Genomic DNA, 72089 nt, shown 5'->3' on the forward strand with positions numbered 1-72089 from the left:
AGTGAAACGTTAATTAAAATAATTTATATAATTTATCATTTAAAAATCTGGACCATATTTGGGCATCAAACAAACCATATATTATTGATTTTCATGGTTTAGTATGATCGTCAATTAATACTTTGGTACAGTAGTGACAAAAGAATAACACATACTTAATGAAACCTTAATCAGCTAACAAATGGTTATGACATAAATCACCATTGTGGCATCAAAATATTATAAAAGATTTTCAATATTTAAACAAGAAATCTAAAAAGTTTTTTAGATTCTGCTCCATGCCATACAGAAATCAACGATCAAAAATCCTTACCGCTAATCCCGAAATTCTCTGTAATTTATAATGCCCTAATACTATGAATGTGAAATACGCATTAAAATACTTTGATATATTACGGTGAATACGGTCATTATTACTCTAATTGATGTCATGATTAGGATCCAATAATTTATCATTAGATCATTTTGTAAATATATAGAAAAAATACTGTTTTCTGAAAATTTATCTGTACTAAGGGTTTCTGGAATTCGGAATTAGAGAAGTTCATCTTCAAATTAATACTTAATATACACTGATTAATTTGCAATCTGTAATGATTCTACTGTTCAAATAAAACAATTTGAGATACATTTAAAATCCTCATTAGACTTGAATTCATTTTTTATTCATAAAATAGTTTTTGTCTACAAATAAATTAAATACGATTAAAAACAAATAGGTCCATTGTGTTGTGTTCATTTATTAGTGATAGAACTTAATAAATATTTTTATGGATAGTAAAATAAGAGCGATCTATAAAAATCGGTCAAAACTACAGCCGTTAATCTATACAATTTAAAAATCTATATAATTTATATGATTAAAAAAATTTGTAACATTTAGATTACCTGTATAAATAAATCCTAAATTGTGTCACCTTGCTTCCATTGACCAGTCTATTACGTTAAACAAAATTTCAAAAAAGCAAAATTTATATGCCAATCATATAATTCTGGCCAGGATTGCAGCCAATCCTGGTGCGAAGCAACAACTAGAATTTTAATAATAATTTGTATCGGATGTTATATATGAAATATTTATTGGCATTTATCCAAAGCGAATTTTTTTTTCATATTGAAATTATGTGAATGTTATTACCTTAATAAATATAAATTCTTAAATTCTTATGTTGGTGTAAAAAAAAACTAATATTGAAAATAATTATTACCATAATACTCTTGATTGTATCTATCATTTTGAGAATTAACTGTTGGTGTACTATTAGGGTTAATCATGCCTTCATATGCATAATAATCTTGAATAAAAATCTTAAATAAATCAAAGTTTTGTCCATAAGTCGGCGAGCTTGATGTCAAGTAATGAATTAAGTCTTTTTTCAAATGAAATTTAAGATTTTCTTGATGACTCTTAGAAAATTCTTGCTGCTGATATTCGCATTGAATGGAATGATTACCATAAATGATTTTATTCAAAAATTGAAATATAAGTGTATGTGAAATCATTTCGCAAGTTACTCGATAGATTTTCTTAACTTCAGGTTGTTGATGGTAAAATTCATAAATATTATTAAACTGAGAACAATTATGAATTGAGTTACTATCAGTATCGTCTATTAATTGCGATACAAGTTCAAAAGTCAACGGCATTTCCTCACAGAGGACGTGATACAATTGGAAATCGTTGCTTGGCGCATAAAAAAACGAGCATTTATTCGTGAAAATATTTTCTTGAGGACGAGCTGATAAAAATGAGTGTTCCTGATAATCTTGCATATATGGCGAAGAGTAATTAGGAATTGTCTGGTTGTTGGCATTCATATTATTGACGTGATCCAGGAGAGACCAGGATTGAGCACTTATACGAAATATTTATGAATGAATGAAAGCTGTTGGGTATATAGAATTTTAATCCTGTAAATTTTAATTTAATTCTATGAAAAAGAAAAAAAATTCTTTGCCATTATTTATAAACGCATTGATCCAATAAATTGTCTTATAAGGATAAAATTATTTGTTGCTTAAATTATAGCACAAACTTTAAATAATGTTATTTTTTTGGTTAATGAAATTAATTCTTTGCATGTATTGTTTTCGATCACAATTTTGTAACAAGTAAATTATCTTTGTACTAATCAAATAAAGCAATAATGTTTATAAAAAAATTATATAATCAATTATATTGATGCTTGGCAATATAATTATTAAAAATTACAACTTTGAGATTATCTATTATTATTGGCCTTTAAGATAATCTCTTTTTTTTTACACAGTTTGAGCTTATTTAAAATTAAAAATTTTTAAACAATCGAAAAATTATAACATCCATTGTGCTCTTGGGTGCTTCCTTTGTTTAATAAGCAAATATTTTGTGTTTATATGTGCCGTTACTTATCTCGTATGGTATTGTCCTAAATCAGTGTTTCAAATTGAAACACATTGTGCAAATTATTTGAGCGACACGATATATTATACATAATCGATATGCCATATTTAAATGAGACGAAATTTGGCAATATTTGGCCACATTGGTATGGATAGAGTATGTAATTTTATCATTCATGAATTCTAAAAATTTAAATAAATGATTCGCTGCATGCAATTAGAAGATTTCCAAATCATTTATATAATTTTGATAAAGGTCTTAAAAAAGAATGGGAAACATGTGCAGTATATCAGTTGGTTAAATTACGGATTATCCTGAAAATACTACTGTTTATTCAAAAACTCTGAATACAAACGCGCAACTAAATGTTACAACAATTCCTATACATTCCGAAAGTTTATGCAAGTTTACAAACAATCCTTACAAATAGTTATGACTCTATGTACCCAAATTTGTAATTATTACAATAAAATTTCTTTTTGATTGCGAAAACTCTGAAATTATGTATTATGTTAAATCTTGTTTCTTTATATAAATTATACGATAGTCACGCAGTTCTCCTTCAAATAATAATAATAATAATAATAAATTAAATTAAATTAAATTTAAATTAAAATTAAAAATAAATGAATAAATGAATAATGAACAATATTATCTTACGACGCATAATATTCATATAATCCGTAAATTCGTTTTTATTGTTATTGCGATTGAAACTCTGTATCAAACTTGTAACTGCCATTTTTAGTAGTGAATAGAATAAGCGTTTTGTTATTATGATTAATTTAGTACATAGAATATTTACAAGATTATTAATCAGAATAACTGAACTCACCAAAATATCTTGTTCATTACAAAAAAAAAATTTTTTTTATCGATTACCTGCTTAATTAGGTTAGAACTCTTTTATTTACTTATATGTATTCATTTTCTTAATTTTCTTATCTGTGACGATCGATAGGTATAGGGAAAACAATTTATCCATTTTAGATTAAAAATTATTTTGTGTTATTATTAAACATGTATTAATAATAGCTAATTTCCGGTAACTGAGGTTTTTGAGCGAAAATCATATTACTCGATTTGAGATAATAAAGAAGTCCATTGCTCCGATTCAAAATACACATATAAACAAAAAGATATTCGTTTTTAATCCAATAATCTAATTAATTGCGTGTATAATGCAAAGTCTGCTGTTGTCTGATGCCGATCTCGGATACCCATAAGTTGTTTAGCATATTAAGTTATATCCAATTCTTTATGGCATTAACGATTTCGGAAAATTTGAAAGTGATAAACCATGCTTTTTTTGGACTAGATGATTACATTAAAATTGAATTGATTTTTATAAAACTGTTGTGATTATTAATGAGCATAATGCATTCTGATTTCTCGTTATTATGATTACTTATCGATGCGCCTCTATTTTTAACTGGCACAACTGAATTGTTTGCAGTAGTAGACGTACTGTATAAATTACGGATAATTTATGATAGTAATGTTTACTCCTAACCGGTTGCAATTTGTAAAATAATAAAAGAAAAAATCCAAATCTTTAATGTAGAACCAGAATACTCAGAATACTCAAATACTCAGTTTTATCAGGTTATTTAACTAAACTTCATGATTCTCACATAATATTTATTAAAAATACTGACGTATAAATCACGCAATTTTGTAATTGAAGAGAATCATATAATTGCAAATGGGATACGGAGAGACACAAATTTCACGAGAACATATACTTGCCGTCGGAATATATTTGCCGTAATGCCGTAATTATTTAATGTCAAAAATACAAAAATTACACAAAGTAAGTAAATATTTTTTTTCCAGTTATGCCGTAGATAATTTGTAATCCGTAATCTATAATGCTGGTCTCGATGATTTGTTAAATATTTAAATAGTAAAGTCCATATTTTGTGATGCCATAATTTAAATTCGGCAATTCCGGCGGCACCTATACGAGAACAATAGAAGATAACACATCTAAGAATTAAATTTCCGGATTGTAATACGTAAATAGAAAAAAATTATGATAAATTATTGTTTATATCGATCAGTTGTACGAGCTACTTGTACGACAGTGTATGAATTGTTTAAATTCAGTTTTTTAAGGGATAAAATTTGTTGTAAATCAAAACATTGCAACAACAACAACAAATGATACGGTTGGATGAAGTAGGAATTTAGCAACAGTTAAAAATAGAAAAACTCCGATAAATGATCATTTTCCTACTAGTTATTATCTGAAAAAGACTCCAACATATGATCAATTTTCTAAAATAGTTTTTATAGAGAGGATATCCAAACATTACATTTTCGAATGGGTGATATATGGAAAATTCTTTTTTAAGGCTTTTTATTCGAATACATTAATTGGTATTATTATATAAACAATGGAGCAATTGAAAATAAATAATACAATCTCTGTTGTATATAGGTATGTATAATTAGTATAGTTCCTTATTTCTATATCAAAATTTATACCATATACAGTCAGCTCTTGATATAACAAACTCGCTATATAACGAATTTATCAACACGTGACATTTATAGCCAATCAAATACGTCAAACATCTCTCATTATAACGAATAGTGCTCCAAGACCGGTCTTCAAACCGGTTTCAAACCGGTTTGGCCTAAAGAAACCAAGACCGGTTTAACTAATTTTTCCTTTTTAGGTAGATTGAAACCGGTCTGAAACCGGAGACCGAAAACCAGTCTTGGAGCACTAATAACGAATCAGTCAGTTAAATTCCTTAAACTCTTCGAATTATCTACACTGTGGGTTATATTTAGGGTTGAATGTTGAAAATACCATGACTAACAATGAAGGTCACATCATAATGACATAATCATTATTGTCGCACCGGTATTAATTTTGCATATCACTTAACTAATGAAAATCATCGATTTAAATATCCGTGTAATCGATTTAAATTTTCTGCAGATCAGCTAAAATAAACAAATAAATATTGATGCCTGCTAACCCTGCCAAGCCTACTAACATTGCTAAGCCTACCAAGCCTACTAACCCTGCTAAGCCTGCCAGCCTGCAAAGCCTACTAATCAAGCTATTGATAAAAAGCTAAGCCTGCTAACCCTGCATGCTAATCCTACTAAGGATAAAGTCTATCCCGAAATTCCGATTCAACGGCTAAATCATTAAATTAAAGAAAAATACCGCTCATAAATTGTTATTTACATCATAATATAAATATTGTATAAATTTGCGTAATATTTATTTCGTGTTTAATTAATTCTCTTTACTACAATAAATGAAACTCATCTCAGTCGATAGTATTACTGCATACAGTAGTATATAATCTCTTTAGTGTTCTTCATTTGGATTACAAAGTCTTATTATGATCCTGGACCAATGGCATTCATAAATATTTTGAATAACTAATAACTATTGGTATAATACGTATCATACGGTAAATTTTTACGCATAATTAAAAAAAACAGTATATGGCTTAAAATATTTGCGTATTTTACGTGATTTGTTTGTCTCGAATCCCTATAAAAAATTTTCGGAAAATGATCACGTGTCTAAGTTTCTTCGGAATAAAAACTAGAAAAATGATCATTTATCGGATAATTTTTTGGACGGTAGCGCATGTCTCCCGCTCCGCAGAATGTTTTTCCTGAAGGGTGGGTCTGATTCGATGAGTTTTGGATAGGTATTATAGCTCAATTTTTAATAGTCAGTATGGTCGGACTTGTGCCGTTCCTGTGAAATAGATTGACTAGAATAACCGCCCTTTTTAAAGTAAAATAAAATTTATCAGAGATTTTTTTATAGGTAATATTAAGTATGGCAACAAACTTAGAAATTTAAAAATCTCCGATATTATTAATTATTACATACACTCATCATTACTATGAATTTTTCTGGGAGTATCCCTATAAAAAATTTTATCCGTTATTTCTTTAAAAACTCCGTAAAAATGAGCTTTCACGGATCCATTCACAGAAAATGTAAATAATTCGATAAATTCTGTGATATAAGGCTATAGACTCCGGAAATATTTGCCTTTTACGGGAATGTAAAAAACAGTTCAACTTTGTAATAATTTGTGTCAGCCGTCGGGAGAGAGAATTTAATATAAACATTGCAAAGATTAATTAATAAGTGCATTATACTAATTTAATTTATTTGCGAGCTTAAATAATCAGATATAATTTAATTAACTTAATCTCTGCAACTTTGATATTCTTTTCGTCTCACGCGTAATATTGTCGCGAGTTTTATCCGACAAATATCTAAAATAAGTTCGAGATAGATATCTTAAATAATATTCATGTTATCTAAATAAATATTTGTGTTTCAAATGAATAATAAGGATGATAAAAAATTTTATCCAATATTCCGTTATAGATATTTTCTGTTATAGGAAACCTAATTATAAATTCTGTGATTGTACTACATTTACGGAAAACTTGGTACGAATAAATAAGTTTGAAACAGTAAATTTTTTCATTATTAATTTTTTTACTTAAAGAATATAAAGTCTAATACAAACCGTTTATTTTTTATAGCAATTAATTAAATTAGTTGAAAAATTAATTTTGAAAAGAATTTCTGGAAAAAATTCCTTTTTATTCTGACGAGATAAAAATTTTTATAGATAGTAAATAATGAATATTCATTATCTTACGAAACAGCGAGGCTATTTAATTATATATAATTAATTCTTGATTAAGTATCAAACTCAATTCATTTTGACTCTTTATTCGCTAGAACCACGTGATCAGGAGGTCTAAATTGGGTTAATTAATTTTTTACGTTCACGGACGATTGATTATGTATAAGCTATAATTAAAAATGCACCATAATAATTTGGAACCAATCATGGCTAGGTCGTAGTAAAATTATACTAATTCTGGCCGAAATTATTATTATGATTATATGACTTATGACTGAGTTCTAAACTAGGGTCAGGGAGATTAGGTTCTACTGCTGGCCGACAACACTTGTGATAAAGGTTATACCACCTAAAAAGGCTGCTTCTGTACCACTGCTGTTCACTTCCTATCCTAATGGTCACTAGTTCTTGGACTTTTGTTTTTGGTAAATTCATATAATTATCTGAACATATAATTTCGAATTTATTAATTAATTGCCGTGAATTATTAATGGTTACGGTACATTTCACCGAAGGGATGTTTCGCCAAAGGAACGTTCGCCGAAGCCATTTCGCCGAAAATGATAGAAATGATAGCGATTATCACTTTATAAAAATATTAATCGCGTAATGAAAATAAAAAAATTTTATTTATTTATTTATTTATTAAATTACATCAGAAACCTTAATAGATATTCTGATTTACACTCCAATATACAAATGACAAATGTATAAATAAAACTTAGACGTTGAATAATATCTTCGATTCTTGATTGAGTACTTTAATATTTTCATTTTTTAGTTTTTATATTACATTCTTTTGCCACGTCACCTATTTTTGCAATAAAAATAAAAATTAAATAAACGTTTAAACAAAAAAATTCTTTTTATTTTTTAAGTGTCTTTTCTTCTATGATATTATCACTTTGACATTCAAGTAACTGATATTAATTGTTAAAGCAACGAATAAATAAATAACTTTATTTTCCTGAAAACATTTATTCAGTAAAAAATGATTAATATATTATAAACAACAAGACAAATTTAATAAAAATTAGCTAATTCAAAAATTTTTCTAGAAAAGATTTCTTCATGTATTTAGTATAAAACAATAAAGTAAACAAATGTAATAAATAATGTTTCGGCAAATGTCCATTCGGTGAAATGGATTAGGTGAAATGTCCATTCGGCGAAGCGTCCCTTCGGCGAAACGTCCCTTCGATAAAACATCCCTTCGGCGGCGAAATGGCTTGGGCGAAATGTCCTGATACCATTATTAATACTTATCGAGCATTGATACCTTTCATGTGTTCAATTCCTGGTACACGTTAGGTACTGCATATCAATATTGGCTTTAACAGTCAAATCACTACTTGTATTTACGATTGTAAGTTACCAGGGGCCTTATGGATTTGTCTCTTGACCTCTCAAAGGGGCATGTATTTAGGAGGCGATGACTAGAGAATTGTTTAGAGGTGTTAGATCTTATAACTCAGAGTAGTCTCGAGTTTTAATGCTGGCCGGAACTATCGTAATGTCGGCCTACACTACCGTTAGAGCGAAAAATCAAAAGATTTGGAGCAGCAAGAGCAGGAATCACAACAGCAAAATCGGAAAAGACAACTGCAGCAACCATATGAACCCTTAAGAATACAAAGTTTCTTAATTTTCTCAATTTTAACCATATTGGGGAGTCAAGCCCATCAATCAATAATTATTATTTTAAACTTTGGTATTAATGTTTCTAGCACCTCTAGTTAAACATTATCGACTACCCCAGCAACCTGAAATAAGTCACGAAATGACCGGCATTATGCAACTTGACTGAAATTAAGTGTGGTGTACATGTGACGGATAGTGCGTAACGAGTAGGATTTTGTTACTAAAAAAATTCAAAAGTCCCAGATACTGTGGTAGTGGTACCACTGGTAATTATGTGACGCCGGAAATGTCACGTGATTTTTCGTGACATTTCCAGAAAAATCAATATTATCTTACTGCACCTTCAATATAAAATTGTGTTCTGTATATTATAAGAGGATTATTTCGAAAGCAACAATAAATTTCAAAGCAAGCAAATACCTGAATTAAGCTTCTTATAGTCTTTTTTCTTACGTTCTTTGTGTCGAAGGTTAATTTTCTCTTTCATTTCTTTCATTTCCAGTATTATTGGCCATATTCTAATATATTTTTGGGACAACGAGTAAACTGACACAGATATAACGCTAGTATTAACCGACTTTTATGACACTTAAGTGGAGTCAGTTCTGATGCGCCGGTAACATACTCCTAGACACTTACTAGGCGTTTTAGTAATAGGACCTATATCCTTTGTAATAATTGAGTGTGTAGGGGAAGCAGCATGACCGTAAAAATAATAAAAATGAAAGAAGCCAACTTAGAAGTTTCGGACTACTACGTAACTAAAATATAGTTTGCACATGTCCTTATTGAAATATTAATTTAATTTTAAGACATTTTAAAACTAAACAATTTATAACAAATATATCATAATTAATGCATATTTAAAGAAATAACAATATAATAATAAGGCGATATAAAATTAAAAAATTAGTTCTCATATCAAAATTTGCTTTAAGTTGATGCGGGCACGCGGATTACAAAAAATTTTAAACCAATAAAAATTTGAGAATTGAGATAGCGTCAAATGACAGCCTTTATATAAATTTAAAAAAATGTATTGTATATTTATTCAATTTAATAAATATAATATGGCTTGACGTTGGAATCATTTTTTAAATATATGAACTATAGAGATTTTTGTCCAAAAAATACTCATTTTTTAAAAAACGAATTTATAAAGCAAACATGATTGCATACTATTATATTAGAAACTAAACGATCATTTGGGTTTCCTCTTTTGACTGCGCCCTAATATAATATCGTTAATATGAGAAATTTAAAAACGCGTCAAGATATACTTTATATGAATCTTTTTTTTGAACATGCTGTTTGCATATAAAGATTTAATTTAGTTTATTTCTTACTATGGTAGTTGAGCGTTAATGCTTGAAAGACATTTTTCTTTTAATTTCGTGTTTAGCAACGCCGCAGCATCAACGCAGTATGTATGTTAAACATTTTAATAAAGTTTAAGCATAAAAGTTTAAACAAAGTTTAAAGTTTACAATTGAGCACAACGAACATTGGTACATTCATGTGATTTAAAAGTGAAGCATTTTTATTGGTTATCATAAAAAAAAAAAAAATTTTGGAGACAAGAAAGCCAATTTTTGACTTCTTCTCTCTTAATCAAAAATGTAAAATTCTTAAGATTATTGGCTAAAATTCCCGTCATAATAACTTTGAATGTAATTATCACTTCCATTTTGAATAGTATAAAATTGACAACTGCTATCTTGATTAAAAGGAAGAATATTCGTATTGTAATTCTGATAATTATCATAATCTTGATAAAATAAATCACAATTTTGTTCATGAATCTGTTTTGGTGTTAAATAATATGTAAAGTCCCTTTTCAAATGAGATTTGAGATTTTCTTGATGCCTATTGGAAAATTCTTGTTGCTGATGCTCACATTGAGTGAATTGATTACCATAAATGATTTTATTTAAAAATTGAAATATGAATGTATGTGAAATCATTTTGCAAGTTACTTTATAGATTTTCTCAACTTCTGGTTGTTGATGGTAAAACACATAAATATTATTAATTGAGCTATTGTCAGTGTTGTTTATCAATTGTGATACATTTTCAAAAGTCAGTGATAATTCTGTACAAGTAATATGGTATATTTGAAAATCGCCGTATGGTACATAAAAGAACGAGTATTCATTCGTAACAGGTTCTTGAAGATATTCTAATGGAGATAAATCAGAAGGTATCTGCTGATAATCTTGAATGGGTTGCATTTCCTGGATGTTAACTTGTAACGGCTGATTTTCATCTGGTACAGTATATGACGTTATTGTAGGAGACATATTGTCAAGAGCTGCAGTAGCATTTCCACTTGACGACATGCTAATATTATTAGTATCAAATTGAGGACTAGATGAAGAAAAAATTGCTTGTTCATCGAGATTTTGCATTTTGATAATCAACGAAAATTTTATTTAGTCGAAGAAATAAATTTGGATTTAAATGCAAAAACAAATAAATATTCAATTTATAACAAGCCGAAAACAAATTTTAAAAAAAGCTTTATTTATATAGTACACGAGAAAGAAATCAATAGAGGAAGATAATAATATAATTGATAAAATTGATAATGATAGATAGTACTAGGTTACACCAATGATAGATAACAATTAAAATCCGAATTTTATTCTTTAGTTGTAAAAAACTTTTACGGTATTAAATAACTATTATACACTTTACATATTTATCGAGTTACTATTAACAGTTAAGTCTCGTTCGCTGTCGTCATCGATTTCATTCAAATTTCTAATCTTATCAATTCATTGGAAATAATGATGATTGCCAATTGATTTATTCCTAAATTAGGAAATCAAATTTAATATGACTTTTTTTAGTTTTCAATGAATTAAAACATTAATAATGAAATTAATTTATCCAAAGCAGCTTCTTATTATCAACGATGAAAGCGATAATCATACAAAAAAAGAATATAATAAAATTTCCATTCAAAAATAATTCAATTGGTTCGGTACATGATGTAATGAAAGTTAAATGAGTAGGAATGAACCTTAATAAGTAATTAATTCACTGTATTAAAAAAAAGATATAAAAACAACTACTCTAGTCGTTGAGTAATCTTTTACGACGATCTAAAGTATAATAATTTATCATAACTTGATAACGCTTGGGATTTTTAAATACATAGTAATATTATTAGCAATTTATATTCTTCCAACAACTGAATAAAATAAAGTATTAACGTGTATAATACTTATCATTGATGAAATTATGATACTCTTCCATCCAAGTTTTACAGTATTTTGATTTGGAGTTTTTTAGTAGATACATTATTGGTTGATGATTGGTTAGTAGTGTGATCGATTGATTAATTCGACTGAAGAATTCGGACATCGACTACTAATCAAATTGATCGACCAAAAATTCAGATTTTGATCGATTAAAAAAAAAAATCGTAGAATAATTGAAATCTGGAGGAACGAACCTGTATTTAGAGTCTAACAAGTTATATGTTTTGTATCCGAAAATTTTACCAACTCACTACAAACATGTAGTACGATAACGTAAAAATGCTGTACTTTACCATTACGCAACATTGGATATCCATTTTTTCTACAAAATAACACAAAAAATTAATTTACCTTATATAAATTATTTACCAGCATATAAATAATATTTTAATAAAAAATATTAATTTTGTGATCGGTATAATTCTTGTAATTATTGTATAATATACCCTATAAGAAAATTCTTCATTCCGAATAATCTCAAGCACGTGATCATTTTTCTGAAAAATTTTTTATAGGGATAACGTTTTTAAAGACTGGAATCCAGCGTCACTAAAGAAAATATTTATACAATATAGAAATTTTCGACGAACCTTTAATTCCCTCTTCATACTGGTTGTAATACAAATTTGGCTAGTTACTTTCCACTAATTTGTATAACATCGTAACCTTAAATGCTAAGTATATGTTGATCAAACTTGCGAAATTAATATATGATGATGCAAATTTATCATTCAATATACTTCAGAACATTATTCTATAACATTTTTAAAAGAAAATTCTGAACAAATTAGCTCAAAAACCCTGTAAAAAATCTGATCCGTGTTTTATCTTTCCATGTTTTTTCCGTGAATGTATCATTTTCATGGAATTTATAGCCTTAAATCATGGAAATTTTCATCTCGCTAACACGGATATCCGTGAATGTATCATTTTCACGGAATTTTTACGGAAGACACGGAGAAATAATGGAAATATTCGGATAAAAATTTTTTATAGGGAAACCATTCAAGGGATAATTATTTGCAAAATGATTCCCCGAAAGGTATTAGTAGTTTCACTGGTTCGGAGACGTTTGCTGCTTGTAACAATTTCGTTCTTAATTTCTGGAATTTGAATTAATCCAAAAAAAAAATAATCCTGTTTTAAGAAAATGACTCTTTATACTTTGTTATGCACCATACATCAAAAATTTATAATACCTCATTTGAAATGACAACACGTTTGTGAATCTTATGTCGAATATTATTCAACAATTAAAATGTACAGTATATACTGTATATATGTTGTAGGTGGAAACGGAATCTATGTGGAATCCACATATGTGGATACGGGATGTTGGCCAGAATTAAAGTATAGTGCTAGACTAGGATTTCGTAATGCTTGACAAGATCCGGTATTCAGAAACCACATACAACATATGTTTATATGAATATTCTATTAAATAATAACTTATTAGTAATGTAAATATTATAGTATTTTTTTGAATGAAATGATATTCTGAATCTTTGTTAAATTTTGTATTAATTCCTTAATGAGTATAAATAACGAAAACATAAATGCGCTTATTATGTAGTGAAAATGAACGACCAAAATCAACCAAGTTGCTAAGATATAGAATATATATAATTTTTTTGTTTAGTTTGTATCACCGCTGCTGTATTTTGAATCCTAATCAAAATCCTGAGAAATTCCATTGTTCCATTTGAGTAACAAGTAACAACAAAAATATTCTCTATTGATGTATCAAAATACTAACTTTGAAGGCATATAGTAGAGTCTTTGAATATATTTTATATTATCCTATATATCGTCGATCATGAACTTTCTTCTTTTAAAGTATAAGCACATAAACCAGTTTAATTAACAATTTATAAGATTAAGCTCAGATAAGAAATATGTATAGTAAAGAATAGAAAGAATAGAAAGAAAATATTTTAATAAAGTTTATTATTTTTTTTAAAAAAAAAGAAAAATACTCTCGTATATATTAGATAAGAATGATTAACTTTTTCCCGATGCATAGAAAATTCCATTTCACTAAGTTTGAGACCATCTTCTTTTTTGGAATTTGGATTACGTACTTATCTAATAATATACTGCACAATAAATACTTGATACGATATATTTTGCATATATTTATTAGTTAGAGCAATAAGAATTTATTACGTAATATTCAGGGGGTGAGGACGTGAGGTCTATATATGGTGTAACATGGGGTATTAACAGGATATTGCGTAATAAATGTATGCATCATCATAATATAATTGATCGTAACAAAAAAGATATCAGTTTAATAATGGTAAAAAAATAATAAAAAAAAAGTATTCGAAAAGAAATTTACATTTTCGTATGTTTATATTATTCAAACGCCCAATAACGTAAGTGATATAAAAATAGAAAGGACCATTTCGGTATTTACCGTAATCGGAATAAATTTTTCCATTATTCCGTTTTTCTCATTTATAATCGAATTTTACCCCATTTTTTTTTCAACTGTTTTTAACAACATTGAACTGCGCAGTTATAGAGTTTGAAAGATAGATTTACTAAAAAAGATTTTCACAGAAATTTCTTTGTGAGCCAAAAATAAAGTATCTTGTATGCACGTAATACACTAATACACCTTAGTAAGCTAGATTACTCAATCAAATGATGTACGATTAACCTACGTCAAATATTAAATGTCACTATTATTGTATAATCATAAATTTATTGTGTATAAACTTCCTTAAAGAGCGATAATGCAAAAAAGAAGAAAGAAAATCTGATTATTATTGTGTATCCCCCTTAAGGAGCGATAATGTAAAAAGAAGGAAGAAATCTGACATTTTATATGTGAAATAATAAAAAAAAAAGAAAAAAGTTCGCATTCTTATATTACTTTCATTTACTGCGCCTTAGCCAAATTTTATAATTAAATTTCACCCCACGTGACCGGTGACATTTAAAGGGATGTGAAAAAAAATAATTTTGGAGGCAAAAAAAAGTCCCTCAGATAAATATAAACATGCCGGTGATGAATATTATTGACATGTGATTTATAATGTTTATTTATAATTCTGGTCAGATTTTATAATTCTGGCCTAAATTATTATTTTCTCTGAAAACGGGGTTATGCCAAACTGCCAAACAAAGAATTGAGTTGGAGTGGCCTTTAATAATTCAATATTGAGTGATTCATACTTTGATGTGTTGATGAAATTAAAGGTTTTCTCTATGAATGGAAATTATTCTGCACGTGTTTCGTTGTTTTGCAAGTCGGCTTCTCGAGTGATCCAGCATTTTAACATTTGGATAAAATTCAAAACTATAAGCCATTATTAGGGGATAGTTTTTATGGTTTGGGAAATCGAGAACAACAAAAAATATGTAACTTGTATTACTTGTAAGGTTAAAATTATTTTACCAGCTAGTATATGAAACCAGTTCACCGAAACCAATTTCACTGAAGACATTTTTGTCGAAATGAGGTTCCGCTTCACTGAACATTTCACTGAACGAAAATTTTGCCGAACCCTTTCCTGAATGATCCATTTCGCCGAATCCCATTTTACTGAAAATGGTCATGATTGTGAATCTTAATTTTCTTTTTTATTTATAAGGTTTGTAATGAAGAGATTATCGCATTTTTCAGAATTCTGTGTACGTTGTGATTACTGAGTGATTATAATTACAGGACGATTACAGGACAACATTGTCCAATTTTTGTCCGGTAATCGTCCTGTAATCTAATAATTTTTTAGGGGGTAGCACAATTTTGAAAGCTCAATAATTAATTTATTCGATCATCAGTTTTTTAAAAAAAGAAAATAGGATAAAAATAAAGTTATTTGTTACTTGAATGTTAAAGTGATAATACTCCGAAAGAAAGATATTTTAAAATTTAAAAAAATATTTATTCCTTAAAAATTTTTATCGAGCGCATTTGAAAATTTTTTATAAAATGTTGATCGCTACCATTTCGGCAGTGAAACGTTCGATTTTTGACGTCACTTTAGTGAAATAACTTTGGCGAAATGAGTTTCAGTAAAATGACTTCAGCGATATCGAATTTTACATGATAGTAAATTTGAAATGAAATTATGTTTTGAAAAGTAAAGAACTTGCTTGATGTATTATTAATTTCTTTTAATATAGCAGTGTATGAAAAATAATCGGACTGATTTTTTGTTATTCATTTGTAGTCTCAGCTCGTATCCAAAACTCAAAACCTGATAAACTAGTTTTCAGCCATAGTTTCATCAGCAGCTATCAAAATTTCGATTTTTATAAATGTTCCGTCTGGCAAACTCTTAAACTAAAAAAAAACGTCAATATATAATAGTAATTAAGCATTTATTATGATATATGATAAATAAAACATTTACGAAAATCGTAAAAATACTAATAAACGAGCCACAATTTGAAATTTCAATTAATCAATAAAGAAAGTACATGTCTTACGCATTTTATAACATTTTATTTTAATTTTTGAGTGAATAAATTTGCGAATACTATGTACTAAATGATGTAACCGATGTAAAAAAATTTCTATTTACAAATGTTGGTAATTATGAGAATTTTATACAATTTAAAGTTATAATAAAAGAAATTTAATATTAAAAAGTTTTAATAAAAAGAAGCTCCATTGGAAAATTGATCTATCAATGAAGTATTTATTTGTTGAGGATGAAAAGAAGTTTCATTGAAAGAATGGTCTATTAATGAAGTATTTATTTGTTGAGAGTGAAAAGAAGTTCCATTGAAAAATCCATTAACCAACGGATTTTCTTTATTTTCTTGTCGAGGAAGGGTCGCGATACGATTTAGTGTATCTTCGTTATTATTATTATTGGATTTGTTTAGTTTGCGTCGAAGTCTACGTCTATCGATACTTCGTTGTCGATTTCTTTGTGAAATTTGCATTTTGATTACAAGTATTTAGTTTCTCAATTAATTGATTAAAAAAAAATATTAAACAATCTTATTTTGTTCTGTAAATACTAAATCTAATCGCGTATGTTTATATAATAGTGGAAACATAGTGGAAAGTACGACAGAATAATTAAATATTCTAGAATCTTGTAATTATTAGAATTCGAGCTTTCATTCAACGCTAAAAATAGTGATTTGATTTGCAAAGTGTAAAACAAACATTGATATTCTACTAATCGAAAACATTTCTAGAAAAATAACAAAAATAATTGATTTGAAACATCAAATATAAATAAATTTATAATATATAGTATGTTGATATTCAGTTTAATTGATTATAAAGTTTAATAATTTATGTTTTCGAATAAAGAATTCAGGGAAAATTTCTTTTTACACAAATAAACATAAACCTAATCAAATTTTAACAATAAGCCACGTGCAGTTTCAAAATTATAGATTTGTGGATTTGTTTGCTATTATGGTTCATTGTACTTTATTTTGATTATCTTACATTTTAAATGGATAAATAAATTTCATTCAATTCTCGGAGTTGTCAATCCGTTATAATGTGAATGATAATAAACAAGATAAACAAGGGGATACCAAAAATATACTCTTATGTAATATGTAATCAGTATCAACCTACGTTGCACAAAATTATTTTAGTGGAAATTCCTTTGTAACGGGACAAAAACTCCGACAGAATTAATAATCACATGATACGTGAAACGGTGAAGCAGTATTAACCTTAATAGTCAAACGTTAAAAAGTCGGGATATCACGTGAAATTTAGGTGATCATTTAAATAATTGTTCGATATGTGATATTAATTAAAATTTGAGAAGTCTTAAGTCTTTAACAAATATTGTTTCTCAGATGATACTGACAGCTTCAATTTGAAACAAGATATTTTACCTGCATAAGTGTTAAATGTTAAATAACAACCATCCAAAACGTGTCGATCTCGTGCGCCCACGTTTTCGCACGAGGCATTTGTCACATGCCACCAGCAAAAATTGGCGTTTGAATACGATCATCCAATGATCATATGAATTTTTGCTTATGGAATACAAGAATACAAATTTAGATGTTTAACAAATCACAAAAGGTTCATACAGCACAATCAGCTAAGTTTTGTTAACCATCACTACTATTAATGAATCTAATTTTTACAATAAATATTCGACATATTGGCACAGCGCTGTTGCATTATACGAAAGAGTAATTTTTATGTTTTTTATTATGAATTTATAATTTTTTTATTGCAGCAACAAAGGCCCACATTTATTGTATTTATATGTTCCTTTTAAACTTTCTTGTTGCATTTCCCATTTATTTAGAAAAACGCAGAACATTTTGAATATATTGTTACAGTACAGTACATAAAAAAATCGTTTCTATTTTTCAAAAAAGAATGTAATCAATTAATGAGAAATTTAATTCATGATAAATAAAACGAAATAAGATAATAAAATTTTGAAAAATTTGGAAAATTTCTAAAAATCGTAACTTAAATTTTAAGGGGGTATTTAAATATATATGTTTATTTAAATTTAATTTTTTTTTAAAAAAATAGAGGGAGTGGAGTTCGTTAAACAAACAATTAATTAATTTGGAACGACCTAAATGTATAGGGAATAAATATTAAGTAAAATTATCGTATAACAAACAGATAAGGTGATGCTAATATATGGTAAATAATTACATATTTACATATTGTATGAAGAATTTTACGTCAAAATAGACGATCTTGAGGGAGAAATAAATCATAAAAAAAAAAAAAAATAACGAATAAAATTTAGATAGCAACTGAAATGGTGTCACAGTAAATTTTTCCGCAGTACATAAAATAATTCAAGTTTCAGTGAATGAATATTATTGAGTTTACTGAATTGAATATTTTGATTTTTTCTTTGTTAGAAAGAAAATCCATTGAAGAATTGATATATCAGTGGGTTATCTGTAACTTGCCGAGGAAGGTTGGAGATACGATTCAACACGTCGTCATTATTAAAGGATGCATTGCGTCTTCGATATATTTTATTTATAATTCGTTTTCTTCTCAATTGATTTCGTTTTCTTTGAAAAGACATTATTATATATTATTGATTCTTTATTCGTAAAATAATTGGTTCAAATTATGGAGTTTCGGATAAAAATCATCGAAATATAAATGTATTTAAGGAAATAGACGAATTATTATTTTAAAAATCGACATATATATATATTGTTAAATAACGTTTCCAAAATCAGTTAATAACACGGGACATTTACGATTCCTACCGATACAAAAACTTTTATATATAAATCAGGAATAATTCAGTAAAACATCTAAACGCCAAATACCTCAAAAAAAAGTGAGTCATTTCAAGTTTTGCCACTTTTTTGTCATTCCTTTCTGATTTTAATTATTCCTCAATAATAACATTCTTTTTTTCTTTTTCTTTCCTTTTTTTTTTGATAGTGAAACGTAACATTTTTATTAACGCTTGATTACGAGAACAATCAGTTGTGCGTAATCCGTCAAAATCTGTAATAATGACTATAAATTAAAAATGTTTTGTATCATTTTACTTTTTTCATATATTAAAAAATTTTTAAGATTAAACAAAAAAATCAATATTTTTAATAGATTAATTTGAATTAAACGAATTAAACGTGATAGAAGTTCGTGCATACTTATATACCTTATTACTGAAATCAATAAAAAACATTATCGAAAATTTCGAAAATTTAATGTATTTTTGTATTTATGTGTTAAGAAAAAACTTTATCTGCGCATTTTTTTTTTTTTGTACAAAAATTGCTTATATAATGTAGTACTGCATTTGTTTAAGATATTGGCGTTTGTATTTTAGTTCCAGAAAAGAAAATTCAATTTCAATAATAAACCATTTTAAGTTACATTTTGATTAGCATACACGTACTATAGTGATAAGGTATTGTGAGTGGTTGATGACGACGGCGGGGATGACCGTGCATACATATGCATCAAACTATTTGTGTGTTACATGTTTATACCTTTCAAATTTATTTGCTTCTACGATTAGACCCCACAATGACATGGTTTGTTATGGTTTGATTCATATACTATTTAGAAATTCCAAAGAATAATTCCGTTCACTTTCGGAAAGATGGCCTTTGAAAATGATTTGATAATGTAAAAAATTCGCTTCAAAGAATTCATGGAATAATAGCATTTATGAATAAGGGAGTACATGTACAATATAATATATTAAGTATTAAACCAAACTAATTATTTTAAGAATAGCTTGAAGACAAAGAAAACGAATATAATACGGCTTTGTCCGGCTATATATATTAAACATTTTATTTTCTTTTAATCTTAATTCAGTTGGAAGTAAACTATAATATTTTAGACACATTAAATATTTTTATTACAAACCTAATCGATTAAAAGCATCAAAGAATATCATTATTATTTGGCTTGAAAGAAAGAATGCAATAACTATTTTCAACAGCGCATATTTTTTACTAAAATTTGTTCATTTTTCTATTTTTATTAGTATTATTTGGTACATAAAAAAATCAGAAATCATATAAATGTAATGTTTAATTACAGTATATCATATATAAAACTTTTAAGTATGTAAGTGAAATTTTTTTAAAATAAATATTACATAATCTTTATCGTAAGATCGTGTAGGTCGTTACAAAATTTACATAAATTTTTTCTCATGGTAAAAGTTATTTAGTTACAGTATATTAATTTCAAGGTGCTCTATACGAGCCTGGTGTAACTCAACTGGGTCCGTCTCGACTCGATTATAGGTTAATTCGGGTCAAAACTCGAATTTAATATACAGTCAGACCTCCATAATTGCACACCCCTTGGGACCATATGCATAATTTTCAAAATAGTGCATTTAAAGAGAGTGTGCATTTATAGAGGTAAAATAATTAGAGATCATATAAGCTTGGGACCGAACCAGAGGGTGCATTTAGAGAGGGTATACATAGTGGTGCAATTATGGAGAGTGCAATTATAGAGGTCTGACTGTATAATGTATAATATTTTTTTTATTTTTTGTCTAATTTTTATGATCGTCAAATTGCGTATACTGTATGCGTTTGTTTAATAACTTTATACTGTAATAGAGATTGAATTATTAGTTTTTTTTTATACTAACGAAATTGATTTAGTAATGAAAAAAATTTTTCCTCTTTATTAAATGAATTTATTAGAATAATATTAATTATATAAATAGATAATGTCAATAACCTGGTGGATATTGCTAAGTAACTTGCAGCATGATCATCGTTTGATTTGTCATTTTTTTATCACTTTTAAACACACAATAGCCATAAGAAAATTGAACCCGAGCTTATGAAAATTATTCATCATAATGTTATGGAAAGTTAATCTTGTTTGGCTCATCATTTCGTCAATAAGTAAAATAAGTAAGAACCATGATTATTTGTAACAAATATATTTTTTTTGAAAAAAAAATCCCGCCCAGACATAATTTTATTTACTTTTACTACCTAATTCCGGTTTTAAAAAGATTATGGCCTTTCCTAGCTAATTTCGATAAATTTCTTATAAGGCGCAGATCAGATTTTATTCTGCGGTTTATGTAACACTATTTTTTGCGTAAATAATAAATATATTAGGCCAGAATTATGAATTTTGGCCAAAATTTATAAATAAAAATTACAAAATCACATGATACGGCATATGACTAATTATAACTCTGGCCGACAATATTATAATTCTGGCCATGTTTTTGTCTCAGACTCAGTTATTCGTTATGTTTAAGAAGCGGGCCTTAATCATTAAACAAATTTCAAATTTAAAGTATAAAGTAGAGAAATAAAAATATAAAAAATTTATTCTCTACTGATAATCCCTTATAGTACAAGATACTCCAGTTATAACACAAAATGCCTGGTCCAAAATTATATTGTACTTCAAAGTACATCATAATACAAAAGAATTTAATATATGACTTTTTTTATCAACAAACGGTGGATACTTTATATAGTGGTCATTCTCAAAGGGGGATATTTTGTGCGGTGTGGTACAGTAACTATTTGAAACTATCAATAAATGTGTACAGTTTCTATTTTATGTACATATACAAATTTTTAAGTTTTTTCCTATTTTATCCATCCAACAATCAAATAGGTATTCTTTAGTAAAGGATAATAATTATTGTGTATTATTAATGTCGTAAATTGGTTTGGATGGTTATTTTTGCAATTTCTTTCCCCTTTCTATTTGAACCAAATATTTTTTCATATATTTGTAATTTCTATTATCACATTTTCGCTCTAATTGCCATAAATGATCATCGTAATCATAGTAATGAAATTTGAAATTCGAGTCATCCCGGATAACACGGGTATGACTCGAACCCAGGTCATGCGGGTCACGAACCATATAAATTTAAAATTTAGGTTATGGGAAATTGGGCCTTAATTTTAGTATTTACCAACCATTGTCCAACTATGTAGATCTCAATTAACCTGAGTCGAATTCCCGAGTTTACTTTGATCGGCACCATTTAGTACACGATTACGCAACCTTTACCTGGCAGAGAATTTTATATGTATTTATTTATCAATTCCTAGAAGAATTTGTAGTAAGAATTAACTATTGATTATATTATAATAGATGGCTTTGAAATTTTTTCTTTTTTCAGAAAGATTTGTAATCTTTCAAATGAGAAAATTTTATATTTTTTTATAATATCACTATTCTTTTCAGGTGTAATAGTTCTGAAGTTTTATTAAATTTTTACTCATTTTTTAAAATGGTCAAAATAAATAAAAAAAATAAGTAGAAATAAACAATAAAATATACTATATTTATACTCACTGATGATAATGATATACGGGACATCGGCCGATCATTTGTGTAAAATTCAAAGAATGATATAATACCAAATATAAAAGTTTGTCCATCGAATAATATACAACTATACTAGTATGACATCACATTATCCCGACAATTAAATTAAGCAAATAGTATTTATTTAAATCAGCCTAAACTATCATCCGAACAACAGAAATTAGATAAAACACAATGTATGAGAAATTGGTATGGATAAAAAAGACAAGATATAATCATTTATTGGCTACTCGGAATTCAAAGATATGTTTCCTTAAAAAGTAACAGTATGACGCAAAGAAAAAATTTTAAAAGAATACATTAAAGTATTAATTACTACGTTAAGTATTTCACATTGATTCCTTCCCAAAAAAAGATGGCTTGTTACACGATTTCTTTGTTGCACAATAACGTAAGTGGCAAGCTTTCATTCAAATGTAACGATTTTAGGAAATTTTTAATTTATCAAAGTATTTTTCTTCTTAGAAAAAATTATTTTAAATGTAATGCCTAGAAAATAATTAAATAATTAACTATGATTGCTATTTACATTATTTATTATTTCCATTATTTTGATGATAAATATGATATCTTACGGTTGAAATTTTTTTTATTTTCAATTAAAGCAGTATTTAAGAAGACTGAAATTGTAAACTTTGCCAAAATTTTATAATAATAAAATTATATCTCTAGAAAAGCAATTCATATCATTTTAATTGTTTAAAGATAAGATAAAATTGAAAAAAAGATGATAAAGGTTCTTTGTACATTTCAATTTCGAAATTAATATTTGAATTATTAAAATATTAATGTAATTAGGAAATATTTTTTATATTGGGTAAATATTATTTATTATTTATGGCTTATTTTGTCATTTCCTAATTTGAATAATGGATTAACGAATTTATCTCATCATTTAAATAATGCATTTTAGGTTTAAATTTTGCAAACTCTTTGCCAAAAATCCATTCTACTGTTGGTTTCGCTCTGGACGATTAGAATCATAACACAATTAACATGATGTAAATACCGTCGCAGCAGTTACAATTTCATAGAGATAATCATCATCCTTCTTGGATGCATCATCTATTTTTCGTTTCCTCTTTTAGTTTGGTAGGCACCTTCGCATTGTGGATTTTGATAAATGTGTATTGATTTCATAATCAGGGAGCATTAATATTAATGTCGTCCAAAATCAACGTCTAACTAACCAAACGTATAGTCCAATTGTTAATTGTGAACGGATACATCAAAGATTTTTACCACACAAACCTTATTTGAGGTAAGTAATTTTCCACTCAAAATTATCTTAATCGAAAAAAGGTTTCCAAAATTTGTCCAATTTCTAATTATATTTCATTATTTGTATAAAAGTCATCAGCCTCATCCATTCTTGGAATGTAGAAAACTTCCAGAAAATTTCATGAAATTATTTTCTCATTATATGAAAGAAATGATTCAATAATAGGTAAAACCAAGAAATGAAAACATTCAACTCATGGTCAAATACAATTATTCTTAAATCGGTTTTACAATTTGAGGATCTATTTTGATAAGTCGGCCTCATTAATAATATAAACATCGAAAGAACTTGTCCCGGTTTAAAGCCTCAAAAAGTGGATCTTTACCGTCTGGCGGAAATGAGAAGTTACTATCGCAAAATAATGGCGTGAGTATTATTCCAACTTTTATAATTATTGAATATTGTTGACTACTGACTATATTGTAAATTATAGCATGAATTTGCGGTGTGTCAGTTAATAATAGGGATAGGAATCAACTCGCTCGATCCGTTCCGGTTCTGACTTCTGAACAGATACTATTGAGCGAACCGACTTAAGCCAGTTTGAATTGGATGAATCGGTTCCAGTTTTATAATAATTCGATTTGGTAATTTCAGTCCAAAACTGAATCAGTTCATATCAAAAATTTATCAGAACCTGTCGGAACTGAAAGTACCAAACCGAACAGGAACGAACCGACTCGAACCGCTCAACCGCGAACCTTTCCCATCCCTAATTAGTGAGTCGTACTTGAACCGAATGGCATTTATATAATTATTAACTGATTTGAGATAATAAAATGGATGCAAATCTGTTCATAAAGACCGAAAATAGATTAAAATTACTTTAAGTTAATTATTTTTAACGTTATTCTGATTTCTTTTATACTTACATTAATTAAATATATTTTTTTCCGCTTGGATGCCGGTAAAATAACCTTTATTTAATTTTTTGGTCGGAACAAATAATAAATCTGCAGTAGATCTAAAGATTGTATAACGTAAGATTGCATTTTTATTTGTTTACTTTTATCATTATGCCCAAATTTATGTTAAAATAATTCTGAGGTTAAGACCTTTATAAGACGAATGTAAGAATTTACGAATTGACGAATTGAAAAATCGGAATGGTAAAACAGGTAAACACAACTTTATTGAAAACAAAAGTAAAAAAACGAAGAAAACATCTGTACGTCTAAACCAAAAAAAAAAAATATTTAATTTAAAATGTTTATTAAATAAAAATGCATAATGATGCAATTTCATTCACCGATACGGAATTAAAAGGATAATGACTCCATTTATCAAGACCGGAAACAAAACTGGACTTTGGAATCCGGTATAATCCGGTTGATCATCATAACGCAGCATCTTTTTTACTTTTTTATTTTTATCTACTTTGTCAGTTTTAACTATCCGAGAGCAATCCAATCGAAATTTAATATTCTGCTTTATTATTACAGTAATTATTATATTTATCTGTCTTGTATTTTATTTTTTGTTTTCTTTTTTTATTTTATTTTATTTTATTTTATTTTATTTATTTATTTTTTTTTTGTGTTAGATTAACTTCATAAGGCGCAGTCCCATGGAATTTTTTGGTTAGAAACTTTGTTGTGAGAAAAAAAAAAAATTTACATAATCATACTTACCAGATATGGAGCAAAACGCCATCTATATAATACTTTGAATTAAGGTTAAAGTTTGGTGGTAACTGAAAAAAAAATTCGATACAAGATAAGAACAATGGTTTATTTTTTTTTTATTAACTTTACCGTTTTACAATTAGTAGTAATCCCAATATTTTTGTTGCATTTTCAAAATGTATGGGCTGAGAAAAAGATGAAAAGATGGAAAATACATTTTCAAAAAATCAAATGTTTCACTGCAATTACTTGACATTTCAATGAAAACTTTAAGGATAAATTAAAATCATTAAGTGAGTAAACCCCAAAAATTGTTTTTTTTTTTTACTAAAAGAAACCAAAGATAGAATATGCGATTAAATAGAAACGAACCTTTTTAGTTTATTATACTAAAACTTAATTTTTTTATTGACTTATAATAGATTTAAGTACAAAGCCGCGTTAGCACTTATGAATTCACATGTCAAATAGCTTTATTCCCCTTATTGACTATAAAATAGGCTCACTGATTTATAGTGTGATCGTGAGAGTCTATTTAATAAGTTTATGTCTTTAGGTAATACTCTGCTCAGTAATTGGACGCCAAGTTAAGTGACACATTTGAGCTTGTTAAATGTACTATAAGTATATAATATGTGACAAAAGAGGTTCAATCGTTTATATTAGCTAACAAAGAAACTGTAAATAACTACTGATAATGCATTTCCATGGGAAAAAATTTTTTAATTTTTCTAAAATAAGAAATATAATGATATCTTTTACACATCGATGAGAATTAATATGTGTATATTTATTAGATTTCAATAAGTTTCTGTAGAAACAGCTGATAGAGATAATCTGATTTTATTTTTCTAAGTAGCCTAATAAAACTGATAGGTGCCGATACGGTATATATAAAGCCCCAGAAAATATTCTTCATTTTTCACTTTATATATTAGTCAAAAATGAAGGATTTAGCCTTAAAAAAACTTAAATCTAAATCATTTCAACGAACTTCACAAAATTTAAAATATCGTAGAATACTTATTAAGTATCTAAGAAAATATAAAAACCGTACTAAACATGATATAATTGTTAGCAATCAAAAAAGATTGAACCAGATAGAATCTATGCCACCTCAAAATACAGATGACTCAAAAGCTTCCGAATTTTATAACGGCTACAACTTTTAGTAAAATTGGCAAAAGAAACGAAAAAAAAACAAGGGCATATAATTGGCGATTCTTTTTTTCTATTATTTTTTACTCATTATTCGTATATCGTTATGTAATAATCTTTTCTGTGTATTTCAATTTTTATCTCGGCTTCTTGGTATTCGAATATGTATTAACACGTACATATCAATTTTCTTTTAATTATTTTACCGACTATTTTGCAGTAAATCAATATAAATTCATTTTTAACTTATCGATTTAAGAAAAAATATGATTTTTCAAGTTTTTTTTTTATTAATATACGATTAGTGTATTTAGTATTTTTCCTTCCTTTTGTTAGGATAATATTTTTTCGTTATGAGATATATCCTTTTTTGGCAATTTTTTTTATACAATAATTTGCCGATCTTTGCCAAATTTTCTAATTCTCTATTTTTTTTTTGATTTTTTTCCATTTTTGGCGTAAACCTTTTTGGGCCATATTATAATACTTTCAAAGACCGTATAATATGCGTATTTTCGACTGCTTTCCAATTTTATTTAGTATATCAAAAAGGGTTTAGAATACTGGGTTTGACTTTTAAAAACAAAATCCTTTATTTTATATAGATTTTATTTTTATTTTATTTTTATTTCACAGGGAAATATAATTCACTCTATTTTATATAAGATTTTATTTGTTTTCCGAATATAATTAAATAAAATCACGTGCAATATTTATTATATAAACTGCGGTGCAAAATAAATTTTGTAAAAATGTACACAACTTTTTTAAATATTTTTAGAGTATCAGTAAATTAATCTAACCATTTTTGTGAAATAATAGGTATAATTTACAAGACAAAATGGTATTCAACTTCTCCTTCGGTCATTTTAATTAACCATATAATTAAAACTTGTAGAGAAACTTTGTGTTACGATATTACCGGATAGTCTATTGGCCGTTAGATAATTTTTAATTTGACGGAAAACTCAATTATCGGAAAACCAAAATTATTATTTTAATGTATTAGAGACAATAGATTGATGATCAAATTTTTACAAACAACGTAAGGTAAATAAGAACCAATAAAATCAAAGACCCTTATCATCGTATTTTGTGGTTATTAAGCACCCCCCGAAAATAAACACCCCTGGCCAGAATTATGGCGATTTTGGTCAGAATTATGGAGATCTTGGCCGGCATTAAGTGCAAAAAATAGGGTGCTTGTATATTCCGTAAAATATGGTACAATGTACAATAATCGGCAAATGATTTTTTAGGGGTAACCCTTGCTATTGTTTAATCCATTTCCGGGATAAACTATTATATTCTAGGTGATCATGCCCTTGTTTATAATTAATGAAAACATTGTTTTTTTTTTTACTATAGAATACCTTGTTAATATCACGTTTTATATATTTAAAAATTGTAATAATTATCAGGCAAAAGACTTAATTATTTTCAAAACCAATACTTTGTTCGTGTTAATTAAATAACGAGAGTATTTTATTCCTTCCCATTTTTCCAGTTTTTATACATGTTGATCAATTTACAAAAATGTTTACCTATTAAAAGTATTATATTTGGGCAGTGCTTATCTCTCCATAATAATCATAATAATTTGTGAATGTGAACAAATTAATGAACTGTTAGAAAATTTATTAAATTGGGATAATGATTGGAAAAATTACCTTAACAGAAGAGGAGTTAGAGAAGTATTTATAAAAGAAGAGAATTTTGAGTTGAAAATATGTGATGAAAGTAAAGTTCGTCATGTCAAAATTGTCAAAATTATTTTTCTATTTCGTCATTTGCATTTTGGTCAATTTTAATAATAGAATAATTTCGTTATTTCGTCATGTCAAAATGTTCGAAATTATTTTTACCATTTCGGCAATGGCCTTTTTATTTTCGGAAGCAACTTTAGATGAAAGTGGAAGAGTTGTAGATAATATGGTTATTTTAGAAAAAGATTTGGGTAGTAAGAAAGATAAAGAATAACATAATTTGATGTTGAAGAAAATTATTTCTTTTTAATTCAGTTGAATTTGAAAGAACCTTTAATAATTTTTGTGAAAAATTATATTTGTGTTTATTAACAGGTATAACATCCAGATATTACAGAAAATAAAAGAGGACGGAAGCAATTCTGTGTAACTTCAGGTATAAACGATTCAAAGGCGATCATTTGTAATACCATAATTGCTTAATTGCTGCAAAGTTCATTACTTATGTCTTGCTTTATACCGTTTTTTTTGAATTTCCCTATTTCATAATTATTAATCATCAATTTTTCATAAATACACCCATAGCCAATATTGATTTTTTTTTTAATCAAATTATTTCAGTATCTAGATAAATACGTACGCAATAATTTTATTAGAGAATCTTAATATTTAAAAGAATCAATAACTTTGATAGTTTTATAAAGTTTCAGAGAAATCTTACTTACATATTATGCATATATATATATATATTCGATATCTTATTCTTTTTGATGAATGCTTTTGGAATAAAAGGTAACCTTTCCGTGGACGGAGGTGTAAAAATAAATAACGATCCAGGCTTTTTACAAATAATAATATAAAATTAGTATATAAGTTCCTCTTAATTAGGATATTGAAAGATTCAAAAGAAAAATTAATGAGATATGAGATAAATTAATATTTACAATTACCACAGAAGTAGCATTCATTTGAATTTCCATGAATGAAGCTTCAACTATTAAATGCACGGCCAGCACAGAATACCGACAGTCTTAACTCTCCAATCATTTGTAAAACGCTGTTTAATCATATCATTTTCTAATTAAAAGGAACTTTCCCATAAAATTAATATGCTAAACACCTTTTTTGCCCTATTTAAATTATTAATTATAATATTGATTAAAAAAATTAGAAATCAAATTAATAATTTACGAAAATAATTTAATAAAAATCACTAAAAATGAAAATTAATAGATACCTGAACTTTTGTGATAAAAATTTTCATTGTTAAGGTTAACCTCATTATCATAAAATGTTTTAAACCATTTTGAATATTGTTATGAAATTGCTACCATATACAGTGTGAGAAATCTAGCTCAAATATGTATGATATTGAGAATTAAGCCACCAATTCTGATCATTGATGATTACAATATCGTAATTATCAAAATACTATTATATAATTTTTAATAAAAATTGGAGAAAATGCAAAAAATCCTATATATTTATATAAAATCAAAAAAAAAAATGTTAAATGTAATGTTAATTAGAATGGAATACCAAATTATTAAAATATATTATAATTTTCTTAACTTTTTAAGAGTAGATTTCAACAATGCTTCTTATTTTACAGTATGTGTTAAACTATTTTATATTAAAGTTTGGTGGTTTTCGACCGGCACGATTAACTGTTAATTTTGTCGTAAATATCTAAGGCTTTCTGCTTAGTTTCGATCAATTAATATATACCATTGAGCTGCTGCCTATTACCGCAATGGATTCTTATGAATTATCCTTTACAAACAGTCCATCCAGCATGGACTAGTTCCAACACGATTAACTGTTAATTTTGTCATAAATATCTAAAGCTTTCCGCTCAGTTTCGATCAATAAATAAATATCATTGTGCTGCTTCATGGATTCTCATGAATTATCCTTTACAAACAGTCCAGCATGAACTAAAGCCACATAATAAAAGAAATGAAATAATGACCCTATTAGAAAATTATTATTTTACAAAAGATGATTATTTAGAAAATATCATTCTATATTTGAAAATTATGAAGGAAAATTGTTATAAAGATGTGCGGATGATAACTATAAATTAAGTTCAATATTGACAAATGAATATAACATAGTTAACATACCTATCATGACTATTTCAAGATTTGCATTCACTCTTTGATGAATTTTCTATGTAAATTACAAATGTTTTAATAATCCCTCTGGGAGTGTTGATTGCACCTCAATAAAGAATATGGACTTGCTATCATTTAAATTATTATTGAGGTTTGAAAATTAAAAAATTGGGTAGCTTCTATTAAAAATATGGACTCTTGACCCTTCTGTTTCATGTTAGATACTTTCGGAATTTTCTATTAAAATTTTAATTCTCATAAAGGTGAAATGGAATTCACTTGATGGAAATTTAAGATAGTCTGGTGGAAGGCTCGGCTCAAATCCCTAAAATTTCTAACCCCTTCTTGAAAAGTTGCAATGATGAAGTAAAATTTGTAAAAATACATTGCACACATACACAACAGATTTTTTGAATGACTTTTGGTAAATCATTTGAGAATTCTCAATGAAAAAATGGAATGCCGCAAGAGGAACAGAACCATTCATTGTGTTACATCGCCGATCGTTTTGTCAATTTATATCTTAAAATGAATAAATATATAAAAAAAAAAAATTTTTTTTTTTATATTATCAATCGAAATTTCATTTTTAGAAAAATAATTTCATTTGTCACACGTAAAAAAAAGGGGTTAATAACCTTATGTAATTTTAATTGTTGGAAAGTTATTCGGAATCAGATTCGGCCGATGTTCCGAACAATAATGAATAAAGTGAATAGGAAATTTTCATCGTATAAATTTATAATATTGCAATGCATCATTTTTTTAGCATATAATTCGTTTAACTAGATTAACCATAAATAAAACGTGTTTAATAGTTAGATACGGCGCAAAATTGATTATTTCATATTTTATTTTACATTCCGGAGTAACTTGAATTGTGTCACATAACACAAAAATTTATAATAAAGAGCACGTGGCACGGCGCAAAAAATGGAATTTATTTTCAATTAAAATAACCTATATAAATATTGTTATTACACAATATTGATATACACGAAAAATCATACATTCTTATATTTGAAGGTAAAACGAAATCTTATTAAATAAAAATGTATATTTGAAGGTAAAAAGAAATCTTATTAAATAAAAATGAAAATTTGTATGCTTAAGAAAAAAAAGTATGTATAAAAGGAACAATTAATTCATAGTTTCATACATTAATGAAGTGTACTATATTAAAGAAAGAAATTCCATAATGTATAAAGTGAGATCTAAAAAAGGCAACACAATGATTAGAGAAAGTTACATAAATTTAACTAATATAAAAACCTTCCTTACTTTTCAGACTTGTTCTTAATAGAACGAAGCTCCCCCGAATAAACCATCAACTAAAGGATTACCGGTACTTTCTTGAGGGTTAAGCTCTGCCGCTAGATTAGATAGACTGGGTGTTACACTAGCTCGAGCATCACAATACCGACGTCGTCTAATCCTTCTGCTCGTATTTGGTTGCCGTGAAGCTGCTTGCATCCTATAAATATTGTGCGAAGGTCCACCAGGTCTTACCGCCGGTGCAATAGTTTGATGCTGAGTTGGTAAGTTGGCTTGAGCTTGCGCAGCCTGAACTTGTGCTGCTCTTGGCCTATTGGGCTGATTTTGTTGGTTAACTTGGCTCATTATTAGCTATCTCATGAAAAAGAATAGGTTCTCATTAAATTTATTTTATTTGTAACAATTATAAGCGTAGCATAAAGTTTTTTAAGATGTTTTTAAAGTATTTTAAGGTTATATATATATAAAAAAAAATAAAGAAATAAATCTTTACCTTTTCATATGAATTTCTTGAGAAAAAAAAAAAGATATTTTTGTTTATTCTTGAAATCGGTCCGTTATTCCCGTTCTTTTTTTTTTAAAAAAAAAAAATTTAATTGTTACATGTTACTGTTATCTACACCAATTGTATCAGTAAGATAAGATTATTTGATTGTCCAACTTATAATTTAATCATATAAGCTTAGAGCGAACGAACATGATTGTGTTAATAAAAGATATTGCAGTTGATTTTGCGTGAAATAGTATAAATTGAACTAGACGCGTGTTACCTTCTCAGGAAAATGTTTACTCATGTGAAATATTTCTCATAAATCAGTTTTGATAGATAATCTTTAAACCTTTTTTTTTTTATTTTATAAATAAATAAATAAAGATAAAGGAATACAGTATGATCATGCATCTTAATAAAAGTTTTCCTATTGTTTCTATTGTTCTTATCTTAATCAACAATATTAATAACGGGACGGGGTAATTTTATAAATTATTTCATGTGAAGATAAACTTAATCTATGGTGTACATGATAATTATAAAATTATAGAGTACTATATTGATTATATATTGATTATAAATTATAAAGTAAAAGCAACATCTATAGTATTATATTATTAGATGTAACATTGAATATATATGAGGTAAACAAAAGTAAACGTAAATTATACAATTGCATATATACATCTAAAAATAACAGTAAAAGTAACTTTATTCGCGGTCCAGACTTATCTCCTAAAATAAGTGATGTGGGTATCAAGTATTTACGTGGTTCATTTGATTAACATTTTTTCATGATAATCATTGATTAATTATTATAACAGATATAAATTGAAAATCCCTTAAATAATATTTTAAAATGTTTGTGTATATATATATATATATATACAGTATGTATTATATATATATATATATATGTATGTATTATATATGATACTGTATCTAATAATTATTTATACTATTAAAGTTAATATTAATTGAAAAATTAAATCGGGAATTTTGGGTATTGTAGTCATTATTTGTGCAGTTAATGTAACATTGGGCGTAGCATGTATCGCTTATACTATGCAGAGACACTATTCCGTACTATTCCGTACTAGTTATTATGTCATTATTCACAGCCTCCTCTCTTTGTGGCGGAAGTGGTTCGGCAAAATGACTCTTCAATTTTGTTTGCATTGCATGCTAAATCCGATTTATGAAAACTTATATATTGTTCACAAGCAATTTTAAATAGATAAAATATATATATATAACAAAATAATAAAATAGAAAATAATTATTTGTTTTGTTTAAAAAGGGTGAATTCTGTGTTTTCATCCCATGATTAAATATATTATATAATTAATTCACTCTTTGTTGCTAAATAAGTATTTTTTTATGTCATAGTTATATTCATATATTAAAAAAGAGCTTTGTTTTCTTTACCGGGCTTTTAAAAAATTGCTATTTTTAACAATGAAATTTAGTTATAGCGATATAAAAATCTCAAATGAATTAAATGAATTAATCAAAACAGTGAATTAATATAGATGACTTTATCCTGATACTTTTAGTCTTCGTTACTAGAATAGATAAAATAATAATGTAAGTTACGCCAACGTCAGATGATTGTCACTTTGTTAAAATTGCCTTCCTGAGATCATTTATGCAATATTACGATATTTTTATATTAATTTTTACCTAAACTTACTATATAAGATAAGCTAAGTTAGTACTTTGTAGCTTTGTTCAAAAATAACAAAATAATTTAGAACATAAGATTAAAAAGTCTAACTAAAATGTATAAGTTTTTGAATTACTTTTTAGGTATACAATATGTAAGTAATGATCTGATGATCGAAATCGACGTTACACACCAGCTACGTAGAGTTTAGATTACATTTTTTGGTTATTTTTTTAACAATTCAGCCAGTCTTTTCTTAGAAGGTATGTAACATTAAAAAAAATTGACAGATGATGTAAACTAACTACTCAAAATATCAACAATTCGGCACGCGCTAATTATGTTATCCACTTCTTCGATCGTTGATTAGAAACTGGGTACTTGTTGTAAGTCACGTGTTCATTTGAAAAATACCCTTCGCACGGATCTACAAATTCGTTAATTCACTTAATTTTTACAGAAATTTAAACCAGCAGTATAACTTAAGAATATGTTATGCAGAAAATTTCAATAATTATTTACTTACTAAATGCACCATAGCATTGTTAAAAAAGAATTATTTGAAAAAAAAAGTCGAAAATATTTCATTTTTATGAAAAATGTTCTTGTTAAAAGATTAATTAAAAATTGGAATAAATAATATTAGAGTGGTATCGAATTCGAAATTTAAAAAATTACTCCGGTTACACTGCATATATATTATTTATCCGCATTATGTTTTGATATTTTGAATGTCGCTAGTTACACAAGATCAAATTTCAAGCCACTTAACTTTTTTTTATACTATTACATGTTCAAAATATTTTCACTTTTTTAATAGAGAGGCTTCATATACATATATCTTTAATAGTTATAAATTATAAGTTTCAAAAAAAATTATATTCTATAAATTTAATATTAAGAAAGTAATCCCGACGACCTAGCTAATTTATTAATTTTAATTTTAATTGTATATTTTATAATATCTTTGATAATTTCATAAATAAACTGCTGTTACAGTCTTACAGATTTACAGTATATCATTAATTATTTACCTTTTTCATATTTGATATATTTTTCTTTAATATATTATATTCTTAATAATTTTGAAAACGATCATCATATTTGTATAATTTGAACCTTAATTTATTTTATTTGTGTCGTTCTTTACTAATCATTTTTTTTTTAAAAAAAAAAAACTGACTAATTGCTTTAAAATGGTCGAGTTAGACCATGTTTTAGAACATATATTCGAACTTAATTAGAAAACAAAAGGTCGGCCCTACTGTAGTAGTTTGAATACCACATAACATAAAATGATTAAAACAAAATCGGTTTAAATTTATTGTCAGGATAATTTATTATCACAAATATTGTTTACACACAGTATTATAGTCAAAAACTTTGACCGATGGGTTACAATTTATTATTATAGGTTTGTTCACAATTTATTAAAGTTTTGTTTTATAAGACATATTGAAATTTTACAGTCATATTTCATATTCCTCCGAAATTAAGCACTATTCCCTCTGGCCAGAATTATGAAAATTTCGGCCTAAATTATGTTTGTTCTGGCCGGAATTATGTGTAAAAGTGGGTGCTATATTTCGAAGGAATAAGATCATATCATGCACGTACCGTGCGTACGTACATTCTACCACCCTGTAAAAAATCTGATCCGTGTTTTATCTTTCCATGTTTTTTCCGTGAATGTATCATTTTAATGGAATTTATAGCCTTAAATCATGGAAATTTTCATCTCGCTAACACGGATATCCGTGAATGTATCATTTTCACGGAATTTTTACGGAAGACACGGAGAAATAATGGAAATATCCGGATAAAAATTTTTTATAGGGCCAGTTATGCACTTGCACGTGATATCGTTAAACTTAACTCGTACGTTTATATCGTACACATGATGCGTAAGTTAAGGACGCTCGTATTTTATATTATGAAATTCTTAGTATATATAGCGATTCATACGTGAGTTCACGTAAATTTCGTACCAAATTTTATATTCAAGTTGTATAATTTGCGTAAATTTGTAATAAGTTTATGCATCATTAATCTTACACCTTGTAGGTTGTGCAACCCTACAAACAAAGTGTAAGTTAACATAATTTGATGTCTAAAAAATTTTCTGATGTTAGCTCGTTATCTTTATCATTGCTTTTTATTCTCTAAATTGATTCAAAGACGAGTCAGACACAGCTCATATAAAAGTTCGATATTTGAATTACGTGATCACCTAAATATTGTCGATTTCGATTTCGTCAATTTATTTTTTATTTTCGCTATTTCATCTTTTGGGACAGATATCTAATTGTGTTTACAATTTTTTTCCGTTGTGCGCGCAGTATAGTATAATGACTTTGGTCAAAAATTTTCACACAGCGCAGTTTATATTACGTACTACTTCATTTAATTTTACATTTTTATTGAAAAGTTTTTAAGTAAAGTAAAAAATAAATAGTAAAACTAGAAATTTTTGTTGGATAAAATATACTATACAACTTCAGATATATATAGATCTAATTGATAAATAAAATATAAAAATAAAAAATAAAATAAAAGAAATTGGACATTCTTTTTAATTGAACGAAGATCCGTTATAAAATTGATCTATCAGTGGATTATTCGTAGTTTGTTGTGGAGGGAGTTTTTCCATTAGATCTATCAGTGGATTATTCGTAGTTTGTTGTGGAGGGAGTTTTTCCATTAGATCTGTTGTGTCTTTGTTATTGTGCTCATTAGGCCGAACGCTGATACTAAACAGGTTTTGCTGAGACCGATTTCTACTTTCTTGATAAATGATTTTTGAAGACACTATAGTGCTATTGAGAACAGCATCATAGTGAAAATGGCGAAGACAAAACAATTTAATATTGTTTCTTTTCAAAGGTGAGTCTTCGTTGACATAGGAGAATACTTCTATGATCAAATCAATATATTCTAGTTTAAGATTCGGATTATACTTTTTGTCTATAATAAAAAAATTGGGACATACATATAGTATCATCTGTATCATAATGAAATAATTTTGCATTATTAATAAATTATTATATTCAACCTTAGTATATTTATCGTTTTCTGATCAAAATGAAATATTCTCAAATTTTAAAGACAAATTTGATGAAATGAAATATTCTAAAAATGTTAAAAACAAATTTGATGAAATGAGATATTTTTAAAATTTTAAAGATAAATTTGATGAATTTGCATAAAATAGAGATGAGTCTTTATATATATTGACTTTTTCCATATACTTTATATATATATATATATCAATATAAATAGAACATTAGTAAGGTAACATTGTAATAAAAAGTATTTAAACATGTGAAGTCGCTTGAATTTATCTAATAAAATCATTTTTTGAAGATTCTGATTGTTTTAGATGCGAAAATCATACCAATTGACTTTCACTCAAGGAATAGTACGGAGTCACGTCATTCTGATTACTCGGATACAATTAATCGTATCTTAGTAATAAATTTTCGGAAAATAATTCTATTTTACTTCCGTGTTTTTATCGATATTTTTAATTTTTTGAATATATTTGGTGCTGTTGCATTGTAATGTTTACTATTTAATTATCCGATTACTTTCAAAGAAAATTGATCTTTTCAAATTTGATAATATGATTATGTCATTCAATAATTATATAGTGCCGTTGATTATAGCTATTAGTTGTTAAAAAATCGGTTAGATCTTCAATAAAATGAATGAATACAAATGAATGTTTTTACCTTATTAGGTGTCAATGAAAACCATTTATTTGTCTGTAAAAAAAATTTAATGTAAATAAATAAATAAAAAATTTTCACCAGTTAATTTTCATTTATTTAATTTTACGTTAATAAAAAAAAACCTTTGTTAAATTTAAATCATGCGATTTTCATAAAGATATAAAAGTATTTTAAGCAAATAATGAATAAATGAGGAATTTCATTCACAATGCATGTTCGGATTTCTCCATTTTTTTTTTTTTTACGCCCAACTTTGAATGTTTTTCCAAATATGTACAATCATTATGATGATCATAGAATCATTACTTTAGGTATAGTAAACAATGAATGAGATATGAAAATATCAATTACTTATTAGTTTTAAATTGTTATACTTAATGGGTTTTAAATCGGAATATTTCTAAAATCAAAAATGGTTGGGTCAAAACCCTATTTTTCTCATAAAAAATTTTTTAAAAATTTTTTAATTTTACATCGCCAACTTTTATTTTATTTATTAGATAATACATAATTTAATGTCTTTTATGTGATAAAATCATTTTAATGTGATATAATAGAGTTATTGCTATTCTTAAACATTATATTAAGTTGGAACTAGTGAAATTCGTTTAATAGTGATAGTAACAGGCTAACGAGTAACGACAGATATTAAAAGCCTTTATTTTTTGAAAATATTAATTACCTTACGGTCTTACAGCGCTTAAAACTTTGTATTCTACGATATTCAGTCAGTATAAAAAATAAACAAATGCACTCTGTGTGACTAATAAGAAAGTTTTACAGTAAAAAAATAATAAAAAAACTTGAGATAATAAATAAATAATTACTTACTGTATTTTACAGTATAATTTGTGTCATTTATTTTATGTGCAACATTTTATATCCTGCATGCATTTTCTCGCAAATTTATTAAAACTTTAAAAAAAAGAATCTTTCGAAAAAAAGGGGTTCTACACTTTGTAATTTTAAGGTTTTATAGTGTTTATCTTTTACTTAAATGTTTTTGATTCATGTAACTCTCTAATTGCGGAACAGCCGATATGTCCCCGATATTTTAAACTGGTCAGCGAAATGATCTACATAAATAAAAAATTAAAAAAATTAGAAAACCAAAATCCGAACCCTACAAGAGAACATCTAACATGATTTGAGAAGATTGATGATATGATAAAGTAGAGCATTGTTCGGTAATAATTAATAATAAATGTGTGTATTGAAGGAAAAAAAATAACGAAATTTTATTTTTTTTTTTAAAAAAAAACAAACAGCTTAAACTACATAAGTCCATATACTTAAGAAAGGAATCGAAATCTCTCTTTAGTCTTAATTTTAAAGGTTATTAAAATGAAAAAAGATAAAAAAAATAAGGTAAATAAGATAAAGGTTAAACACGTCTAATTTATAGTGATTTACGTAAAGCGTATCGAAAATATTTATCACGAATTAATATCGATTTATAACGAATAATTTAACGAATAATACGAATAATATATATGCCAATTATGCCAATTTTTTTGATTTTGCCATTTACTTTTTAGTTTGTTAAAAGGATTTTGTTCTAAATGAATGGAGACCCATTGAAAAATTGATTTATCAATGGTTCATTCCTAATTTGTTGGATAGGTAGGCATGCGATTCGATTCAATGTATCTTCGTTATTAATGGGTCCATTAAACCGAGCATATCTATTCCTATATCGTCGAAGCCGATTCCATCGTCTTTGATTCACATTTCTTAAAGGTTGTGCTCCCAATATTCCAACATTATTAATAAAAACAGGTAAGACAGTTAAAGACCTAATTAAAAATATATAAATATATAAATATTTTTTAATTAAAAAATTAGCAAAAACATGCAACAAATATTTTATTTAAATTACCTTGAAAAACTTTCTCCAAAAAATCTTATTGCGCCATATTTATGTGATTGACGAATATTAAAATCACCATTAAAATACATCTGAAGTGACTTTGATCTAGATGGACCAATGAGTTGACTAATCAAATCTTCGATATAATTAAAATTCTTTTTTGACAACATCCCAGCAGAAGTATGATTTATGTGATGAGTGGCAATGAAGGTACGAATCAGCTGCACTTCGTTACCTTTCGAATATAATAAATCTCTCTTATTATTAACCGATTGATTATATCTTTCGTTTAATAAATAAGTTGATTTTATCTTTTGTCGAAAAGCATGAATTTTGTCGGAACTAAATAATTTTTTATTATTACCAAAGTACTTTAGCAATATTTGGATAAAAAATTTCGATGTTATAACTTTTCTTTCAATTAAAACTTGACATAATGCCATGTCGATAAATGTAGGACCTAGTCTTATGGCTTGAAATAATGCGTGTGCTTTTCCATAATTTACTATCAACCATTCAGTTTTAGCGTAAGGATCTTTTACAACAATAGACCATTTTCGACATGTTAGAGCCAAGTTCAGAGGGTGATTGACATATTTAAAAATATTTATTTTAATTTCATCCACAAAATTTTCAAAAGTTTGAAAATATTGCGTTTGCGATGATTCCAAACCAAGCATGTTGAGTAATTTTTATTATAATAAAAAGAAGGGTTCTTTTTTTAAAAAAAAACACACAAGATAAAATATTGTAGGAAAAATGCAATGAAATTGTTCTTGAAATTTAGCATACAAAATTTTATTTTTCGTCTCTCTCTTTGTGGTTTAAATAAATAATAATTAAACGGACTGAGTCAATACTACTAATTTACTGAGTGATTATTCGGGCAGTTAAATTTCCATTAATAGTAATATTTCATTGTTTTGTAAACAGAGATGCATCAATTTTTAAAATGAGCAATAAGATAAACAGGTGTGTCTGCTATTTTAAAATAACTTTCATTTTTAAAATATCAATATATGTAATTCTGTTTTTTGAACAACAAGAGAAAAAAAAATTTTTTGATTTTACATAATAAAAAAAAAATTTTCAGTTTTGCGTAGTGAAAAAAAAAATTAAAGAAATTCCTTTTTTCTTTCATAGAAAGAATTTTCTATTTATGCACCTGTTTTTAGTTTCTGTTAATGAGGTAAATTTTCTTCGTTATGATTTCAATTATTATCTATTTTTATTATAATTATCTTCTTTCCTTTGTTCCATTGTATTACATCAGTTTGTTTGTTTAAAAAAGTAAGTTTTTGTTTTTGTTGTTGACAATTTTAATGAATAACAGAATTTCGATATTTCGGTTATCCCCGCCGAAGATATTAATCGGAAGTTTTATAATAAATTCGTCCGAATACTCGTTATATTTAATATACCCATTTTAAGAAACTATGAAAGAAATGGACAGTCTATTTAATTTTGTGTCACCAAACAGCAGCCTATTATACGTTGAAGAGCGAGTTATATTATGTCTTCTATGTTCTTTTCTAATTTATTAATGAACTTTTGTTTTCTTAAATTATGTAATGTTTGAAAAAAAGAAAAGTTCTCCACATATTTACATATTTGTACATTTATACAAAGAAAAAAATCGTAAATTTGATTGTTTATTTATGATTAAAGGTTTTAAAACATCTCCAAAAACGTTTTAATTTGCTTTATAATGAAGTATGTTATTGTCATTTTCAACATAATTTGAAAAAAATTAGGAAATTGTTTTGTAAATATTATTTTTCGTTCATTTCTGTATACAATAATTAGCTCCGTGAAAAACGGAGGTAATAAAAATAAATTAATAATGCAAATAAGTCAGAAGAATGAGAACATAAATATATTAAGTATATGGAAAGAAATTATATTCTTAACTGAATAATTTATATGCAAAATACATATGATACATAATACCGACATAACGCAATATACTTGTATTCCAAATATACACTGAAAAACACCGTCAAGTTCGGGAACTCTATGCATGCTATGCAACTTTCTTGAACTTTGTAATCCGATTATCCGAATATACAATGAAATATACTGTTAAATTCGGGAACTCAATGCTATGCAACTTTCTTGAACTTTAATTACTATCGGACGCATCACATAAATGTATTTATTAAAAATGCAATTTGCCGATCGTCTTACTATGAACCAGTTTTTAGTCATCAGATATATTTTAATTTTTCGCAAAAAAATTATATTATCAAACGTTTGGATATAATTTTTTTTTTTTTTTTGATTGTTAAGCCGGTCCGGCGGTTTCCGATACGAGTTTCAAAAATGGTTAAAATGAATAATATCTTCATAATTTCCAAAATAATAATTATATATTACCAAAAAAAAAATAAACCATTTAGAATTACTTTGAAAATATGATATTGATTATAAGTATAATTTAATTGGTTTTTTTTTTGGTTTTTGCATATTATCAAGTTATATATTTTAACTTTTATAATCTTATCCAAAAATAATTAGTCTTATGTACTTTGTAATCATTTATAATTAAAAATTTTATTAAGTTTCATGAATTGTTTGTTTGTTCATTGTCACTAATATCTTTTGCTCGTTTCTTCCTAAAATAGATTTGACAGCCATCACTTTGTATCCACTAGGAAACGGTGACCGTTATACAGTCCGAAGTGCCGTTTCTTATTCCGTTTACTTGAACGGCGTGACTTTTATAAAACACGCAGGACAAACAGATATCGCATATGGCTGCATGAGTTGATATTTTACTTAATAATGCATCAATAACGTATCACCTTTCGTAATAAGATATAGTCCTTCGTTACATTTCGGACTAATAAGAAGGTAAGACATCTCGAAACGAGTCAAGAATTTTCTTGAAGAATGATGTCGTAGTGCGGGCCAAAATTTTTTAAATTTTTTGTAATTTTGACCACAATCTATGCAGGCTGACATTACGATAGGTCTGCCCAGCATTATAGATCACGTGCACATTAGTCACCAAAATTCATTTATTTTTTTTTTATTGACGCCTGACGCCAACTCGTAAAATGTGTATTATATGCATTAGGATAATATTGGATTAAATATTTATTTTTAATAATTATATAATTCGTGAATTTTTAATTTAATTAGAATTCATATATGATTTTTTTACTTTTGTATTACCGACCAATTTAGAGTTACGACCCGGATGAATTCGAAAGGGCAATTATACACGGATTTTAATTAATAAAGATTAAATTTTTATCCCAATGCCAATCTAGTAGTTTAAAAAACTACTATTTAATACAAAAAAAAATAAAAATAAAAATAAAAACGGATTGATTTTTCATCCGATCCGGATGAATTTCAATCCAGTTTAATTTTCTCTCTAGTACTTTTATTTTTGAAGAGAATTTTTTTTATTATATGATTATGTATTAATAGATATTCGTAAGATATCTCAAAAAGAAACTTTTATTGACTTTAATATTCATAAAATGGTAACTGATCAGTTTGTCCCGTGATCGCTGATCTGAAATGTGGATTGACGGATCGCAACTCTACCGACCATTTATCGTGTTCAAACTTTAAAATAATGGAATTTCGGATACTTTTAATTGCATAATTATTACTTAATGTGTATCAGCGATTAATTTAATTATTTTATTATAATGACTTATTACATATATATATGTAGATATAATTGTAAGATTGAAAATTAATTTTCTATGTCATTTTACTATTAGTTAAATAAACGAAGAGCCGTTGAAAAACTGATGTACCAATGGGTCATTTGAAGTTTGTTGGGAAAGATTGACAATCATATTCAATGTTATTTCGTGTTCATTAAATTGAGGCCGTCTTCTACGTCTTCTATATATTTTACATATTCTATTCGTGTTTCGTCTTGTAAGTTGATCTCGTATTCTTTGGTTAAAATTTCTTGAGGGAGTTTGCACTTTAGATATTCCAACATTATTAACGAAAAGAGGCAAAATGGTTAAAGGTCTATTTAAAAAAAAAAATCATCATTTGTTAATTATACTATATACAATTAAAAATTATAAAATATTTTATTTATAACTTACTTTATTAAACTTTCTTCTTGTAACGAATCAAAATACTTTATTGCATCAAACGAATATTTTTCGGAAAATAATAATTGTTGATGAGCATAAGGAGAATTGTTAGAATCCAATAGGAGTGATGATTTTGAGATGAGTTTATTTAACAAATCTTCGATTTCTTTTAAATTATTTCTTAACATCTCAGAAAAAGCACTACTGATGCGAGGGTTAAATGTGGACTCCATATTATTTGAAAGTAAATCTTTCTTAGAATTGGGTGATCGTCCTTCATTTAATAAATAAGTGAAAATAAATATAAGCAAATTTCTTGCCCAAGGTGGATTAATTGTTTGTTGAAAGGTATAATTAATATTGGCGCCAAATTTATTAAAATTATGCTTTATTCTAAGTTCAACCAATTTCTGATTATATACCCTAAAATGTTTTAACAATATTTGAATAAAATATCTTGATGTAATCACTTTTCTTTGGATTAAAGATTGACATATCGACATATCAATAAAAGTGATGCCCAATCTAACAACATGGAATAAAGCATTTTCTTCTCCATAATTTTCTAATAACCATTCGGTTTTAGCATAAGGATCCTTAACAATAACGGACCAATTTCGACAAGTTAAAGCCAAGTTTAAAGGTTGTTTAACATATTTAAAAATATTTATCTTAATTTCATCCACAAAATTTTTAAAATTTTGAGAATATTTCATTTGTAATGATTTATTTATATATTCACGTATTTGTGTTTTTTGGAATTTTCGATTTTTTAGAGGTTTATATAAAAAAGGTTAAAGTAACACATGAGTCAACATTACTACCATTTTGAATAAATATATGTAAATTAGGTAAATAAAGTTATATAATGTGGCTTTGAAGAGAATAACGAACTCCGAAACATATCAGGAACTGTAACAGGTCGGAGTTTTAAAAACGAATGTTATATATATATTCATATATCGACTTAAACCATTGTTACTGGCGATCCAAACAGTCTAGATCCTACTGTGCCCAATTAAAATAGCTAAACAGTAAACACAGCCATATTATTAGCCACGAGATGATCGACATCGACGCCAACTCTGGCGTCGACGTTAATATATTTTACGCCAAAATTAATGCATTTATGCTCATTTTTAAGTATCTAACAAAATTATTATCCGATACCCGATAAACTTTACCGGGGACGAATTTTACTGGTATGACATTGACATGTTGTAACGGAACTCAAGCAAATCATAAAAAGGTAATAATAGGTCAGAGTTTGCATAGAATGTATAAATTATTTTTATTTGGATAATGCCAAGTGCTTGGAACAAAAAAGATACAAAATAAAAATGCGGAATGAAGAAATATTTGAATATGGGATAAAGGTGATTTTATTAGAAAAGAAAGAAACTATTGGCAATAATTTAACCTTTGGTAGTGAACCATAAATCTCTGTGAAATATTGTGGCTTGCAGCCGATTTCATAATGTACGGGACACGGCAAATTTTTGCCGAGCCGACAACTCTCGGCATAACAATTTGCCAAATGTCCATCCAAAATCAAGAAACCTGTAGTGTCTCCCGAAAGTCAATTATTTGTTGATCGCCCAAAATTATAATAATTTTTTTTTCTTTGAATGATCTTCATACATTTAAGTTACACTTTTAAAAATGGTGAGAATACGATATGATAATTATTTTTATATCTTTGTATTGATAATTTAATTTAATTTTAAATTTGCGGAACATGCGATATGCATATTTTAAAGTTATAGTAATGGTAACCTTTCTAAAATTAAATTAGGGGTATTTTTTTTGCATATTGTAGCTATCACAAATTTATAAAAATATACAAGTGTAAAAAACTTTAATCTTTTTATAGATACAGAATGAAGGCTGTCAATTTATTTAAAGAAAGTGAAAAAAACAAACAAATTTTTTAAATTATATTTGTAACAATGAGTAAACAAACATTTTAATCTAATAATCTACCGTTGATTATCAAACCAGAATTTAATTTTATCTGCAATATATTGTCACATAATATCACAATAATATTACAATCCATAAATTTATTTTAAAGGCATAATTTTTTTTTTTTTTTGCTACTGTAAGTTCACATGCTTTTTCTGCTAATAAATAGTCATATGACATCATAAATCTTAAAAATCAACTTATATCATAAAAAAATGTTTACATATAATGTACATAAAAAAATTAATCTTAATATAATAATCTTATATCTTAGTACGTATTGTAGTAAAACGTAGCTCCATTAAAAAACTCGTGTATTAATGGATCAATTGAAGCCTGTCTAGGAAGGTTGGCAATTGAGTTCAATGTGTCCTCGTTGTTGATTGGTTCATTAAATTGCGCACGTCTTCTACGTCTTCTATATGTTTTATATATTCTATTCGTGTTTTGTTGTCTTGTAACTCGATCCCGTCTTCTTTGACTAACATTTTTCGATGAAGGCCGTACTCCAAATATTCCAACGTTATTAATGAGAAGAGGTAAAATGATCAAAGGCCTGTTTGAAGATATTTTCGTATATTAGAATATTGAAAATTAAAAAGAAAAAACAAGATTTATTATATACCTTAAGAAAATATTTTGTTGTAAAAAATCAAGAAATTTTATCGCATCAAACTTCTTTGACGATAAATATTTATCGGGAATTAATAATGGTTGGTGAATAAAAGAAGCGCTATTAAAATCCAAATTAAGTGGAGACTTTGACGAAAGTGTAATGAATTTATTTATAATAAGCCCTTCGGTGTCTTTCAGGTTATTTTTATTATTTTTTAATATTTCAGCAGAATCATTATTAACACGAAGATTGGTTAGTCTCATATCTTTTGAAGGTAAATTTTTCTCAGCATAAACTAATTGCCTTTCATTATCATTTAATAAATAATTAAATGCGAATATAATTAAATTTCTCGCCCAGGATGATTGATTTTTATCAGCGTTAAATTGATCAAAATTATGTCCTATACTAAGTTCAATTAATCTTTGGTTATGCATTCTAAAATGCTTTAACAATACTTGAATAAAATATCTCGATGAAATTATTTTTCTTTCAATTAAAGATTGACACATCGTCATGTCAATAAAAGTAACCCCTAATCTTACAGCATGGAAGAAGGCATGTTCTTTTCCATGATGTTCTATCAACCATTTAGTTTTAGCGTAAGAATCCTTCGCAATCACGGACCAATTTCGACAAGTTGATATTAAATTCAGAGGATAATCGACATATTTGAAGATATTTATTTTAATTTCATATTCAAAGTTTTGAAAGTATTGCATTTTTGTTTTATTTTTTTTTTATATATGATTTTACTTGTAATTTATTAATCGAAAATTTTGTATGATATATGAAAGAAAAGCGCAAATTGAAGCAAAATTTATTCTTGAATTCTTGTATTTAAATAAAGACTTGATACTCGAAATTCTGTGTAACAAAGATCCTTTTTTTGAATAAATAAATAATATTTATTATTAGTAAAAAGAAACAACATTCGAAAGGAGTTTATATTCTTCCGAAATTTCCAAGCCGCCGCCACATACATACAGTACATATATGTTGACATAAATACCATAAAACATACAAAAAAAGCAGAAGAAAGAAATATATATGTTCGTACTATTAATTCATTATTATATATAATTTTATGTAAATACTCCTAACATAATCTATAAATATTGTACAAATATTTGGACAAACATAAACAATCTCCCTAATAATTTTTTTTCGCCTGGTTTTTACTTAATTCAATAATCAAAAGCGACATTAATTCATAATTAAGAAGTATTATATCTGTAGCTTTTTTTTTTATTATTAATGTTTTAATTAGTATTATATATCAGAAATATTCGAATCGTTGATTTTTTTCCTTTGAGACTCAAACTGGATATAACCAAAAAATCTAGAAATTTCTAAACTTTATTTATTATTTTGTATATATGAATTATTATTAATAATAGAGAACAATAAAAAATCATAATGAAAAGAAATTAATGCAAATAAATAAGCGCCATGATCGGCGACTAACTTGAATGGTTTTTGCTTAAACATTAATTCAAACATTAATTGAATAATTATGAAAAGTGAAATCTTACAACGCGATAAATAATAAAAATAAAATTGTCTATATAAAAGAAATTTATAATTGAACTTTAAAAAAAAAAAATCATGGGCGCACTTTAAATCCGACCATTCGCTGTTGTTGTTTGTTATAAATAAGTAATTAATGTTAGTAAATTTAGTAAATTTATAAAGAAGATTATTGCATTATATAACGGAATTTGTGATTAGAATCTCCGATACTTTTGCGCCATCATTCAATAATTCACTAATTGACTAATTGACGAATAGAATAAATAAATAAAACTGTCTATAAATAGAGAAATTTTAAAAATTATGGAATCTCAGATGTCTTAGACGCATGTAGGTTAATTTTTCCTATATGCACCATACCTTATCTCATGCTATATTTATTTGTTTATTTACGTGGCAATAATTAAGGAATAAACAAATAAACTATTGTAAATTAGGAGTGGTTGAAAATCATTTCTAGGCTCGATTTATTATTTATGTTTATTTATTGTACAGTACATTAAAATGTAATTTTTTTTTTTAATGATCTCATAGAATAATATCACAATTCTATTACTATTTCAAGGCATTCTTAAAAACAAAAGTCCTTTTTAATACATATTGAAATGGGCTTTTCAGTGTTTTGATCATTTGATACAATTGAAGTTAAATTAGCTATTGTATCTTTGAAATTGATAATTGAAAGAAAATTTTCTCTCTGTATCACACTTCTTTTGCTACAGAAATTAAGGAGTTATTTTATTTCGTGCATTATCATGCAATAAAATATTTTTTAGCATAGTGAAATTCCGTGGTTAATTGCTGAATGGAAAAAAAGTTTCATGGCGCAGTAATTCTATCTGTTATCGGTGTGCACCAAGATTCTAATTGAATTAATAAAAAGGAATTTCCAGTCTTCGCCTCGAAACTGAAGCTTTAATTAGAGCAATTTTCATTAAATAATTATTATTTCAATATTAATACATAGGAATAACTCCGACGAACGATTCAAGCGATTACAAATATTTTTACCTGGGCTAAATTAGGTGGGCTTTAATTTGCATTTTTATTTACCTATAAATAATAATAATTATTTCCTTTTAGGTCGTTTGTAAAGGTTAAAAAATTTTTATTACGTCTTAAACTTAAAAAATTCCTTCTCCGCTTTATGTAACATCCCAAAACTCTAGTTTGGAATTGTGGTCACACTTAGGTAGTACGTTCAGCCAAAAATTGTTTAACAATAATTTAGAATATACGGGGTATAGTAGGAAAAAAAAAGTCTTTTTTTTTGAATTATTATTTATTGTCCCAATTTTTGAAATTAGGGAGGGATTAGTATTCTAGGAATACCAAATTGAGAGGAAGAGATTTGTACAAATTATATCCTTACTAATAGAATTCTAACACAATATTTAACATAGATATATAAAATATAATTATGGAAAAAGAATAAGGCCATTCCAAATTGACGTCCTTTCTGGCCAAAATTTAAAATAGACATTACGATTAAACATATTAAAAGTTTAGGAAATTTTCCGGTAAAATCGCAAATTTTTGGTACCACTAAATTTTAAAAGGAGGAGGTGCTTTACACATATTCAGACGTGTGTGCTTTCAAAAAAAAGGGGGTGGGGTAGAAGATGTTAAACTATAAAATCAAGCCACGTTTTATTTATTTGTTTGTGGATATTCATCAGCGTAATACAAGAAACATCTGATTGGAAGGTTTATAACCTTCCAATTTAATATTGGGCTAAACATATTTGTGATAGGGCTAAAAATCTTATTATTAATAGAAATAAGGCTAAAACCTTATCGAAAGAGTATTCAAAATAATAAATTAACCCGAGAGCACAATAGTCTGTCGTTGAAGTTGAATCTACATCAAGCGAATATAATTTTATTCATTTACGACTTTATCATGTACAAGGAATGATTGCCAAATTATTAACCGTAAAAGTTTCATATATAATACGAGACACATGACGTGAAATTAATAAAAAAACAACTACTTAGTTATCTAATAACATGTGACTGATTACCGGCGCGGCATAATATTCTCGTATTATAAAATATTTCTAAACATTATTCACTATTACTTTTAGAAACAAATATACAAACTTGGATAAAATGAAATCAATGGACAATGTAATTATATCCTAATTATATTGATCAACATGATTATAATGACCATGAATCGATTGAATCGCACAATAGCTAATCATTGTACAATATTCGTACAATATTTGTTATTATATATATATAAAATTAAATTAACTAAATTACTAATATTCATAATAATTATAAGGTGGTAATGTTAGAATTAAAATTAATTTTAGTAATAAAATATTAAGAGAAAAAGTTTATAAGCATGATCTGCATTAGCCTATATATTGTACTGCGGTATTTACATTGGGTGACGTCATTGTCGTCACTTCGTGCGTTAACAAATACAACACCGTACAATATCTATAAAGTATTAAATCTTTCATGTTGTTGAGCAAGTTAAAAGGCACTACTAATGTCACAAAAAACTGGATCAACGAACATAGTGTTGTATAAAAATAAATTAAAATACTTCTATATTATTATATATTTTCTAATGTTTTATCGTTTCATATCAAAAGAATCTTTTTAAATGAAAGGAGAGCCATTAAAAAATTGATCTATCAATGAATCATTCGTAATTTGTTGTTGAGGCAGGTTTATGATTTGATTTAATGTTCTTACATTATTGTTGGATACATTAGGCCGAACACGCCGAACACGCCTTCTGTATATTCTATTTATGCTTCGTTGTCTTGTAAATCGATTTCGACCTCGATAAACATTTCTTAAATTTCGTGTCCCAAACGTTCCGTCATTATTTGTATTATTAGTATTGTTAATGGTAAGAATTATATTGGTTAAAGGTCCATTTGAGGGCATATTAAACATATATTTTATAATTTTGTATACTGTATAATTATATAGTTTTTTAATGAAGTTATTGATAAAAATTTTATCTTTTTTAATATATTATTTATATGCTATTTAGATATTGGCAAATATTATTTAGGATAGCAAAATAACAAGTTTGTTTTTAAGAATTAATCGTTTAAAATTTAGGCACATTTTATAGGTTTTTTAAAAATCACGCATTGATAAAAAAATATAATAAGTTCACTGGATACATTTGCAGACTTGGTGAATGAATTTTATTAGATTGGTTTTATGTTACATAAAAATTAAATCTCCTGTGAGGGTAAACAATATACATATATATATATATTAAATAATCCTGTCTTTAATTATTTAGCCAAAAAAATTAATGATATCCTTCAATAATAATAGTTTCACAAGTTACCAATTGTAAATTGTTATATTATCGGTACAAAAATTACTATTAAAGGACAATAAAAAATTAAATTCTTATTTTATCAATTTCTTGTTACAAATGATAAAGCGTAAATAAACAGAATATTTTTTACAAGATATAATTATTGATAATATCTTAATTAATGCCAGTGATCGGTTTTTAAATTCGGATCCTTCCTCTTCCCTTTTTAATTTTTATAAATGTAAATAATTATTGAAGTGTAAGTTATCAAATATCTGTATTTTAAAAAAATTTTTACTAAATCTAAAAATTCGATTAACAATCATGTTTATGGAAAATGTTACAATATGCAACGATGCACAATTCATATCATCATACATCATATTACATGTACAACCCTAAAATTAGCAAAATGTCCTCAAATTTTTGCTTAAACTGAATGCTATATATAGATAAACTGTGAAATAAGCCACGTTCAATAATATTCTTTATATGGTTTTTTTTACTAAAAATTCGATAAATTTGGGCTTATTTGTTTTTGAATCGGACATTATATTTTTTATTAGTTTCTTTCGTTATCCCTTCATAAATCATTCGTACTGATCCGATCGCACGATACGTGGATAATAATTATTGTGAAACAACTGTTATACAAATATAAAAATAAACAAATAAAAATTGTCTACAATCATTTAGATTGTTCTTTTCATTATAATCCTTATTTGTAATGTCATAGTGTTTGCATCTATTACATTCATTTATTATAATGAAATGGAAATTTCAAATTATTTCGAAATTATTTTTTAAAGTGAACAAGTTAATAATTATTTTTCCAGAAAAGATAATAATTAATGAATTACATAAAGCCACGACATAATTTGCCAGAGTATCTTAGTTGAGTATATAATAAATTGTGTGATATTTTATCATGCATAATATGTGCAATAAATTTCTTTTGAAATAATGATCAGTATAGCATTCAGTATAATTTGTGCTACTTTACACAAATATATTGTAAATGAGAAATTAAATTGAATGAAGATAAATCTTCCAAATTAGACAGAAATAGTGATTAGTTTTCGTTTCATGGCCCATTTTAAGGCGTAAAGGAAATTTATTTCCCAAAAGAAAAGATACGTATAATATAGAATACAAATGTGCTGCGCCAATAATTAATTATGGATGATACTAATACAAATCGTCTCCAATGAAAAACATTATAAAAGTTATTTCATGTGGTTACAGAAGAAATTTTTAACAAAGTCTATTAATAATTGGTTTATGGAACGAACATATTTATGTAATTGCTTATATTAAACCATTTTCATGAGGAGTTGCTCGCAACATCCGAAAAATCTGCAAATTGAAAATCAATTCATTCATTAATAAATTTCGATCTACAGGTTTAAACAGGTTTTTTTTTTTTGTAATACCTTTCTATATGAAATAATAACCGAGCTAGATGAAATAGTCGAAACTTAGAATTCCTTGGAAAATTGTTCACATGACTGAGTTTTTTTTGGAATAAAAATGATCATTTATCGGAGTTTCTAGAAATTTTTTTATAGGGAATGGGTAACAATGAAAATATTTCGTTGTTAATACTTTGTGATAAAAGCTACAAATTAACGCTCGTCCCCTTTATTTTGACGTCAAAGATTCTTATATAAATATTGTTGTAATATGCGTATCGTAATATGATAAATATATATACATTTGTTTTACAAGTATTTATTACTTTTTAATAATATTTTTTCCGTGTTACACCATATGTATGTATTTATTATCTTAACAAAGGTTAGAGTAAAAAATTAAATGTTAATTCTGTTGTTACATTTTATATGATTGATTTTAATTTTGTATAATTAAATCTATATATTACATACACTACAGACAAAAGTAGCGGACCTCATATTTTTATTAATTACCCAAAAACGTACGTAATAATCGGGGTCAAAATTTTAACCATTATTAGCTAAACCATATATAAAACTTATATTTAGTTGGTCAGCCGTTATTCTTAATGCATGCCTCAATTCGGCGTGGCATACTTTCAATTAAATTTAATAAAGTATTATTAGGAATTTGGTTCCATTCTTCATGTAAAGCACGCTCCAATTCCTTCACATTTTTTGCAGGTTTGGGACGTTTTCTAATGCCCTTTTCAGCTCTGACCACAAATGTTCTATTGGGTTCAAGTCGGGTAATTGACTTGGCCAATTTTCCAAAATTTTTGATTTTTTTTGTTTCTATACGTTTTTAGCGGTGTGAACAGGGGCGTTATCAAACCCCTTCCATTAAAATTATTATTAATTAATGGGAGCAAATGTGACTCAAGTATTTGAATATAGTCACGATAGTTCATTTTTCCATCAACCTTTACCAGCGGACCCAAACCTTTCCCTGAAAAACAACCCCACATCATCACGTCTCCACCACCATGTTTTATTGAAGGAACCATATTTTTAATATTAAATCTTGTTCCAGGAGTTCTCCAAACACGACCTGGACCGTCATTTTTGAATATTGTAAAACGGCTTTCATCACTCCAAATTACTGACTTCCATTTTCTAATGGACCAGTTTTTTCTTTCAATACATCAGTTTAAACGGTTTTCCCTTTGTTTATTATTAAGAAGAGGTTTGCAAGCTGGAATACGAGAAAAAATATTAAGTTCATGCAAATTTCTTGTTATAGTCTTAGTAGAAACTTGCATTTCAGTTTTCTCTTGAAACTTGTTTTTTATTTGTTCAGCTGATTGATGATTATCAGCTTTAACAATTTTTTTGTGTTTTTTGGTGTTCACAATTTAAAAGTCTTGGGCGGCCACTTTGTGGCTGGGTTTTAAGACTCTTTCCTTCACAAAAAGTCTGAATAGTTCGGAGAACTGTTGTTTTTGAAAAGCCAAGTGTTTTAATAATATGCGCTTTTGTGGCGCCACCCTTAAAAAGACCAATGATTTGGTTGCGTTCAGCCACTGTTAAATCATACATGTTTAAAGTAGTACAAGATTCCTATTTTGTCGATCATATTTTTGATGTTTGTTTATAAATAGGATAATAATTACATCATTGTTTAGCTAAAATTTTTAACCTGAATTATTTATGTACGTTTCTGAAAATTTAGTCAAAACGTAAGGTCCACTACTTTTGTCCGGGTAGTGTAAATAATTTTTATAGGAAGCTTTTTAAATGACTAAAATTATGTATAACGAATGAAAAATCTTGAATGAGAATTTTCTTAATGTGTTCGAAATGAGGCACCAGGATTTCTTTAAAAAAATATCAAATAGAGTTAAACAGAACTTCTATCAAGTATTTTGAGGTAAAAAATTTCCTTTTCTTTCATAGTTGATAGAGTCGAAACTATATTTTTGTAATATGCGCTACAATAATTATACTTTCAAATTCTCGCTCGTTAGGCCGCTCCAAGCCAATTCTTTGCTTAACATACCATAGGGGACAAAAAACATGACCGGAATTATCATCATTTCGGCCAGAGCAATATACATGTCATGTGATTTGTAATGATTTTGTCCAAATTTTATAATTCTGGCCTAAATTATGTTTAGCGAAGTATACGAGTAACTTTTTAGGCCAATGTGAAGTACCATAAAGGATTTTAGTATTAGAAGCAGAACGATGTTAAACAAATATAATAAAATGACTGCCCGGAGCGAAGATAGGACTATCTCTGGTACGGTCATACACAAATTCTTCGAATTATTTCCTTCCTTCCGCCCTTGCACTTTCTTTTCCCTAATGCTAAATATATCTAAAATACTTATGTAATAACACTCTTAATCAAAGTTATTTTCTAAAAGAAAGATTTTATTTAATAAAACAAGGATTTTTAAATGATTTTTACTACTTATTACAGTACCTTAACGCAGTGATGGGTGGCAGAGACCCGGGAAAATTCCATTTTTATAATAAATGAATAAATCGGAATTTTTGCTGTATTATGGAATATTTTTTTATTTTTTGTTTTTATTTTTATGTTTCAGACGAACCAATTTGAAGTACAAATTACAAGGACAACAAATAAATTGAGCCGAAAGTAATTCTATCACTAACAAACAAACCGCCACAGTGACATCTGACCTTGAAGAAAAATGGACAACGGGTACAGCCCACGACCTTCCCCAGAGCCCACTCGCCAACCGGAAAGAAATAAAGAAAATACAAACATCAATCAACTAAAAAAGAGGATCCGTATTTTCTTTCGACCTACATTTGTAAGCCGCCACCTGTAAATATTGTCATAGGTGGAGTGGTTCACACTATTCAAAATTGTTTGATTTTAAAAGGGTTTCCTATAAGATGTAGATAAAAATTACAAGTGAAGATTACTTGACTCATTACGGGGGTAAAAAAGGACGAAATAAAAAGACACGATGTCTAAACAACTGGGAGTCGTCAGGGTAACAGTCGTTAGGCGTGTCGGGAGGTGTATTTTAGTGTGTAGAAGGACCGGGAGCGTCGTATCCAGTATCGGACTTGACCATCGGTCTGAGTTTTTTATCAGTATGTTGTAATTCAAAAGAACCGGAGAAGTTTCCTGTGTTAACGCGTCTTTTGTGTGGGCGTAACTCTAGAGCTTTAGTTTCATCGGAAGTCCAACCCTTCCGAGAGTATTGGTGTGATGAAGGAGTAGTTACTTTGGAATAAAAAAGTTGGAAGTTAGTAAATTCTCGATCCAGCTTAACAAGTGTCGATGGAATTCTTGCTTTTATTTTTTTTGCGTCGATCAGTTGTGATAACTATCGGTGAATGTACACTCCCCGGTAAAAAGTATCCGACCACTTTAACTTTGCGAAATTAAAACACATATTTTGACGGTTAATTTCTCAACAATTTATTTATAAACATTATAAAAAATTTATATCATTTTATTCAGAAAAACTCAAATTTTTTATTAATATCTAGTTGGGTTACCATGGCTATCTAAAACAGCATGAACCCTTCTTGGCATGCTATCAACCAAATTAATTAAAATTTCGGGCTCAATGTTATTCCATTTCTCTTCCAAAACTACCATTAATTCTCTAATATTTTTTGGATGAGGTTTATGCGCCCGAACTTTTCTTTCCAAAACATCCCATAAATATTCAATCGGATTGAGATCCGGGCTCTGTGCAGGCCACGGAATAGTTGATACTGAATTATCCTCTTTCCATTGTGAAACTGTTCTTGCTCTATGGACTGGCGCATTGTCATCTTGAAAAAAATATTGCAAATTGTTTTCTAAATTATTATAAAAGGGTAGAAGATGATTTTCTAATATGTTAATATATACTAAACCTGTAATACTTCCAGAAACTTGAATTAAAGGACCAAGTTGATTTTTTGCGAAACACCCCCATACCATAACTCCTTGATTTCCAGATTTTACAGTCGGAATCAAGCAATTAACATCATATTTTTCATGTGGTTTACGCCAGACCCAGTGGTGTGCATCATTCTGAAATAATAAGAAGCGAGATTCATCACTCCATATGATGAAATCCCATTCAGTATCCCATTCTTTTCTTTCACGGCACCAATCTAACCTTTTTTTACGATTAGCCTCAGAAACAAATGGTTTTCTTTTTCCTGCCCTACCAAAATACCCTTCAGAATGTAAAATATGCTTTATAGTACTATTACATACTGGATTTGGTAAACCATCATTAAATTTTTTTGTTATTTCATCCAAAGATTGTTGTCTATCTTCCTTAACGATTCTTACAATACGCCTTATATCTCTTTCTGCAAGTTTTGGTGGCCTACCTGAACGTGAAGCAGCTGAAATTTTTTCTGAATTTTTGTAGTCCGTTATAGTGTCATGGATAGTTGTTTTTGGGAAGTCAAGTATTTCACTAATGTTTCGTTCACTATGACCTCCTTTCCATAGACCAATAATCTCTCCTCTTTCAAATTCAGTAAGTTCGTGCTTTTTGGGCATTTTTACAAAATATTTTTTTTTTTATTTTTGGGTAGCCGAAGGTATTAGCTACATGGGAAAAAAAAATTTGTTAATATTTGCATAGTTAGTATTGGCGTAATTTTAATTTTAATGGAAATGATCGGCAATGATCGACAGGGTGGTCGGATACTTTTTACCGGGGAGTGTAGTAAGATCGTATAATAGATCTTTACGATGTTCTAATCTAGATAAAGATGTACCAAGGAAAGTCGCTTCCTCGGTATCTTCGCGTAATTGTTTTTCTTTGTCGATTTTGTGGTCGTGTGCTTGTTTAATTTTTATTAATTCCTTAAACCATTTCTGGCTTCCGACCTTTAAAGGAATTCTTTCTTCGTTTTTCTTTTTGTTGAATCGAAGTTTTGTATCCGTTGAATATAAAGGCCCATAGGGTACGAAGGGCAAAAGATCTGCAGGTATATCAATATCTACAAGTTTACTAGAGTCCTCCACAGGAGAATTCGATCATGTGAAGATAAGTGCAGGGGGGTGATGGTGATTTAGTAGTAGAAACATCCATAGGTGAAACCACTGTCTTTTTGGATACAGTGAGAATCGGGATACGAAAATTGTAGTCTTTTTCGTCATGAATTGTTTTTGTTTTCTTATATTTTAGATGTTTGATCGGTTTATTGATGATTTGCGATTCTAAGAACAAGAATCGATGTTGTCTTGCTCGATGAATTTTGTCCTCTGGAGTGATCGCGGGTTGGTTACGGTTACAGTTGAAAACTCGTCTGCAACTATGATAGAAACGTTTTAATTTTTTCTGACGTGTACGAACATAAAATGAGCGTATCATTTCCGATACATATATCTGTTGCCCTGTAAGAGCACGTGTTTATGTCCATTTGCCTGAAAGTTTTGTGAGATAGGCAACGCCTTGGCGGTTTGAAAAAATAAATTTTTCCTTCCGTTGATTCCAAGAATTAAAAACGGAAAGAAGTGTTGGAAACCACTGTATTATGGAATAAAATGGAATTTTCATAAATTTTAATGATTTTATTCCAACACGTGATAATTAACCAATCATAGATGTGGATTAGCGTATTTAAATTTCATTTTCATCCCTTAAAAAAATTTTTAATCAAAATTCCTCCAACTTCAACGGTTACTGTTCCTTCGCGCGCACGAGAATTTTCTGAAGACTTGTTTGCGGACAATGGAAAACTTATGTGCCGTTTTTGTGATCATAGTATTAATTTTCAAACAAAAAATACAATTACTGCTCTTATAGGTTCTAAAACACATATTCGTAATAAAAATGAGAAAAAAGAACAACAAATAAAAAAAAGACAACCAACTATTCAAACTATCCTTAATGCATCTGAAATTAAAAAAAAACTGCTGTAAATAATTTAGTAGATGCATTTGTAACAGCTGATATTCCATTAGAAAAAATAGATAAACTTCAAAAATTGGTTGCGTGAAAATTGTAATGAAGGAGGCTTTATTCCAAAATCAGATACTTTGCGTCGTGATTATTTACCAAAATTATTTGAAGATCATGTTAATCAACTCAGAATATTTTCGTGGCAGACAAGTTTTAATTATTATAGATGAAACTACAGATAGTAAAGCACGAAATGTAGTTAATATTTAGCTATAATGGTGTAACAAAATTAGTTCATGTTGATTATTTAGAAAATGTTAACAATTGTACAATTGGACAACTTTTAATTCAAACTTTGGTTCAATGGGGAATTTCTTTTGATCTACCACAACTAATTGCATCAGACTCTGCGACCTATATGAAGAAATGCTATCGTGATGTATTTCTTAGAGAGGCGTGGGTGTCAATTAATTATTTTCAAGTTGTGCATCAATTACTTGCAAATATCAAACAAACTTTTGTCTAAAGTAGAAGTCGAAAAGTACGTTACATATCATATCTTCAACGTCAAGGAGTATCTAATCCAAAAAATATACCTTTATCTAATAACAACAAGATGGAATACTTGGTTTCGTATGGCATTTCATGTATATCAAAATTTGGATTATATTCGTGGATTTTATAATGAAGAAGGCAAAGTAAATTCAATGCCAATAATTGAAAAGATAAATTCAGCTTTTACAGACCAACAAATCAATGGGCGTATTGAAATATATTTAACATTTATTCAGGAAAATTCATAGCAATTTGTAGCTGATCTTGATTTTTTTCAACAAGAAAATAAACCAATGTTTCCATTTATTGAACAAAGATTACAACAGCTTGAAGCACGAATAACTATGGGAAAAACTATGACTAATGTTGGATCAACTATGGATTTAGTATTACAAAAATTTAATTCTCCTTTAACAGCATTTTGTCCAGTATTTCAACAAGCAGCTTACAAAAGACTTGAAGACCATGTATTACAACATCCTGCACGTTCTTTATTTAGAGCTGTTCAAGTTTTTGACCCACGATTTTTATCATTAACAACTGCTAATCGAGATATCTACTCCTATAAAATTATTAGAGAACTGGCTAATCCATCAACATTTCTTATTCAAGAATGGTCAATTTATGTCAATATAAATTTAAATCTTATAGAATTTTCTGAATTAAATGAATTTTGAGATAAAGTTTCATTACAACTTCCTCTTTTAGAAAAAATAGCACGAAATTATATATGGTTACCAATCTCTTTCCTGTGCGGTAGAAAGAAGTTTTTCTGCATATAATAAAATTTTAGATGACGATAGACAAAACTTAAGTCCGGAATCACTTAGATTTCTTATATATATATATATATATCTATGATGTATTTTAATAACCAAAATAGCGATAAATAAACGCAAATTTCTTACTATAATTAGTAAAATTTATATCGGAAATTTTTGCTGTTAAAAATTTATGATTTGATATCGGAATATTCCCGGGTCTCTGATGGGTGGTTGAATGACTGGTCACGTGCCATTTGGTCATTTACAAATGATCTATCTAGTCATTTATAAATTACATCACAATTCTGGGCAAAATTATTTATGCAATTTCGATATCTGATATCTGATATTCGAGAATAAAAATTATATCACGTGATAATATAAATTTGTAATCCATAAATTTAGCCTGAAGGTCATTCAGGCGTCATGTCAAAATTGCCAAATGGCCGCCATCTTTAATACGACTTGCGGTGTGATCATTTCGTAGTGGATTTATTAATAATGTTCCATATGACCTTAATGCATTTGGAATTATTAATACTCTAATTTTCTTACACGGTTAATAATAACAAAAAAATTAGTCGTTCCTGGAACCGTTATCAAATTTCACGATACACAACGTGTCATATTGCCATGTATAAAATATTTCTTTTCAAATTTCAAAACAAATATTCTAGAATTTTGGACTAAATAAATTGTAACAAACTGTTGCACTATAATAACGTAATAATTTGAGCGTTCGCTTGCGTTTTATTATTTTTATTAATTATTTTAACGTGTCATTTTAATAGTTTAGCTATTTAAAGCTTAAATATTAAATTCCTTAATTCCTATTCATTTTCGTGATGACAACTATACCTTTTATTAATTATTCGCTACAGTGACCCGTTTTACTCATCATCAGTACCGACTGCGCAAAATGTACCACTTTAATTAAACATCACCGAAGCTCGAATTAAGTATTTTAATCAGATCCTTTTTTATAATTCATGTACGGGATGCCAACGTATATATCATTTAGGCCATTAATTAATTCTAGTCATGTTACGTAATAAATCAACAACGTATCAGTCGCATCATGAGCAAAGTATATAGCTGTGCATCGATCAATAACACAGATATGCGCTGAACTATATATAATTAAGGACTTTACTAAAAAAATATAAGACAACTCACTAATTCCGATTTCGTTGTATGATCATATTATACCGACTGATGGGATTTTAAGATTCCCCATTGCTGGGTTTCGGCTTATTTGTCGACTTGACAGTTGTCGGCTAATGGTATAGATGATGATTTCATGTTGTTCTAAGAGTTTAAGACTTTAGGTGGTTTATTTCTTTTTTTGTTTATGCCGTATTTTAAAGAAATTTTAAATACTAGCAAAATTTTATCATTGTTGTAAGCAAAATTTGGGGTAAATAAATAAATAGTTTTTTCTCATCATCGATCGGGCAAGAAAAAATTAATTGGTCATGTGATGCCGATTTTGTCCACAATAGTATTTTATTTTCGTTTGGTGATTTGAGCAAAAAAAATTTACCAAATCAGCTAATCATCTTTAGAAATAGTCTCAATTTTCAAATAAAACGTTATCTGGGTTTATGATCCAAATCTGAGGATGGAGAAACTTTATTGATCTTCCTAACCCCTTATCAATATATGTATTGCTAATCCCTATAAAAAAATTGGATACGTTCATTTTTTATAAAGTTTTTATACGATTTTTTTCCTTAGAAATAACGTATCATAATAGGATACGGAAAATGCACAAATCCGTATCACTAAAAATATGGTTTGGATACGGAATTTGCACGGGATTCATATGAAATTTACATGATTTGATCACTGATTTTATCACGAAATTTATACGATTTGGTCACTGAATTTACTATTTGTATTACAGTTTTATTTACATAAATCTAATTTTACTTTATTAAATTAAATAAAAAATAAAAAATAAACAAAATACAAATACATTATGAAAATTCCCTCCTTATTAAAACCACCTATTGCAACCAAAATTATCTATAAGTTCAGGTTCATTTGGAGTCAAATAACCTAAAAAAAAGAAACATAAGAACGTCTAACTTAATTGGAAACAAAACCCCCCCCTCATATAGTATCTGCAACCGTCCAAGTCGCCAAAGGTCAGCATTCCTACAAAAAAAGAAAGAGAACTCCAGAATGTCTGACCTACATAAAAGAAAAGAATTATGAAGCGCCTGATGAGAAAGAAACCAAAACAACAAAATAAATCCAAAACTGACCTACAAAAAAAGAAGACTCAGAAGCAACAAAACTGAAACAACAAAACTGAAACAACCTACAAAAAGAAAAGAATCTGAACCCAACTTACAAAAAAAAAGAAAATTTGAACACCTAAAAAAAGAAAAAAATCCTGAACCATCCTACAAAAAGGAAAGGACTCCCAAACTGATCTACAAAAAAGAAAAAAGAAACTGAATCTTCTCACAAAAAAAAATCTGCTGGCCTAGAAATAAAAAAAGGGATAAATATAAATAAAAAAGTAAGGGGAATAAAGAATAAATCAAAAAAAATATTTTTTAAAAAGAGGGATAACGAAGTTAGGAAAGTTAAAAAAATTTTTTTAAAGGGAGGACGTCAAAGTTAGAAAAATAAAAAATTTTTTATAGAGGAAATAGAGAAAATTTTTTTAAAAAAAAGAAGAGTGGGAATAAAAGAATAAATCAAAAAAAATTTTTTTTTTTAAGGGAGTGATGAAAAAAATTTTTTTTAAAGAGTAACGAAAAAAAATTTTTTTTTAAAGTGAAGTACTTTTTTTTTAAAAGAGGGGTGACGAAGAAAGAAGAAAAATTTAGAAAAAATAACAAAAATAAGACAAGAGAAAAGAGAAAGGAAAGGAAAGACAGAAAGGAAGATCAAACTCATCGTTTATATAAAAAACAAAAAAACGTATCATATAAACAATCACGTGATCTCGTGTTATGATACGGGATTTTTGTAAAATTATCTTCTAAAAATATTAAGTTTAAAAATTCCGTATACATTCCGCATGATTAATTTTTTCCGTATACATTTCGTATACGTTAGTTTTTTAAAAAATGAATTGCTTATTAAATATACGGAATTTGTATACGGAATCTATAGAAACGTACATAAAATGTATACAAAACGTATCCTTTCCGTATACATATTTCTTATAGGGAATACTGTAAATTAAACTTTCGCATTTTTTCATAGAGATTATGTAGATGGCCGAAACAGAACAATTTGAATCCTATTGGTTAGTCGTGTCATTTATTAATAATACCAGAACATACAGTAGGTTCCAAAGAAATTTTGGCAAGCTTCAGAAATTTCTTCAGTTTATGGACAGGATCCAGTGTTTGTACTTATATAAATCCTGTTATCCGGTAAGAAGCAGATAATATATATATATATATATACACAGTATACTGTATATATATTTTATATTTTTCGATAAAAGTTTTTGCTATATTTTGTAAAGTATGCAAAACACAAAGATTTAATGACCCGTTTTAGTACCCACGAAAAACACGTGTTGGTACAGGACCCGAAAGGAGATCGGCACACGCTACATATCACATGTTTGCAATACGAAATATCATAGGGCCGGCACTACGTAATTCTGCCTGGCATTACTTCAATCTGCATGATTAAACTCTTGAGACCTATAGTTTTAGCGAAAACAATTTTATTGTTCGTTTGTGAACGGGGTTCTGTATTTAAAGATATAACTTGATATGAAAGTGAAAGATTGAACGTATTCTTCCGAAAATAGGCAATCCCGAAAGTATGCAACTCAAATTCCCAAATATTTAATTAATTTTGCAGTAAAAATATAATATACCCTGTAAAAAATTTTATCCGTAACTTCTGCAAAAACTCTGTGAATATGATATATTTACGGAAAAAAATAACTAAAAAATCTAACCATCTTGGATAATTTCCATGTTTTTGAGGCTATAAAATCCCGTAAATGAGATACATTTATAGAAATAACAAAATAAAAAAAATCAGGAATAAATTTTTTATAGAAATAATCTAAATGAATATTAACTTATATAAATTTGGTTAAAATCGAAAATTCTATCAGTTTCTTTCAAACTATAATAAAATTTTGTTGCTTATTTTCGGAGGAATACGATATTATCCGTATATTTACCAGTAACAATCACTAGATGGATCGACCTATCTTGGATATATTTAAGAGTTGATTCTTGGCAATCTTTGGGCTTAAAGTCTTGGCAGGTCGATCAGATCCTATTTTTAGATCGCCGATTTTTACCATTTTATTTTAATTATTTCATTGGTTTTTTTATTAGGATATATGTTAACAAAATAAAAACAATCTTGCATAATTAAGTTTAAGTTAGACGCCAAGACTTCATACTAACACATAAAAGTTTAAAGTTAAGCTAATACATGCATATCAATGATATATATTTTTCTTTTCTTATAATATCCGTCAATCCAAGCCCATTTTTTTATTTGAAATTTCTTTTAATGGAAAAGATTTTTTAAACCTTGTTTTTTATAATGACCCCGGATTAAAAATTTAATAACGAGGCTTATAATAAACATTGCATCGCCTCATTTTTAAATTTGTAATTGATCGACCAATTTTAAGAATTTTTCTATCAAACTTTGAAAAAAATATTTTTATGGTCTAATACATTTTTGTTTATAAATGAACGGCAATTTCTTCTTGTATCCAGTTAATCAAAGCCTTTTTATCAATGAAATTTCCTTAAAATTTATTTCTTTATTATATACAAAATTGCTAGAAATATTATAAATTGTTTAGTTTCTTTGTAAATTTAGTAATGAGGCTTATCTTCATTGCCTCATTTCTAAATTTACAACAAACAGAAGATTTTTCGAATTTTATATTTTTAATTATTTATCAACTTGCTGAAAGAAAAAAATGTATAAATACACCCATATTTTTATGAAATCAGCACCTAAGAGATTTTGATTAAAATTAATTTACAATATTCGACATGTTTAATATTGGATTTAAACACAAGCACGCACTTGTACTCATTGTAGTACTTGCTGCATTACTTATTACCGTTAATTTCGCATCACCACTAACGAGACGAATCGATACTGGTCTCCAAAAAAGACAAACTGACAATTCTACCATCACGCCCAGTCCCACGCCCACGGATTCTACTACGCCTACAACACCCCCAGACGACGGTACAAGCGGTGGACCAGGACCAGGAGGTCCCGGGACAGACGGAACAGACGGAACAGACGGGACGGACGGGACAGATGGATCAGATGGTGGTCCAGGAGGTGACGGAGGTCCAGGTCCAGGAGGTGACGGAGGTCCCGGTCCAGGAGGTGACGGAGGTCCAGGAGGAGGTGACGGAGGTCCAGGCGGTCCAGGCGGTCCATAAGACGGAGGAAATGGATAAAACTTGTTAGATATATGTTTATCTATTGAACGTATATTATTTGGTAAAATGGCATTTTAATTTGACGAAATGTACAGACATTATTCAATTTTATTTGCACTATTCAGAATAAGTTTGATATTTTACGTTATTTTATAATATACGAATATACAAATCAATCCTAATAAAATTTCAATTATTATTATTCACATATCCAATCAAGAAATAATTGTTTCTTCTTATTTCGCTTAGTAATAGTGGTGTACTTGACATCCCTTTTGAGTAATATATATTATATATCTATTGCTTATACGTCGTCTTAGCTGATAAAATTTATCAATTTTCTGACCTATTTTTGCTTATTCAAATATATATGAAATAATAATATTATTATTGCTCAACACCTGCTGTAAAAAAGCAATGGAGCTTTGGATGCATAATGATTATCGTCCCGACTTTTATATGCTTGAATTGTTTATTTTGATTATTAAATAAATTTTAATTATTGAAGATTTATTTTAAAATTCACCTTTACGAATTATTTACAATTTCCCATGCATGTTTTTACCACATAGTATAAGCAAAATTTTGAAGCAGATTGTGTAACCGAAGTCTTTCTATTGATCGTTTTTTGAATCAAGAAGACAAATAAATTGCTGATTCAGAATCTGACGAATATTATTATTATTTACAAGAGTTATGTAATTTATTTAATATTATAATATATAAATGAAAAATTATTACAATTTATTACATGTATTATAGATGTTTTTTTTTTCTGTAGGATAAACATGATAATGGAGGATCTGTGGATGATGGTGCGTGATGATGGAACGCCTTTTCTTTCCTATTTTTAAAATTTTTCAAATTTTTCTGATAAATCAGAGACCTAAAAATAATAATGGTAATGGAGAACTTAAAAATAATGGAGAAGATAAAAGCAAAAGATTAGAAACACTAGCAGATGGCCGTAAGGTTCAGGTAATTAAGATCATCAGATCATCAATACCAACAACAGTTGATAGAATACGCAAATACTCGCATGAAGATTGTTCATTCAATTATTTTGATATCACGTACCACTAAATTTATCGCATGCATTTTGGCATTTTGTTTTCATTATATTCTTTCATCCAAATATTCTCTTCATCAACAGTTAATGAAAATATACTAGATCCGACCAGATCCTATTATCAATAATTATCGTAAAATCAAACATAAGTCAAACATAAAAATGTTATTTAGATCATTTAATTTTGATAAGAATTTATAATGGTGAATACTCAAGAAATATTCATATGGAATTCTTTAAAGCCGGCAAGATCCTTTGATCTAGACAAAGATGGCTAACAACCGAAAGTAATCATATAACTTTCGAAAGGAGTGCTAAAGTCCGAGGTTTTAATGGATAACTGATAAGTAAAACAAAGAAAATGAGTACACAAAAGAACTTTCGTGAAAGAAATAATCGTATATTAAATTATTGAAAATCTTATGAAGTATTGTATAATGACATCTGTATTAACAAACTGATGAAAGTCTTTGTGTAACTGTTTCAGAGGTTTATTTGTAATCAGTAATATGATGTTTAGGATAAAAAATAGTTAATAAATTATAAATTCATTTATTTAACGGATAATGAAATAATATTTTATTTCATCAATAATGATTTACTTTTTCTTTATTTCCTTATTTATCACATATACATTATGAATGGTTGTTTTTGCCAGATCAACATGTGTTACATCATTATATGCGGTCCCATTTTGAATGTATAAACCGTAATCTAAATTATAAATACAGATGAGAAGTTCCTATTATTGAACTTTTACCTTTTTTCAAACTTTAGTTTTAACTTCTTACTTTTACAAAAAATGTCCCCGAATAATTACAAAATAAGAAAACGACGACAAAAACGATGTGCGAAAGTCCGCATCAAGAATAACACAGACACGATAAATCTCATTGAACAATTGCCTTTACAAGATGCAAAAGATCCTTTTGCGTACCAACTATTTTATGGAAGTTCTTTCCGTTACACAACAGACAAGTTATCATTAAATTTTGTAAGTATGATGCTTCATTAGTCTTAGCGAGTTTCATGCATGATCTGACATTTGCTATTTTATACGTAGGATTAAAAGAAGATATTGGACTAAACGAATATATTAAAAAACGAATGTATTATACATATTTATTATATCTATATTATTAGATACGAGCATACTTAGATACATAGAATTCCTTATTTAAAAATTATTTAAAAATTATTTAACATATTAATTAAGTATATTACATGCATATATATTATGCAAAACATTGACATGAAATAAATAACATAATTAAATGAATAATAAAATTCCTAGGCTCATAAATTGTAAAAATTTTATATTAATATAAAATTAAATAATTGCAAAATTAAAAGTTGAAAAAAAATAAAAAAATGAATTTATAAATAATATAAACGAAGAAAAAATCGACAAAATTAAAAAAAAAAGAAAGATAATTTTAATAAATCAAAATTCTTTGATTCGTTCAAAAGCAAAGATGGTGTTCCACAAATTATTACACACCAAAGATAAAAGTTTTTCTATCTATAAGTAGAGATAAGGTAGAGTTTGCATATTCATATCCGCCGATCTGCAGAATGCATATTATATATATAAAAACCGCCAATGCATTCTGCAGATCGACGGAATTTTATTGTCCGGAGCGAAGCGAAGGACTATATATGTCTACGCACTATGATGATCTATGGAAATAACGTGTAAATTTTCAATCACGTGAGTTTCTCTGTCCAGGAATTCCAAGGCGTTATGCTGCTAATCTGCAGAAAATTACCGGAATTCCAAGGCGTTATGCTGCTAATTAGTAGAATATCGCTAAATCTTTATTTATTATACCTCGCTCCGGACTTACAACGGTTCCCGTTTCCTAGTTTATTACAACAAATCAGAGAAAAATACTAAAAATAATACAAAACTAAGAAAAGCTATTACTATATATGTTTCGTTATATAAAATACTTGACAAATTATCCAAGAGAATTTTATACCAAATTGATGCTTTTGCAATAGAACTTTTTAAATAAAAAAAATGTCAAGCATTTTTTGAACTAAATCATTGATCGGATGCAGTATTTAGGATGGGACCATACCATGGGCAGAGCAACATCATGACAAAATCTGGATAACACATGGTTATAACTATAATAATAAAACCTTTTAATATAGCTCCCCTCTGATAAATCTATTTTCTTGTTATTAATTTTATTAATTTATAATTTTTAGTGCTAATCTAAATATCACCAGAATTTATTAGTTACAGTATATAAATTATCAAATTTAAATAAAAATAAATTACGTAATTTTAATTTAATACGTGAAATTGTAATTATGTTTAAAAAAAAAATTATTAAAATTATTTCAATTTAAAAAAAAATGCAATATAATTAGATAAATTATGCGGTAATAATTGTAAAAGAATAAATTCATTTTTCATTAATAAAAAAAAAAATTAAAATAAATTTTTATTTATTTATTATAAAAAATCAAATATTTTTTATTTTTTCGCAGTAAAAATCAAGTATTTTTGTAAATCATTTTTTTGTACTTTATTTTGGGGAAATGTCATGTCAGGATAATGTCTTTCGGGATATATTTCGTCAGGATAATATCATGTCAGGAAAAAGTGATTTTCCATTCGGGAATTTATCTTGTCAGGAAATCATTGTTGTACTGTACGTCGGGAAAATGGATATCGAGAATCGGTCCGACAAAGGAAGATCCTAGAAATTATTATACATTTCTGTTTTTTGATGTGCCATTGACATAAACGGTCATGTGAATCGAGCACCTGGAATGCAAGTGCAAAAAAAATACCGCAGTAAGTTTATTTTTAGCGTAATATATTAATAAACCGGCCAAGAAAAATATTCTTTTGTTGCTTCGTAATAATAAAAAACTTTTTTTAAAAAAAATTATGATCACATATCTTTTGCTTACGCACTTAATGACTCTAGCATCGACTGAAAAGTGGTAGCCAGATTTATTTGCCGGTTACACATACAGGGTTGTGATTTCGAATAGTAGCGGTCTCATTTAACCAATTACCAAATATTTTCTTTTCACTATAACTTTTTTATAAACTCATATTTAAATGAAGAGTCAAGTATTAAAGTAAATTTAGTATATATCAAAATCGTTGAATAATAAATTTTTTTCTAACGATTAATATGCATTAATTTAAATAAGAAAATTTATTATAAATAATTACATTCTTAGTGCTGAGGAGTCATTGTTTCACTTTCAAATTCAAACTAAATTACTATCAAGCAATTATTGGGATTTTCATTTCAGCCGTTGTGTCTCTATTGTACCATGATAAAACCTTATCTCTTTTCAAGTCACCATGGAAGGTTAGTCTTTTTTCTCAACCTCAGTAACGATCAAAAATTTCTTAGGATCGATACCATATCTGATAAAGACATTCCATCTTATTTGGGTTAGTCATAGAAATCGGCGAGTTTACACTTACCTTGATCTGAGGTTTTGATGGTATATTCATCTTAGCCTTGGGCGAAATCTCTGGAAGAACTATCTGAAGAATTAGAGATGTGAGTTAATGGAATAGGTGCGGTTGATACGCTTAACTACAAATCAGAAGATTTAATCACGTGCACGTTACAATTTGCAATGCCAATCACCTCATCTGTATTATCAGCCTTTTGGGAAAAACAATTTATCCCTTCGTTTGTACCCTTCGGAATAAAAACTAATTTTATCTAGAATTTTTTTTATAGGGGTATGAAAGTGAGTAGGTGAGAAGACCATGATCATCCACGTTTTAAGGGGAGTGTGTAATCACGTGACTTTTAATTGACTATTATGGCGCAAAAAAATTTTTGTGCTATTCAGTACGTCCGTGTCTATATAAAACATTTGTAAATTACCAAATATTAAAAGTATATATTATTTTCTTACCTTTTGGAATTTGAGGGTTTACCAGATATAGTTTTTATTTAGACTCAAATATTATATTTTGGAGAAAATATCAAAAGAAGTTCCAAAAAGTTTGCGAATCGCTTAGTGAAAGTTTAGAATCTCTCTACTGGAAAATATAATATTATTTTTTTTAAAAAAAAGCATTTTACCATTTATTGATTTAACATATTTGAATTCTATAGGTATGTTTTCACATGTCTACAAAAATAATAACAAAATATTACATAATTATTCAAACTAAAGTGCTTTGTTCTTGGGCTTTTCATTTATTTTTTATTTTTATTATCCATGTGAACAAGATTACAGAAAGATAGACAAGAACTAATTAAAAAAAAAGCCAAACGCTATCTAAACTATGCTATAATCAAACCGCCCGAAGACAGCGCCACCCTGGTGCGAAATTAAAAAGGACCGTGAGGGATCAGCCGAAGCATTTCCACCCACCTGACACTAGAGAAATTGGACTTAGGGGATAAAAAAAGAAAAAATAAAAACATTGGCAGAAGTAACTATATAATAAGGTGCCGAAATGACTAAACTTTCGTTTAGAAGAAGTGGGTATAAAGGTCCTCCGGTCGGAGCGTTGAAAAAAGGTGCCACCTATATAAATGAGTCTGTAAGTATTTAGTTAATGACTCAGTGGCATCCGTGTGGTTCATAAGTAAAGCTAAAAGGCGTAGTATTAATTCTAATAACCAACGCCGTAAGGAACATAACGTATCCTTAAAAAATTTTTTAATTTTATCACGTGACGGTTTTAACCAAGTTCTTGGGCTCTTCATATTTAAATTTTTGCGCCATTGATAGTCTTATTATAAATCACATGACTACACGCCCTTATCCGTAATTCCGTATATAGTCTTTCATTGTTTGATCGTAAAAAATTTAAATCCCCGTTCTTAATAGTTATATTTATTTTAAAATAATGTTTCGTTCAATTCCTCGAGTATATTCTAAGCATTAATGCTAATAAATTTATAAAGAATAATTCGTTTCGTAGTATTAGTTACTTAAGTTTTTCAAGAATTCGAACGAATATTATTGAAAAATGTGAATTATTGATTAATAACTGAATATTTGTAAAAGAAATTTAACGGAGGTATTTAAATGAATCTTCAATAAAAAATGAATCGATAGATTATTTTTTGATTTTAATAATGATAGACTTTGAAGTGACGATCATTCTTTCATTTGTAGCCCCCTTCTATAGTCATCCAGATATAGTCACATCCCCTTTATAAGCACATTTACTTTATAAAACCCCCTCTTTAGTCACACCATATAGTATTTTTATAATCACACCATTTTTTTGATCCCGAACGGTGTGATTATATAAGGGTCGACTGTATAGGCAAATTGTTTGCCGAAGAAAGAACAATGATTTTGATCGACATTGTGTTCTGAGAAATCATGTGATGTCTTCAATACTTTCCAATTTTACAATTAATCATAAATCAAAGTAGAAAGTTATTGTCAACCATCCGGACTTAACATATGGTTTGAACGAGGCATAATTGATGAACCTTCTCATGATTTATTATGAACAATTCTTATGAATCGTTGGCAATAAACCGAGCAGTTTCGACTTGTCGACGTTAACTTCAGAGGATACTCGCAATACATAAAAGCTTTATAAATTGAAGTTGGACTCTTCTAAACACAATGTCAGTGAATTACTTATAGTGATTTATCAAAAGAATATAAATAATTGTAGAAACAATTTTGTTCACATTATATATATATTTATGTTAATTAAACTATCAATTAAAGTTTTTATTAAATTTCGTGCAATATTTTGTAAGATATAAGTAAATAAACTTTCAAATTTTCTTATTCTATACAGTACAAACAATTTTTTCCCAAATAACGTTTCATGCCCCTTGCTTTTGGTGTATACATTAGATCGAATTTTAAATTATTT

At 27.6% G+C, this 72089-nt stretch overlaps 11 protein-coding genes across 11 annotated transcripts; 2 read left to right on the top strand and 9 right to left on the bottom strand.

The window, feature by feature from the left end:
* Positions 1–1185: 1185 nt before the first annotated feature.
* Positions 1186–1818, bottom strand: OCT59_014739 (uncharacterized protein; the record flags this gene model as incomplete). Its single annotated transcript, XM_025323702.1, has 1 exon — positions 1186–1818. The coding sequence occupies one exon, from the start codon at positions 1816–1818 to the stop codon at positions 1186–1188; it is 633 nt and encodes a 210-aa protein (XP_025190011.1).
* Positions 1819–10310: 8492 nt separating this feature from the next.
* On the bottom strand, positions 10311–11084 carry OCT59_014740 (uncharacterized protein; the record flags this gene model as incomplete). The annotated part of the gene is made up of 1 exon (XM_025309719.1): positions 10311–11084. The coding sequence occupies one exon, from the start codon at positions 11082–11084 to the stop codon at positions 10311–10313; it is 774 nt and encodes a 257-aa protein (XP_025190010.1).
* A 5466-nt stretch (positions 11085–16550) lies between these two features.
* OCT59_014741 (uncharacterized protein) lies at positions 16551–16847 on the bottom strand (the record flags this gene model as incomplete). The annotated part of the gene is made up of 1 exon (XM_066150212.1): positions 16551–16847. The coding sequence occupies one exon, from the start codon at positions 16845–16847 to the stop codon at positions 16551–16553; it is 297 nt and encodes a 98-aa protein (XP_066002400.1).
* A 9735-nt stretch (positions 16848–26582) lies between these two features.
* Positions 26583–26810, top strand: OCT59_014742 (uncharacterized protein; the record flags this gene model as incomplete). The annotated part of the gene is made up of 1 exon (XM_025331267.2): positions 26583–26810. One exon carries the CDS (start codon positions 26583–26585, stop codon positions 26808–26810), a length of 228 nt encoding a protein of 75 aa, XP_025190009.2.
* A 4633-nt stretch (positions 26811–31443) lies between these two features.
* Positions 31444–32322, bottom strand: OCT59_014743 (uncharacterized protein). Its single transcript, XM_066150213.1, has 2 exons — positions 31901–32322; positions 31444–31833 (listed from the first exon to the last, which is right to left on the bottom strand). The coding sequence occupies exon 1, from the start codon at positions 32237–32239 to the stop codon at positions 31916–31918; it is 324 nt and encodes a 107-aa protein (XP_066002401.1). The 5' UTR covers positions 32240–32322; the 3' UTR covers positions 31444–31833; positions 31901–31915.
* A 4300-nt stretch (positions 32323–36622) lies between these two features.
* On the bottom strand, positions 36623–37060 carry OCT59_014744 (uncharacterized protein; the record flags this gene model as incomplete). Its single annotated transcript, XM_066150214.1, has 1 exon — positions 36623–37060. One exon carries the CDS (start codon positions 37058–37060, stop codon positions 36623–36625), a length of 438 nt encoding a protein of 145 aa, XP_066002402.1.
* Positions 37061–39339: 2279 nt separating this feature from the next.
* On the bottom strand, positions 39340–40331 carry OCT59_014745 (uncharacterized protein; the record flags this gene model as incomplete). Its single annotated transcript, XM_025323701.1, has 2 exons — positions 39340–39577; positions 39661–40331. The coding sequence occupies 2 exons, from the start codon at positions 40329–40331 to the stop codon at positions 39340–39342; spliced, it is 909 nt and encodes a 302-aa protein (XP_025190008.1).
* Positions 40332–43391: 3060 nt separating this feature from the next.
* Positions 43392–44440, bottom strand: OCT59_014746 (uncharacterized protein; the record flags this gene model as incomplete). Its single annotated transcript, XM_025331266.2, has 2 exons — positions 43392–43653; positions 43734–44440. The coding sequence occupies 2 exons, from the start codon at positions 44438–44440 to the stop codon at positions 43392–43394; spliced, it is 969 nt and encodes a 322-aa protein (XP_025190007.1).
* A 1519-nt stretch (positions 44441–45959) lies between these two features.
* OCT59_014747 (uncharacterized protein) lies at positions 45960–47027 on the bottom strand (the record flags this gene model as incomplete). Its single annotated transcript, XM_025323700.1, has 2 exons — positions 45960–46245; positions 46315–47027. The coding sequence occupies 2 exons, from the start codon at positions 47025–47027 to the stop codon at positions 45960–45962; spliced, it is 999 nt and encodes a 332-aa protein (XP_025190006.1).
* Positions 47028–61754: 14727 nt separating this feature from the next.
* OCT59_014748 (uncharacterized protein) lies at positions 61755–62794 on the bottom strand (the record flags this gene model as incomplete). The annotated part of the gene is made up of 5 exons (XM_066150215.1): positions 61755–61816; positions 61889–61951; positions 62026–62081; positions 62171–62196; positions 62786–62794. The coding sequence occupies 5 exons, from the start codon at positions 62792–62794 to the stop codon at positions 61755–61757; spliced, it is 216 nt and encodes a 71-aa protein (XP_066002403.1).
* A 1943-nt stretch (positions 62795–64737) lies between these two features.
* Positions 64738–65388, top strand: OCT59_014749 (uncharacterized protein). Its single transcript, XM_066150216.1, has 2 exons — positions 64738–65089; positions 65114–65388. The coding sequence occupies exons 1-2, from the start codon at positions 64765–64767 to the stop codon at positions 65167–65169; spliced, it is 381 nt and encodes a 126-aa protein (XP_066002404.1). The 5' UTR covers positions 64738–64764; the 3' UTR covers positions 65170–65388.
* Positions 65389–72089: the final 6701 nt, after the last annotated feature.

The sequence above is a fragment of the Rhizophagus irregularis genome, chromosome 22 (assembly GCF_026210795.1).
Source record: "Rhizophagus irregularis chromosome 22, complete sequence".
Lineage (NCBI taxonomy): Eukaryota > Fungi > Glomeromycota > Glomeromycetes > Glomerales > Glomeraceae > Rhizophagus > Rhizophagus irregularis.

Excerpts from the sequence above, each read along its gene's own strand:
- OCT59_014743 (XM_066150213.1), bottom strand. The coding sequence starts at position 32,239 with ATGAGCCAAGTTAACCAACAAAATCAGCCCAATAGGCCAAGAGCAGCA.
- OCT59_014749 (XM_066150216.1), top strand. The coding sequence starts at position 64,765 with ATGTTTAATATTGGATTTAAACACAAGCACGCACTTGTACTCATTGTA. Across the intron at positions 65,090-65,113 it reads CGGAGGTCCAGGTCCAGGAG|GTGACGGAGGTCCAGGAGGA; the intron begins GTGACGGAGGTC and ends CCGGTCCAGGAG.